The following is a 72,089-nucleotide window of genomic DNA, read 5'->3' as shown; positions in this document are numbered from 1 at the left end:
AAAGGGAAAGATTGCTGCCCGGCAGGTTAGTTAGGCCTAGTCAGGATGTTTGAGGCTTCACAAGGGAGGGAGGGAGGGAGGGAGGGAGGGGGAGAGAAAGAGAGAGAGAGAGACAGAGACAGAGAGTATCATACAGTGTTTTTCTTTTTGTGTCTACCTTCTTTTACGTTTGGCATCATAGCTTCAAGATTCAGCCACGTTGTAACTTGCATAGACCTCAGTCTGAGTCTATTTTCCTGCTCTGGGCAGTCTTTGATGGGCACCTGTACCACCTCATTCTACAGGCAGTAGTGCTGTGTCAACTGTGTGTACAGTACCTGCTCCAGCATCCCAGGTTGCCTCTCTGGGGGCACTCACAGAGGACAGTAGAAATGTTGGCTCATATGGAATTCTGGTGAACCTCTTGAGGATGCCAGGGGGGCACTCATTTCTTTATGCTTGTTCATAATGCTGTTTCCAGTCTGTTTCTTTGGTAACACTGAAGTGTGTGTGTGTGTGTGTGTGTGTGTGTGTGTGTGTGTGTGTGTGTGTTTGCTTGTTTTTTTGTTTTGAAACAGGGTTTCTCTTTGTAGCCCTGGCTGTCCTGGAACTCACTTTGTAGACCAGGCTTGGTCTTGAACTCAGAGATCTGCCTGCCTTGCCTCCTGAGTACTAGGATTAAAGGCATGAGCCACCGCCAAACAGTCCTTAATTTTTTTCTTATTTTATAATTTAAAATTTTTTATTCATTTTACATACCAACCACAGCTTCCCCTTCCTTCCCTCTTCCTCCTATCCTACCTCCTACCCATTCCTCAGAAAGGGTAAAATCTCCCTTGGGGAGTCAAAAAAGCCTAGCCCATCAAGTTGAGGCAGGGCCAAGCCCCTTCCCCCTGCATCAAGTTTAAGTAAAGCATCCCACCATAGGGAATGGACTCCAAAAAGCCAGCTGATGCACCAGGGATAGATCCTGGTCCCACGGCCAGGGCCCCCTCAAAGAGACCAAGTCACACAACTGTCACCCACATGCAGAGGGCCTAGCTTGGTCCTATGCAGACTATTTAGCTGTTGGTCCAGTCTGTGAGCTTCCAGGAGGTCGGGTCAGCTTTCTCTGTGGGTTTCTCCATCATGATTTTGAACCCCCTTGCTCACATTATCCCTCCTCCCTCTCTTTGACTGGCCTCCTGGAGCTCTGCCTGGTGCTTGGCTGTGGATCTCTGCACCTGCTTCCATCACTTACTGGATGAGGTTCTATGATGACAATTGGGGTAGTTACCAATCTGATGACAAGACAAGGCTAGTTCAGGCACCCTCTCTACTATTGCTTGGAGTCTTAGCTGGAGTCATCCTTGTGGATTCCTGAGAATTTCCCTAGCACCAGGTTTCTCCCTAACCCCATAATGGGTCCCTCTGTCAAGATATCTTTTTCACTGTTCTCCCTCCCCATTCCTTCCTTCAACTCAACCAAACATCCTGTTCTCCATGTTCTCATTCCCCATCCCCTTCCTCTATCACCTCCCCCCATTTTTTCTTTAAAAAATATAATTGGTTCTGTGGTACAGAAACCAGAGAGTGGGACCAGACCCTTTTTTGGCCCTCATGTTACCCCTTTCCCTGTTTGTACCCTGGGAAGCTCTGTTCATGGGCTCCAAACGTTACTCCTCCATAACAACTCCTGATTCGGAAAGACTTGCAGAAATCAGATCGTCACTGTAGCAGCACCCATACCTGAGAAACTGTTGAGCAGCTGATGGGCAGGCTGTTGAGGCAGCAGCAGTCCTCCAGTGCTCGGCTCTCATACAAAAGAGCTGAGGTGAATAACCAATAACACACTGGGAAATTCTGTTGTATGACTTCCCACACTATGTCATTAAATGTGGTAGCCTGTCCCTTGCTCTTTCTTGGATCCCTTGCCTGGGAGAAAACACACACCTGTATCCAAAAGACATTCACAGAAATCCCATGGAGAGGTTCCTGTGGCAAGGGACTGAGTAATCCTGGCATCAGCTTGTCAGTGGCATGTGGTCCTGCAGCCTCATTCAAACCTGCAGCAGACTAGAGCTGGCGTGGGAAGTCCTTCCATATATGTGTTGCTTTTGTTGTTTAATGAATGGCGGAGCTGCTTTCGGCCAATGGCTTAACAGAATATAGCCAGGCTAGAAGAGATAGAGAGAGAGCGAAAGAGCTGACAGAGTCAAGGAGAAGCCATGTAGCACCACCGGAGACAGACACCGAATGGAACCTTGCCAGTAAGCCACAGCCACGGGGCAATACACAGATTAATGGAGATGGGTTAGTTCAGCATGTAAAAGCTAGCTAAAGATATGCTTAAGATATTGGCCAAGCAGTGATTTAAATGATACAGTTTCTGAGTGATTGTTTTGGTACTGGGCAGTCAGGAGTTAACAAGTGGTCTCCCTACTACACAGAGCCTCAGTGTACATCCTCACCACAGACCCTAGTTGAAGAAGCTGGCCAGTCCATTAGATACCATCTTGCACATTGGGATGGGCAGTTCTGCTGCAGCAAATTCTGCTTCAGTTCTGTTGCAAATGCTACTGCAACACAGCTCTGTTGCTAGGGCACCTATCTCCACTGACACTGAGTATCACATGACCACACAACACACTAGCCGGCTTCTTCATTCACAGAAGGGTTAAATGCTGAAGTTCAAATAAATAAATAAATAAATAAATGCTGAAGTTCTCCATGGGTTCTGGGGATGTGTATGAATGTGGTATTTGGCATGTAGAAGACACTTCACTCTTGTTGATGTATTACTGACTCTCTCCACTTTCACATTTTTAAGCTCTTTCTCCATTGGTAAATAGGTGTTCTCTCAATGTTGTCTAAAGTGTCACACTGGAGGGACAGATGGGTGTGACCGTTCTTTCTCTAGCCAGGACATGGACTGGATGGTCGGGTCCATCTTGCCAGAACACAGATTAGAGAGAATTTTGGGTTGTCTTCATGCCATGGCCTAAGAACCTGGCCATGTGGGATGGTCTACTCCATCACTGACAAGGTGAGGGGTGCAGGTGGGGAGATGCAGATTCTAATTCCTGCCCAGCAACTGCAAAGTAAAGAGGGAAATCACTGTGCTCCTGAGGCTAAGCTACTGCCTACGTGTGGTCTGAAGTGCCCTGAAAAAGCCACACTTAAACATTGAGTCTACAGACTTATTAGAATGGTCTGATTGTAGGTGAAATGTTATAGCTCAATAGCCAAAATTATCTTAGGTTATCTTTAATATTCTTTTTTTTAATCTTTAATATTCTTAATGGCCATTTATCACCTTTCTCTCTGACCTGGCATTCTTTTAACTAGGAGGTAAAACCTTCAGAATGTATTCTTAACAAACCAGAAAATAAAAGGTCACCAGATACCAGTGTAACTTGTAAAACCTGTCTGATGTCCTCATCAATGTATTTGGCATATACCTTACTTAAAAACAAAACTATTATGTATGTGTGTGGGGGTACATATATCACAGTACACATGTGGAGGTCAGAGGACCGCCTTTACGGAGTCAGATCTTGCCTTCTGCCTTGAAGCAAGGCCCCTGTTCCTACTAGTGCATTGCCTGGTTTACCCTAGGCTAGCTGGTCTACCCTAGGCTACCTGGCCCATGAGCTTCAGAGGATTCTCTCATCTCTACCTTCCACCTCACTCTCACACACAAGTGCTGGAGTGACAGGTGCAAGCCACCACATCCAGCTCTTAAGGGCTCTAGGACTCAAACTCAAGTCAACGAGCTTGCACAGCTAGTGCATGACTCACTGAGCCACCTCCCTAGCTCCTGCACTGATGGACAACATTCTGTTCTATGGCTGGAAGTTCATGCAACCATCTCAAGGGTAGAACTTGTCACTCAGAGCAACTCAGATCCATTTACACTGGTCTCACAGTACTCTCTGGAGCAAGAGCACAAGCCTAAAACAGGGTTTGTTGAGATGACACACAGCTCCTGTGTGTCACATCTGCAGGCACTTTGAGCTGAGACCCCCACCACCACAGACCACAGTTGTGGCTTTGCAACAGTAACAAAACCCTTTTCCAATTTTGGATTTGGCTGCTAAGGATTTTCTGTTGTCCAAGGCCTGGAATGCACAGCTTTTCAGGCATGTGTTGGGAGCTGCAGATCTTCGGCCCCTTGACTTTCTTTGCTTGCTTTAGACCCTTTACCTGCTGGAGTGAACTGCGCAAAACACCTGTGCCTGCAGCTGCTCTGAGTATGAGACCTGGAAGGCAGGAGAGTGGATTCCGGCAGCTGAAAGATCCCAAGAGCTAAGGATCCCTATATAAGCTGCCCCTGAGCACAATAAAGTTTGGCATTCTTGTATCAAGGATGACCCATGTCCCTGTCTGTCTGTGTGCATGTGTTTTTAAGTCTCCAGCTTAGTTCCCGGCTCGCATACCATCTTGTAGTGGCACGGGTACTATAGGATCGGTTCAGCTGTTTATAAGTGGAGGCTCCTAGAGAGATCAGAAACTAGGGGGACACTGAGAAGACTTGGGAATGGTGAGGGTGGATTATATGGTGTATATGTGCTTTTTATCCCCAGCCTCTTGCCCGATAGCATGATGCAGGCACCAAAACAGGAGCCACCCCTGAGATGGGAACTAGAGATTCTCTGGAAGGCTGGACAACAGGAAAATAATAAAGAGGAGGTGGGAGGGTGAATTGAAGGCCCCAAGGTTTTTTTTTTTAAAGAGACAGAGTAAAGAGTAAGTTTTTAAAGAGACAGAGTATAGATAGTCAGATTAAAAGAAGAAACGATGGAATGTGTGCAGATGTATACTATTGTGTTGTCTTTTGTGTTTTGGACTGGAGAAAGACATTTGATTCTGGGAACTGCTAAGAAAGGTATCTGGACTTTAAAATATGGGTTTAAGAATTTGTTCCTTTGGAAAAGAAGTTCTGCTTTTGTCTCCACAGAGGATGAGATCCTGTGGATTCATTCCAGGCTAACGTGGTTTGATACACCAAGACCCCCTGAAGTGTCGCTGTAAAATACCCCTAAAGACACAGTGCCCCCAATCAGCAGGAAAAAGTTTAAAAGAGAGAACTATGCCCAAATTCCCAAAAATTGTTCACTAGAGGTTGTAGGCCAGACAAACAGCATGCAGGCTGCAAACTTGGGCCCCTTCCATGATTCCTGAGCACTAGCCCACCTCCCAACTGGGCTCCGGGAGGTATGGGCCACTCCTGGTGCCATGATGGCAAGTGATGGGATTGTGACACACAGCCACTGTGTTTGTGGAGAGGCCCAGAAGACAGTGGCGGTCTCTGACTTTGCATACCCAAGCAGCGTGAGCAGTTAGTTTTCCTGGAGGATCCAAGGAGCCCATGTGGCAGTTGCAGAGGGTCCCCGAGAGTGTCTGCTGCCCTGGCTCTCAGTGGCAGCAGGAGGCATGTCACCCTGGCCTAGTCAGTGCCCAGCCTGGTGGAGCCATGACCCTGGTTGTAAGTGGCACATGCCCGGTAGGATTTGCAAGCTGTGGGGGCAGTTCTGGCCACTGAACCTATGCAGTATACATTGACAGACTAGGGCTTTATCCCTGGGGCAGGGGCTGGGCAGAGATTCTCAGGGGATCCCAGGGTGTTGCCAATGAAGGGTTGACTGTGGAGCATGGCAGGGACAGAACAGGGGTGAAAAATTTATTCTAAGGGCCACTGTTGAGCCAACGGTTGTAGTTCCCATCAAATGGAGAGAGGCTGGGCCAGTGTTGGTGGAACCGAGGCCCCTAACAGAGGAAAGGTTGCTGGCTGCTCAGCAGCTTGTGCAGAACAGTTAGCTGAGGGGCATGTGGTCCCATCCACTTCCTCTTGGAAAAAGAAACCTGGAAGTTGGTGACTATTGCAGAACCTTAGGCAGGTTAAAATTATGGGATCATTACAGCCATGATTGCCAAGACCTGGGGCTATCCCTAAGGATTATCACATGGTGATGATTAACCTCAGGGCTGCTTTTTACTATTCCTTTGTATCCTGAGGACTCACCCAAGTTTGCTTTCAGTGTTCCCTCTCCTGATTTCAGAGAGCTGCACCAAAGGTATCAATGGGTTGTGTTGCACCAGGGTATGGCCGGTGGTCTGTCTTTGTGCCAGTTGTGTGTGTTTCCAGGGCCTTGCAGCCCCTGGAGGAAAGGGGCAATGTTCCCAGCTGTATGTCATTCATTGTGTGGATGGTATTCTTGTTTCAGCCTCGGGGGAATATGATTTGCATGCAGGGTTGCATGCATTTTGTGGGGGACTGCTGCGGCTGGTTTGGTTGTTGCCCCTGGGAGGGTATGGAATGTGTTTCCTTTTCCATATTTGGACCATAGGTTCTTACAGACTGGAGCTCGACCACAAAAAATCACTCTTAAGACTAGACAACTCCAGACTCTTAATGACTTTTGACGGCTTTTGGGAGACATTAATTGGATTAGAAAACCCTTATTTAGTGGGAAGTACACTTGAACAAATTGGCATAGTGAACCACTTCCTAAATATAACCCCAGCAACACAGACACTGAGAGAAACATTTAATAAATGGGACTTCCTAAAACTAAAAATCTTCTGTAAAGCAAAGGGAACAGTCAACAAGACAAAACGACAGCCTATAGAATGGGAAAAGATCTTCACTAACCCTACATCAGACAGAGGTCTGATCTCCAAAATATACAAAGAACTCAAGAAGTTGGACACCAAAAGAACACATAATCCAATTTTAAAAAAATGGAGTACAGATCTAAACAGAGAACTCTCAAGAGAGGAATCTAAAATGGCTGAAAGACACTTAAGGAAATGTTCAATAGCCTTAGTCATCAGAGAAATGCAAATCAAAACAACTCTGAGATTCCACCTTACACCTGAAAGAATGGCCAAGATCAAAAACACTGATGACAACTTATGCTGGAGAGGTTGTGGGGTAAAGGGAACACTCCTGCATTGCTGATGAGAGTGCAAGTTGGTATAACCCCTTTGGATGTCAGTGTGGCGATTTCTCAGAAAATTAGGAAACAACATTTCTGAAGACCCAGTAAAACCACTTTTGGGTATATATACAAAGGATGCTCAATTGTGCCACAAGGACATGTGCTCAATTATGTTCATAGCAGCTTTGTTTGCCATAGCCAGAACCTGGAAACAACCTAAATGCCCCTTGACCAAAGAATGGATAAGAAAGATGTGGTACATTTACACAATGGCATACTACACAGCAGAAAAAATAACGACATCTTGAATTTTGCAGGAAAATGGATGGAACTAGAAAACATTATTTTGAGTGAGGTAACCCAGACCCAGAAAGACAATTATCACATGTTCTCACTCATAAGTGGCTTTTAAACATAAAGCAAAGAAAACTAGCCTACAAACCACAATCCCAGAGAACTTAGACAACAATGAGAAAACTAAGAGAGATTCACATAGATATAATCTACATGGGAAGAGAAAGTAGAAAAAGACAAGGTCTCCTGAGTAAAGTGGGAGCATAGGAACCTTCGAGTAGGGTTGAAGCAGGGAGGAGAAAGGCAGGGAGGGGAGCAGAGAAAAATGTAGAGCTCAATGAATATCAATTAAAAAAAAGATTTTTAAAAAAGGAAAACCCTTATTTGGGATCTTGGGGGGTGATTCAAACCCCATGTTTCCCAGGCTACTGACACCTAAAGGTTGTAAATGTCTTAGATTAGTCAAACAGCGGTTAGCCAAAGCCCATCTAAATAATATTAATTATCGCCCGGCTTTGTTCTGCTGGTCTTTTGCACAGCCTCACAGCCCACTGCAGTCTTTCGGCAGGAGGGACCTATTCCCTGGGTGCACGGACGAACCTCTCCCAAAAGGTTGTGCAGCCCTATCATTTGCACCCTGCCTACCTGGAAAGTCTTAGGACATTTGGCAAAATCCCTCATTAAGTGATTGTTCTGTCCAATAAGGAGCAGCTTAACTGGTCCCACTTATTTAGTCCAGAATGAACCATCTTTTAAACCACCTAGTCTGCTGAATTTGACGATCATTACCCCCCTAATAAATTAGTAATATTTGCTTTCCTAAATTTATTTTGCTAGCTCCCCAAAATTGCGCCCTTAATGTACTTACAGATGGATTCTCCAATGGCACAGCTGCCATAGTCACAGCTCAGAAGACTGTTAGGATGAAAGTACCCTACACGTCTGCACAAATAGTAGAACTGGCTGCCATTCATTTAGCTTTAGTTACCTTTCCAGCTGAACCTATTAATTTTTTTACTGATAAGATGTATATTGGCCACCTTTGGGCACATTCTGGCTTACCTGGCCCTTTTAGTGAAGGCAATGCACAGTTGATCAAGTGACCCATGCTCTCTTAATCTCTCTGCCCCAGGATTCCTTCCTCTGCCCAGAAGGCTCATGAAAAATCCCATCTCAATGTTACTTCTTTGAGGCTCACGTATAAAATTTCTAAGGAACAAGCTCTTAAGCCTGTCAAAGCATGTCCTTTGTGTGCAGAACTTGCTCCCGTTTCTCATCTAGAAGTTAATCCTCAGTGTCTTTTGCCCAGTCATATCTGGCAGATGAATATTACTTATGTGGCATCTTTTGGTAAATTAGAATTTGTACATGTTTCTGTGGATACTTATTCTGGCATGCTCTTTGCAGCCACCTACTCAGGGGAAACGGTGAAGGATGTAAAAATCCATTGCCTCCAAGCTTTTGCCTACATGGGGGGGGTCCCCAAAATTGATTAAGACGGATATCAGCAAAGGCTTTCAATTATTCTGTGACAGTTATGACATCCTTCATAAGACAGGAATACCTGACAATCCCCAGGGACAGGCCATCGTGGAATGGGCTCACCGAACTCTCAAAGTCTATATTCACAAAACAGAAATGGGGGAATATTGTACTCCCCGGTGGTGTGGGAGAATTGTCTGTATTCTGTCAATCATATTTTAATAAAACGCTGATTGCCCAGGCAGGCAGTATAGGCGGGAAAGCCAGACAGGAAATAGAGGTGGAGCAAAGAGACTGGGAGTATTCTGGAAAGCAGGAAGCTCCCTCCGCAGTTCTGCCCAGACCACCGGAGAGGAATGATGTAAGCTGCCCCACTGGAAAAGATACTGAGCCATGTGCTAACGTAGAAAAGGATAATGGGGTGACATAAGTTATAAGAGCTAATAAGTAGCCTCACCTAATGGGCCAATCAGCTTTATAACTTATAGAGATCTCTGTGTGATTGATTTTCTCTGGGGCTTGCCAGTTGTGGGGTACCAGGCTGGAACAGATACCCCATGCTATACCCCAGGTATCTGGAAGTTTGTGTTTTATTTTTGCTGAATTTTCCTTCTCTTTGTGCTGAATGTTGGCATGGTATGCTTTATGACCAGAGAGCATACAATTTTCAGAAGTTTCTTTTGCAGAATCCAGCCCAATGTGGTATAATGTCTACCTTCACAGGTTGCTATTTCTGAGGACTTTGTGCCTGTTTACATTTTGGACCCTTGGCTGTGCAGGATTCTACCTTGTTTAACAGCACAGCAAGATGGAAAACTAGAGCCAAAATAGGGCTTTTCATGTGGTTGTCTGTGGCTAATTATACCTTGAATGATCCTGCCCTTAACTGTTCTCAAGTTTTATGTCTGTTGAACAGCTGTTGGGCTAATGAGAGGACTGTCACTGTGGGCTGGGTTCCAGACGTGGTGCCTGTTCCAGTGAGTCAACTGGTGTTGAGCCATCCTGGCCAAGACTTTGGGATCACCGTGGGTGGCTGCTATTGCCACCGCTGCAGCCTCTGAGACAACTGGATCCAGAATTCCCTATATAATTTTTGCCAGGACATTTTTTTTTTGGTTTGACCTATAGAACAGTCAGAGCATGTGGTTGGCTGCTCCCTTTCCTTTCATTATATTTGTGCCCCGCCCATGCCAGTCCAGTCCATTTCATACAACCTAGGCCTAGGCTTGCTGAAGCTGAACAGCGGGCCTTAGGAACTCCTGTAGCCAGATTGTTTCTTTTGCTCTGCTTCTACAACAGGCATCAGCTGCAGCTGCAGTGATGTAAATCACTATTTACCCAAGAAAGTGGGCTTCCTCCGAGAGCAGAATGGGTTCGCAGGCTATGGAAAGACCACTGATCCAGAGATGGGTAAGAAAGGAGCCTGTCATGTGTTTCTACAACCCAAGACATGCCTGGTCTAATTATATAGGAAAGAGGGATCTGTTGGGAGCTTCAGACCCCTGACCCCTTGACTTCAACACCCAGTCTCACCAATGAACACACATCCTTACATTAAACAAATGCAGCATAAACCAAACTACCACACCTTCACACAGTTAGAGTAACATTCTGCAGCATAAACAAATGTAACACATCTTTGCCTAGTTAAAATAATATTCTATAACAACTATACAATGGAGAAAAGAAAGCATCTTCAACAAACAGTGCGGGCATAACCAGATGTCAGCATGTAGGAGAGCACAAATAGATCCCTGTCTATCAACCTGCACAAAACTCAAGCCTGTGTGGATCAAAGACTTCAACATAAATCCAGTTACACTGAACCTGATAGCAGAGAAAGTGGGGAACAGCCTTGACTACATTTGCCATAGGAGACAACTTCCTGACTAGAACACCAGTGGCACAGAAACTACAACTGACAATAAATAGGACTTCATGAAGCTGAAAAGGTTCTGTAAAGATAAAGGACACCATCAACAGGACAAAACGGCAGTCCACAGAATGGGAAGAGATCTTTAACAAACCTACATCTGACAGAGGGCTGCTCTCTAAAATACATAAAGAACTCAAGAAACTAGACATCAAAAAACTCGCAAATAATCCAATTTAAAAATAGGGTATAGACCTAAATAGAGAATTCTCAACAGAAGAATCTCAAATGGCAGAGAAACACTTAAAGAAATGTTCACTATCTTCATTTTGGATAATGTTGGCTGCCTTCTCAGAGCCTCTGTCTGGACCTCAGCTGAGTGCATTCGGCAGATAATAGCTCCCTTCTCTGGAGCACTGTAGTCTGCTAACGAAAGAGGCACACAGGCCCAGAAGCTAAGCGTCACTTCAGCAAGTGCAGCCTACAGGTAATGGCTGACAGTGGTCCTAATCAAGAGATGGCTACAGTACAATTCATGTTTCATATATCCTCCCCATGACCACAGTCACAGCCCCTTCCATAACCACAGCCCCTCCCACAGCTACAGCCCCACCCACAGTCACAGCCCCTCCCACTGCCATAGTCCCTCTAACAGCCATGGTCCCTCCCATGGCCACAGTCATGGCTCCTCCCACAACTACAGCCCCTCCCATGACCACAATCACAACCCCTCCCATGGCCACAGTCATGGCTCCTCCCACCGCCCCGCCCATAGTTATAGCCACAGCCTTGACTGGACTTTGTTTGCTTTTCCTCCCTTTCTACCATTTTCCTTTTTTTATTCTGCTCACTTTTTTCCCTGAGAAGATTTATTTCTGAAAATAACCTCATGGCTCAATGTCACCCCTTATACAAACAGTCTGGAATGCAATCCCAGCTTCTGGCCTCCATAGGCACAGGCCTTCCCTGTGCCCTTTGAACCTTGACCCCTCCCCGAGAAGGGTCAAGGTAGCCCACCAAACCTTGACCCCTCCCCAGGAAAGGCCAAGACCACTCCCACAGGCTATTTAAACTGCTCCCCCAAAAATAAACAAGTGGTTTTCCCTCTTCCTCTTGGGTGGTCCCATTGGCAGCTTCCCATTTCCCCTCGGGGTCACCCAGGAGAACAGGTGTCTAATTAAACCTGGATATTTTTTAATTTGGTCTGATTTGGTTTGATTGGGATTATCTTGTGTTGATGGAGTGGCTCAGTTAGGAGACTATTCCTAACACTGAGAAAGCCGTATGTCTATAACTTTGGATTTGTGATAGCACTGCAGTTGCTGAGACTTTCACCTGGGCCACGGGGTCTGGGGTACAGGTGACAGGGGTACACTGCCTTTTGCAGGAGTTTTGATGCCTGAGAGGCGTAGCCTAAAAGGTTTTCCAAACACTGGAATCGGATGACGATCAACAAACAGTGTCAGTGCCCTAAAATAAGCAAAATTCAGCTCAGATGAGTCACCGTGAGCAATGAGGCATGAGTGTCCAAGAGCCTCAGTAGTGGTGGCTAAGCTGTCAACTTCATGAGAAGGAGAAGCACACAGGAGCTTAATAAAACAAACCCCTGGATGTGTCTATGAGGGTGTTTCCAGAGACAATTAGATCATTCAGTCTCTGACCTAATGAGAGGCTTAGTCCTTTGATGGTTTCAAAATCTCCATAGGCCATTGAGGAGGTAGCTCTGCAGAAGGCAGGGCCCACTGGACAAAGTGTTCACTGAGGGCTTTTGCTCTGGGGATAGTCCATTTGGCCTCTTCCTGTTCCTACCCCACTCGACTTCCTGTCTACCAGCAGATGAATGATTCCTTCTCCACATTCCCACTGCCATGATGCTCTGCCTCACTGTGGGCCCTGAAACCTTGAACCAAAAGCTGTAATTCTTCCCTCTGTGTAGTAGCTCTGTGCGTATTCTGTCATCACAGTGAGAAAGATGGCAAAACTCCTTGAACCACTGCAGCCGGGAGCAGAAGGAGCGGTCAGTCTTAGCTTAGGACCAAATCTCATCATGAGACAACTGTGGTTGGGCTGTGGCAGGATATAAGGCTTTTTAAGAAAAAGTCTCTCCAGATCCTGGAGGCATCGGCAGGGCTGCAGGAGACTGCCAAGGGGCTCCTGAGTTTGCTGGGTTAAAGGGACAGGATGGGACCCTGCATAAGGAAGCATTGCCTGACACAGGATTTGAAACCCCAGGAAAGGTTGCAGGGTGGAGTCTAATCACAACCTAGTGTCCCTTAGGGGCCTGGAAGATGTGACGGCTCATTAAAAGAACAAAGTTGCTACCACTTCCCATGCCATGGTGGAGGAAACGTTCAACTGAGCTTTGGCCTAATGGAGTCCCTGTGCCAAGGATGGCATCTTCATGACTTCTCTGTTGCTCACATAGAACACTGACCAAAACCAACTGGGGAAGGAAAGAGCATTTTCACTTCTCTGCTCATAGTCCATCATGAAGGGAAGTCAGGGCAGAAACTCAAGACGGAGACCCAAAGGCCGGAACTGAAGTGCTGCTATGCTCAGCCTGCTTCTTCATGCCATCCAGGACCACCTGCCCAGGGTGGCACTGCCCACAGCAAGTTGGCCCACCCACGTCAATCACCAACCTCATCAACCAACAAAATGCCCTACAGACTTGCCCTCAAGTCAGTCTGGTAGGAACAGTTTTCTCATCTGAGGCTCTCCCTTCTCAAATGACTCTAGCTTTTGTCCACTTGAAAAAATACTAACCATAACAGATAAGATATTTACCAGAGCCAGCTCTCAGCGTGTAACTTTGGGTCTGGTCTGATAAATGTGTCCATAGCTAACTGGGGGAGCCAGCCTCCAGTCAGCACCAGAGAATGCTAAAAGATCCACAAATGGGGCAATGGCTTAGGAAAACTTATTATCTATCTAAGGGGGAAAATAAGGAAACCATATATACTTTCTGATGATAGCTTTCTCTTTTACTTCATCTTGAGAAAAAAAATCCTCTTTGGAAATCTCTCTTTCTCCTCTACATAGCTCTTCACAGCTGCGTTCCTTTCACTGCCAAACCCTGGATAATTACGTGTAACATTTTCAGAGCCCAACCCCTTCTTTTTAAAAATATTTATTTATTTATTATGTATACAATATTCTGTCTGTGTGTATGTCTGCAGGCCAGAAGAGGGCACAAGTTCTCATTACAGATGGTTGTGAGCTACCATGTGTTTGCCGGGAATTGAACTCAGGACCTTTGGAAGAGAAGGCAATGCTCTTAACCAGTGAGTCAATTCTCCAGCCCGGCCCAACCCCTTCTTACGACACAAGGTAAGTCACAGAGTTTCTCTTAGACTCGGAAGGTCACATTGACCAGCCAGTGAGTAACGCTTGGCCGTGCATGTAGCCTAAATGGTTAGGGTTCTCAAACAGAAAGTAAACAGTTGACTGAAACTTGAACCTGTAACATAAACTGAGGCTGCGACTACATGCAAAAAGACAATTACTGTAGAGGGTTATGTCTCCCAAAGTTGCTTCTAGCCTGACCAGCAATAAACATCTGGGAATTCATCCTGTGTATTCTCTGAAGGGGCAGCTAGTCTGTTTTGCATTTGTTCTGAAGTTTAAAAATAGCTGTCTTTGTGACTGAGAAAACTATTACTTTCCTGTATCAGTCTGAATAATGAAAGATACCTTAGTACTATTTCTAGTCATCAAAATTATACAGTTAAGCAGAAATCATCTTCCTGACCAGCCACAGTTATATCTGTGCCCAAGGATCGAATATTTTCATGAGATAAACACAGGATAAACAAAAGCAGTGGAAAAAGCATCCATGGCTGTTGTTAGGGAGGGAACGACAGTTCTTAGGGAAGAAATGAAGTGGCTTGTGAGAGAAATTACAGACAGGAGCAACTGATCGTTTACAATTAGTAACTCCACGGCCTTTCCAGGTGAGGTTTCCCATCAAAGCTGAGCACTAGTTGTCACCTACTGTATGCTCTCAGCTCTCCACATCTCTTCCTTTTACATTTAGCAAAACAAGAAGCATGCAAATCTCTCTCAGGGCAGTGAGGAAGGTGGATAATTAAAAGTCTGAAGATGATTGGAAGACTGACAAGCAATACTGTAATGATTTTGATTTTGAAATTAATAAGAAAAAATAATCCACACTTATGTCAATAATCTATATTTATAACCAATATTTATAACTAATCATCAATCTATATTTATACTCAATTACAAATCAACAATCTATATTTATAACCAGTATTTATAATTAATAATAAATCCATATTTATCATCAACTATAAATCAATAATATATATTTACAGAGCCAATTATCAGTGTAAAGATTTGGGTCTGATCTGATAAATGTGTCTTTTTCCAGACCATGTCAGTTTCTTAACACTACTATAACAAATTCTCACAAATGGATTGGTTTAGTACAGCAGAGATTTATCCTTTGTAGTCCTGGAAGCTGAGAGTCTAACACAAAGGGCCTGGGCAGACCATGCTCCTTGTAGATATTCTTGCATCTCCCAGTTTCTACGGCAACCAGAAATCCTTCACCTTCTGGGTGGCAGACATAATTAAATCTTTACCCCCACTTTCCACAAGACCTTCCCCACAGTGGGTCTCTACTTCTCTTCTAAGGACAGAGTTGGGCCCACCCTAATCCAAGATGGCTCTGACATATTGTGTCTTCAAAAGGTCTCATTTCAAGTAAGATCATTGTGTTAATCAGTGATGTATTGCTGTGAAGAGAGACATCATAACCATAGCAACTCTGATAAAAGAAAGCATCTAATTGGGGCTAGCTTACAGTTTCAGAAGCCATGACACACAAGCAAACATGGTGCTGGAGAAGCAGTTGAGAATTCTACATTTGGATCCTCAGACATCAGGAAGAGAGAGCCACACTGGACTTAGCTTGTGTTTTAGAAACCTCAAAGTCATCCCTAATGACATACTTTCTCCAACAAGGACACATCTACTCCAAAGGCCACACCTATCCCAGCAAGTCTATACCTCCTAATCCTTCTCACATAGTACCTCTCTCTGATGACTAAACATTCAAACATATGAGCCTATGTGAGACATTAATATTCAAACCACCACAAGTAATATTGGTACATTCAAATACACATATATTTAGTGGGCAGCATCAACCTAACCATGAATGGGAAGTTGAAAACTTTGCAATTATGTCCAGTGGATAAAAGTAAATCAGTCCAAACTAGTATCAACTCTCTGGACATTTCTCAAAGCACCTGACATCATTTCACTATACTGGTGGCATTTTGTTAACCAAGTCCCATGGGTATTTACTCCCGAGAAACGAAAACAGCGTCCACACAAAGTCCTACACGCACAGACGGTGGCTGCATTATCTGCGCTGAGCCACACTAGCGGCGCTCTTTGTGGAGGTCCTACACCACTTCTTGGCGATAAAAAAAGAACAACACAAATAACTCCCAAAAGCATTATGGTAAGAAGAAGGCAGACTCGATTTTAACATTGATGTGGTGTTCAAGGGAATGCCACCCTTCTTAAGAACAGAAATCCGATCCGTGACTTCCCGGGACGCAGTGGTGTGGAGAGGATACTGACAGAAAAGAGATGAGGAAATACGTAGACCGCAGGAAATACTCCAGCTCTTGGCTTGTGGCTCTCACGTGACTAAATATTGTCAGAACTCACTGAGCCAGGACTTGGGGGTACGGCTTCGTGGAATTCAGCCTGTGAGAGGCAGTGAGGTCTAATCCCCAACACTGGAAAAAAGAAAGTGGACAGACAGTTTAATGATCTAGACCTGGGGCCCAACCAGGGCTTCACGTGTGAAAAGCAGGCACACAGCCTCCGAACTGCAGACCCTCACTGTGCTTTCAAAGTGGTGTTCAACGCCGTATGACTTTTGCTCAATAAACCTGACAAACACGAAACGTTTGAGAAGCTTTGCCCACACACCAGACTCTGAGTCGAACTATTTTCATGAAATTACTAACGCTCACTTCGTGATTTATTCCACGTGGTTCTGCAACCAGATCTGAAATCAATGAACCCCAAAAGGGTAGGAGCGCAGAAGCCAACCCCGTGCATGGGTCCTCTGTCTTAGCCCCTTTCTGTGGCTGTAGGAAAAGACCACAGAATGGTTGGCATCTCTGAGGTTCTTACAACATGCAAGAAGGTGAAAGTCCATGAGCGCACACACAAAAGGAAGGCAACCGCCAGAGCCTACTTTGTGACATGGTGCTCTTACTCCAGTAAGGACCTAACCCCTCTTCAGGACTTCATCACTCACTCCCAGCCTCACCATGGTGCCTGTTATGCTAATTCAAGTCCTCCCTCCCCACTGCAGCAAGCTGGCTGCATGGTTACTGCCCCCCCCCACCCATTCCTCAGAACCTCACACCCTCCTTCAACCACCAAGTCAGAATCTGCCTTCCAGCCAGAGCCCACAGGGCCCTAGGGTGCATTCTTCAGATGTGTTCGTAGTTCCCAGATTCCGTTCCATAATCCTCTGGTCTCGCACTAGCTTACTTCAGTTCCGAGCCCCATTTAAGTCTGGCTTGTTTTACTTAACGTAATTATCTTGAATTGCGTCCGTTTTCCAGCAAATGACATTTCATTCTTTACATCTGAATAAAATCCCAGACACACACAGGCTACATTTTCTTTACCATTTGTCTGCTGGCACACATCTAGGCTGACTCCACATCTTGGCTGTCGTGAATATACATCTATTATATTTTAATTTGTAAATAAGGCACACTGTGAGAATAGCCATAATTACATATAAACTAGAACTATTATAGTAAGAGGCTGCAAGGAGAGTTATCTATAACTTACAAATCGCTCATTTCTGGGATTTTCAGACCACAGTTGACTATGGGTAGCCGAAACCACAGTAAATAAAACCAAAGATCCATGGAGAAGGCGGTGGTTATAATCTGGTTAAAAAATCGTTGTGGAAATAGGTATGAGCAAGACGATTTTGAAAACTAGAAAAGCGTGCCAGAAATCTCCGCCTGTGTGCACAGATACCGTCAGAATCACCTTTACCACTCAGCCTTTGAAAAGGTGAACTTGGAGGCTGGGGTAGCTCAGCGGTAGAGTGCTCAGCCTGCTGGGGTGAGGCCCTGAACCACCACCAGCCCCCTTCACCTGGAAATGGATTTTGGGGTAGCCAACCTGCATCATGGTTGCAGTCTCTGAGAACTCAGAATACTGGTTTATACCTGTGTCCCGGCTCTCCCAGGGAGTGGGGGACTTAGTGGCATTTCAGGTCTATAACCTATCTACAAGTACTTACTTGTAGCTGAGAGCTGAGGGATTCGCTCTATCAGTCCAAGGCACTCTACAGAAGCCCCAGTGAGCTCCTGGTCCGACCTCCCACTCAGTCTGGACAACAGCCTGTCTTCTGGGCTCCAAATACCTTCTTGCCCTCCTCCCAGCCTCCCATTCTGTTCATCCCCGGTCCAGCTCTCCACCCTGCTCCACACCTCCAAGCCTCCCACCAAAGCTATCCTCTTTGTGTCCTCTCGAGGGGATTCTTGGCCCTCAGTCACCAAAGGGTCTGAAACTGTCACAGTCCGGAGGAGCTTAGCAGAAGAGGGGCCCAGGCCTTGGCAGGGCTGTGGGGGTGGAGCTGCAAGAAGGACAAGAGACCTCTTGTAAGGCTTTGCTGTGGTTCTCTTATCCCTCCCCCCTCACTCCAGCCTCTCTACTGTTTGCATTATGATTTTCTCTTTTTTGGTTCTTGACAGGATCTGAAGATCTGACTTCTGAAACACGACTTTTGGATCTCACCTCCTAAAGAAAGATACTTTTTAATCACTGGGGAAATCCATCTTCCCTCAGGCAACCCCATGCACAGGCCTGGAGCCTCCTCAAAGCTGAGACACTTTGATTTGTCATTTTCTGGGTGACAGAATTTATCATCGTCTACATGGGATTCAGTGAATGAGATAAATGAGGCGAGGTAAAAGACCAGTCATTTGGGATGACTGAGGAGCAAAGAGGGCTGTCCCATCTCCTCCCCACCAGCCCAGCCCCCTTACTTTGACACCAACAATGGAACCGTTCTGACTCGTGAGGTCCGGGCTAGGGACCATTGGTTTGTCCTGAATCTCTCACCTTTAGGCCAGACCTAGGAACCGCTGGCACCCAAGCACAGGGCAGCCTTTGGTTACTGTGTGCGGTGGCAGAACTCTATGCTTGTTGGGGTCCTCTGCTTCCCAGCTGCTTTTCCAGAAAGCAGACCCTGATCTGCCAACTCCTCTAGTTTTCTGAGAAAAGCCGGAGATGCCAATTTTATAAAAAATATTTTTTTAAAACACTGATTTATTGGTCTAGTATCTTCACAGAAATAGAACCAGATAGATAGATAGATAGATAGATGATTGATAGATAGATGATAGCTGGGTAGATAGATAGATGATTGATAGGTAGATGATAGATAGGTAAATAGGTAGGTAGGTAGGTAGATAGATAGATAGATAGATAGATGATAGGTAGGTAGATAGATAAATAGATAGATAGATAGATGATAGATAGATAGATAGATAGATAGATAGATAGATAGATAGATGATAGATAGATAGATGATAGCTGGATAGATAGATAGATGATTGATAGGTAGATGATAGATAGATAGATAGATAGATAGATAGATATATTGATAGATTGATAGATAGATGATAGATAGATAGATAGATTGATAGATGATAGGTAGATAGATAGATAGATAGATAGATAGATAGATGATAGATAGATAATACATAGATAGATGATAGATAGATAGATGATAGGTAGGTAGATAGATAAATAGATAGATAGATAGATAGATGATAGATAGATAGATAATACATAGATAGATGGTAGATAGATGATAGATAGATAGATAGATAGATAGATGATAGATAGATAGATAATACATAGATAGATGGTAGATAGATAGATGATAGATAGATAGATAGATGATTGATAGATAGATGATAGCTGGATAGATAGATAGATGATTGATAGGTAGATGATAGGTAGATAGATAGATAGATATATTGATAGATTGATAGATAGATGATAGATAGATAGATAGATGATAGGTAGATAGATAGATAGATAGATAGATAGATAGATGATAGATAGATAATACATAGATAGATGATAGATAGATAGATGATAGGTAGGTAGATAGATAGATAGATAGATAGATAGATAGATAGATGATAGGTAAGTAGGTAGGTAGGTAGGTAGACACATAACTAAAGAGATGAAAAGGAAGAGTGTCCACAGAACTTTGGCACAGTTGTCATCTGCAAGCTGAAGTCTCAGAAGACCCAGTGATGAAATTCAGCCTGGACCCAAGACCTGAGACCCAGGAGGGCGTGTGATGTGACTATCAGCTTGAAGCAGGGAAGGATGAAAGAAGATGCCCCATCTAGTACTGGTTAATTCTTATATTCACCTCGAATGGATTGAGAAAAGAGTAGAAAATTTGTGAGGCATACTTCTAGGGGTGTCTGGGAAGCCATCTCTGGAGACAATTACATCATAAAGTTTCTGATCTAATGAATGAACCCACCCCGACGTGATGGCATCTTCAGGGCTGTATCATCCCCTGACCCCTTACTCTATGCCCTTGACTTCATGCCCACCATGACAGGAGCTGCTGTGACCTACGTGCCCTCTCCTCCTCCCAGGCAGACTGACATCTGAAAGCACGGGGCTCTACTTCAGCTCTTTTTGTGAGACACCAGCAACAGCAAAACCCAGTCAGGTCAGCTTAAGCAGTGAGTCATGGAAAGGGGCAAATTCCTCTCTTCCATCTTTGGTTCTCTTCAGCCCTCTGAAGGACTGAGCGGTGCGGGCCAACGCTGGGGGTTGGGGGGCTCTACCCTGCTGAGTCCATAGTTCAGATGTGATCTTATCTAACAGCAGACGTATATAGTCTCCCTCCACCAGTATTGAATCTGAAAACTCATTGACCCACTAAGGTTGACTTAGGAAATTAACTGTTATCATAACTTCCCACTGAGCTGCAAACGCGAAGGATGGGTGGAGTACGCAAAGCACTCTCTTGGATCCCTTGCCATCTTTCGAGCAAAGTAGTCAGAGGAAATAGCAGACCTCTGAAGGGAGCCATCTCTTTCCTCTTCTCCTACATCTGCTCTCTCACCAGGTCATTCTCAGAGAAGAAGCTCAGAGCAACCACCAAGACCTCTGTGAACACTCAGGGCTTTCCCAGACCCTACACCGACTCCTGCAGGAAACTCTGCTGACCAGATGAAGGGCATAATAGAGGGTTCTGGATTCTCTTAGACCAGAGGTTGGTTCCTAGCTCCATCACAGCTCAGTCAAGATAGCTTGGGCAAACCCCTTCCCTTCAAAGATGGTGATATTAATGTCTGTCCACCTCTTGGGGATTCTGACTGTGTCCACAATAGTGAATAGAAAGGCTTATCCGAATAGGAGGCCAACAATTCCCTGCCCCCAGTCAAGTGTCTGAGCACCTGCTTTGTGTCACACACTCAGGATGGGGAGTATAGAACCAGAGAAGCCCCTGCTGCCGGTTCTGAGACCGCAGCAAACAGCAGATCAGAGCAAATGATCTAGGAGGGTGAAGAGGGCAGGGAGAAGCGGTCCATGCAGGGCATTGGAGGAGTCCGTGGGAAACAAGAATGCGTGCAAGGGACCCCTGAGAAGCAATAGTTAAATCTTCAGCGATAGACAGCAGTGAGCTATGTCTTAAACACATCCATTATGAAAGTTAAACTGGGGCAGGAGAGTTGATTTTCACCTGTAATCCCAGTGTTCAGAAAACCGAGGCAAGAGGATTATGGCAAATTCAAGTTCTCCCTAGGCTATTGAATGAGACCTTGCCGAGAGAGAGAGAGAGAGAGAGAGAGAGAGAGAGAGAGAGAGAGAGAGAGAGAGAGCAAGGAAGAGAGAGAGAGCAAGGAAGAGAGAGAGGAGGAAGAACAGAGAAGAGAGATACATAATTGATTACATGTACAAGACGACCAACCTTTAGAAACGAAACCCTTCCTTTACGTATCTGCCTTACCACAGCTGTAACGGCAGCCGGTAGACTTATCCTGCAGTTAGCCACAGAGTAAATACTTCAGGCTGTGCAGGCCTCAAGGTTTCTGTCACAGCTCCACAATCTGGCTGTTGCCAGACCCAAGCAGAATAGGTGAGTGGGTATGACTGTGTCTCACTACACTGCCACTTGGGAAAATGGTATTGGGCTAGGCTCAGTTCCCAGGCAGTGTGCAGAGCCCTGGTATGGACTCTAGCATTTGGAGTGGACATGCTCTGCACTTTTCTGAAGAACCCTTCTGTGCCCCTTTCCCGTTCCAGCTGGAAAATGGACAGCTTGCAATGGCCGTGGTATGGATGTCCGCCACAAAACAAGCAAAGGAAACCATCAGGGTTGCTCCCACGTCCCCCACACTCTGCGCTCAGCTTCCCATCCTCCCAGCCCCCAGCCACTGTCTTCAAGACCTCCCCTAATGCCTCTCTGGGGGAACTTACCAGGTCTGCCTGCCATATAACACCTCATGACAACCCCTAGCAGCCTTGGTCCTCTGTGGCCAGTGGAGCACCAGAGCTGGGAAGCAAGCTCTGAGTGTAGACTCGAGGACTGACGGCATTTATTCCACAGGCTGGTGAGACCAACCGGCCACCAAGCAGAGCCCACCACAGTGGCATACAGTCTTGAGAAGTGGTAGTGTCGCCCGACAAAATCCTTGGCGATTTTAGTCGCTCTTTGTAACAAGAGCTCCTTGCTAAGAGAAATCACCCAGTTCCCATAATTTGCAGGTCAGTCTTCAATCACCTCCTGGCTGGAATCAGATCCCAGAAACAACCCCTACCATCAAAGCTGAGCACTGTAATTCTGTCCCCCACCGTGGCTGGCAGGCCACCGAGACCTGCTGTTCAGCAACAGATGAAGACAGGCAGGAAACTGCCCCAAACTGTTGTTCCCATAACTGGTGGCTTGTTCTTTTGAATGACATCTGAAACAACCCCTGGAGTTCACACACACTTTGGAATGTTTCCCAAACAAAACTCATAGCATCCTCACAGTGCCCATTTTGGTACTCTTTCTAAATTTTTTAATCTTTGCTTTTATGTGCATAGGTGTTTGCCTCTATTTATTTCTGTGCACCGATGTTGTCTTCAGAGTCCAGAAAATTCCTCTGGGACTGGAACTTCAAATGGCTGCGAGCCACCCTGTGGGTGTAGGAGTTTGAACTCAGGTCCTGTGGAAGAGCAACCAGTGCTCTTAACCAGTGAACCATCTCTCCTTCCCTGCCAGTATTCTTTATTCAAACCTTCTCCCGCCTTGCTTCTAAACTCTCTCTTCTGCATCCAAACACACACAACTTTCCCACACTTTTCTACTTCCCCTCTGGAACTCGCATCCACAGCCTGTCTTGCACTGCAGCAGAAGAATCCCAGTAGGGATGATGTGAGGATCGCTTCCCTTGAAAAAACTCTGTCCATGAGTGGTTCCTACTTGGCTGCACACGGGGCAGATACCTCCGAGCCACCTTCAGATATTCCCAGGGGCCTACGTCCAGCCATGAGCAATACCTCCGAGTCACCTTCAGATATTCCCACGGGCCTACGTCCAGCCATGAGCACCACAGGAAAAGAATCCTTAGCCAGGATGGAAAACCCTTACTGACAGTGCAGCTTTTCCTTCAGATTGTGTCAGGGAGCCTGGCCAGAGGTCAAGGGTAGGATCAGAGTTCCTCTGGCTAGGTCAGCTTTCTTCAACAAAGATTGGTTTTCACTTGACCATTCGTATACACAGACGGGCAGCGCAATCCCTGTCACATCAATATGCCCAAACGCAAGAGTGAGATCTAGGAAAGTGTTTGCCAACCTCTGAATTCAGCAAGAAAATGTAGAGCTGCAGCATGCTGTTACCAGCATGGTCATGTTGTAAGCTGTGGGTTTTCTAAACAGAAGCCTTGACGTATTACAACAGCAATAAAGCTCAGATCAGTCTAGCGTCTCTTCCTGTATGCAGTGAGTGGCTTAGTCTCCAAGAAAGGAGGATTTCTCAAGCATTTTATTTTCTAAAAGAAGCCTGGAGGGCTGGAGAGATGGCTCAGAGGTTAAGGATGCTGACTTCTCTTCCAGAGGTCTTGAGTTCAATTCCCAGCAACTACATGGTGGCTCACAACCATCTAAATGAGATCTGGTGCCCTCTTCTGGCATGCAGTCAGAACACTGCATTGTGTACATAATAAATAAATAAAAATCTTTTTAAAAAAAAGTTTAAAAAAGAAAAAAGAAGAAGCCTGGAGTAAAAATTCAGTTCCTAAAATGTCATGTGATCATTCCCTGGGCATTACAGAGAAGCAGCCACGTCCTTGGCAGTTCTCAGGCCCAGCATGCACCCTATGTAATGCACAGCTCTGGGTCACATACCTGCAGGTGAAACCGCATCTTGGGAGGCTGGAGGCTTAGAGATGATGGTGATGAGCCATATTCATCACATGTCCAGAGTAGGTAGATGCCACGCTATGGTCCAGGGTCAAAGGGCAACACCCTAAAACATGCCCTAGACACAGTGTGTACCTGGAAGCCTGACGAAGAACCACCTTCTATGTTCCCCCAACCCAAGACCCTTCCCCTAAAGAAATCAAAGAGAAAGAGTCATAAAAACTGCATTTTAATGATACAGAAATAGTACATAGTACATTTCTTTCCACAGCAGCACTTCATTCATCTCTAAGTTTAACAAAATTAAGGCTACATTGGAGCATACTGACAGAAAGGGGCTTTTTTATACAATGTTATTCATGTTTTCATAAAAAAAAGAATATTCTTCAGGCAAAATTTTTTAACAAGATACCAGTAATGGAATACAAAATGTGTTCCTTTGGGTCAACCTGATAATAATAACCACCCCCCCCCAGGGAGTATCCGTGGGATTTTTTTAATGAATACTTCGAGTATGAGGGCGACTCTCCAGAATTAGCATTCCACAGTCCAAGGCTATTTCATAATATAAAACCAAAGACAGTTGTGTCTCCAGTATAATCCCCTTAGAATAAATAACTAGTGAATATCAACAATATTTAAAAGCACACGAGAACTATATAGAGGCCAATGGTGCCTTGGTCCATAAGAATAAATATTTACTTACATCCTCAATGGACTAAAAGAGATTTAGACGTCACAATTAAAATTGTATGTTTCCAAAAATATGTTATCAATGCAATAAACTCAATAAACTTAAAGAAAACTAAACTTAACTTCATTTAAACTAAACTTCATTTAAATTAAACTTCTTAAAAAACCAACACAAATATACTTCCTAAAGTGCAAAATGCTTATTAAATACTTCAAGAACACAAAAGTAATTTGTTTAAAAACACAAGAATCCTTTGCTGAAGGGCCATCAACACAAAAGACACCCATTGCCGGCAATGGGTGTTGGACTAAACTGCCAGACGAAAGAAACCTGGTGGTAAGCTTTGTGCTTGGCCTCTGCCCATTTCAGATGACCTATTATTTGTATAAGCTCATGGTTGGACTCTGGTACATGCATATGTACGCATCACAAAGAAGTCTGCGTGCACAGCCTCGAATCCTTCTGAAATCCAAGGAGTGCAATTCCTCCAGAGACATCTTCAAGTACTCTCCCACTTCAGGGCAGGGTGTCACTTGTGGAATGTTAAAGCCATTCTCACCCCCTAGGGAGAAAGAGAGCTCTCATTAGGGCAGCAAACTTCTAAGTCCTCTTGGCAGCCTGTCCCACCAGAACAATTTTACTATCCTAAAATTTAGTAAAGACTGACTCCCAGAATCAAAACAAAACAAAACAAAACAAAACAAACACCAAAAAAAAACTTTGTTTGACTTTCAGTTTCTAGAATTACAGTCTCCTTTGGCTTCTGAGAGGGTTCAGCAGAGAAAAGTGAAAAACAAAAACAAAACCCAACCTGGTAAAAGGACACGCACTTAGGAAAAGCTGCAGTCCTGATTTGCAGGCTGCTACTCTAGGCCCCTCAGACTTTTCTGTTCCTCCCAGACACTAGCAGCCTGATTCTTTTCCACAAAAAGCCAGTTTTGAGTGCTACTGTTTCCCTACGTTTTAAGAACATACTTGCATACCTCTAGCACGGCTGATTTAGATACTGATTATCAGAATGCGCTCTATGGTCGGGTTTGATCTCCCAGGTGCTTTCCCAAATGTCATGCTGCTAATGCTAACTGAGTGAAGCACACACACAGGGGTGGGCTGTACCCTCAGGTATCTGAGAGCATACGGAGAAATGGAGACCTGTTGGTCTACAACTTGGGCCTCTGGTCAAGAAGCTGTCACTCGGAGTCACACCTGAAGACCTGGGGAACTAGGGCTTGGGAGAAGAGATGTGGAGTAAACGGGGTATGTACAGGTACTGGGACAAGTACCTTACTACCAAGATCCCTGTCACTCAAGTGTATACTAAGTCATGACTAAGCTCCCTAAAAACATCTCAATGAGTGAAGATTTCTTCCTGAAATAAAATGCATGAGATCAGAAAGACTGAGTTAAATACAAACCATGCAACCTTCACCACCTTTAACGTTAGCTTAGACAATAGGAAAACAGCCATGATTTCCATGACCAAAGTATTCCCACAGAGTTTGGCATTTATGTCCTCAATAAATGGCTACTCTACTGTATATAAAAATGAAAGGAAGCAGATGGTAAAATCAGCCCTAAATAAACTTTAGGATTTTTTTTTTCTTTTGAGGAGGGACAAATTGAAACAGGTTCTCACTATGTAATACAAACTGACCTCTGATTCACAATTCTCTACTTCCCAAGTCTGGGATTATGGCTAGGATTCTTTAACAAATCCATGTAAGGACCAAGATGCCACAACATTATTGCTCCTTAGTTTGAGTATAGAATAGGTAATACCCTTTGAAGATTAAAGTCTGTCACACTGCGGTATCCTTTAGAGAATTTGCTCACAAAATACCCTATTACTACGAACACGTGCTCTCACTAGGAAGCATCTCACTCCAAAAGAAAAGTTTTAAATACCATCTCGATCAGCCATGCTGTCAAAAAAGAGCCATGCAGAATCATCCTTCCCATACTTCACAAATGCAACATAGTGGTTCGTTTCTATGCAAAGAACAGCAAACAATTCCATCTTCTGAGAGGGGATGCAGCCGTGTCTCCAGTCCCGGTCAGGCAAGTCTTTGGGAAGTGTTACTGGGTGATACGTATGATTCTTTCTCTTGGGATGGAGGTGAACCTAAAATGGATCATGAAGAAAATACCACAATTGAGCTAAATGCCATGTTTCAAGGGCAGACTCTAATCGCTTTCACTGACCACCACAGTCAAGTTCTATACACACACAGGCACACACACATACACACACACACACACTGGCAGAAGAGACATGAACATTTCCTGTGAATGTTTAAAATGCCCTTTGACTCTGAAAGGCTCTCAAACCCTGCCTTCTGGACCATCAGTATCTGACTGGTGCAGGGCGTGTGGATCACCTGAGTGCAGCAGGTCTGACAGAACTGCTTGATCTTCCCAGGTGTGATGTCAGGGTCATCATAGCACTCTCTGCACTCGAACATGGCAAGTCCTCCGCAGATGCGGCACTCCCTCGGAGCTACGCAAAGAGGGAAGGGAGAAGCTTTTAAAAAGACATTCTGTCATTAAAAATAAAAGCTATACTTTGAAAACAAGGATGCTTGAGGGCTGGGGAGAAGAAAGGCCTAGTCCTCTCTAACCCTCTTAAAATTTCATTTGAATTTTTTTGTATCTGTAGTATTTTTAAGGACTACACACACACACACACATACACACACACACACATACATACACATACACATATACATATATATATATATATATATGTATATATATAACCATTTTGTTAACCTATTCTAGAATTGTTCTTCTGGTCATGAAATGTTCAAAGATATAAAGTAAGTATTAAAGACTAATAGCATATATGATCTTAAGTCAGTAAGTAACAATCACTGCTATTGTGAACTTTCTCTAACAATTTTACGTATGAATATTTATATAAGTATGTGCACCCAGGTGCATGTGTACCTCAAGCTTCTCTCGTCTAGCCTCTCGATGCTTTCCCTTCCACCATAACTACCACACACCGTTTTCCCACAGGTCTATTGTTTAGACTTGTCTCTAATTTCTTGTCAGATAGTAAGTAAATTTCCATTTAAATGATTTATTTTTACCTCCTTTTTTTAGAATAAATTCTAGCAGTCAAATTATTGAGTTAGTATGTCTAAGCTCTTCAAATACTGAATTACCTGTCAGAAGTATTATACCCATAACTAATGAAAAGTCCAGGTCAACTATCTCTAAAACAAAACAAAAAAACAAAGAAAGGACTATATACTTACTGTCTTCAAGCAAATCCGTTATATTTAATTCTAGGGAAGGAAAAATTTTTTCAAACAGTTTGAAGTCTCTTCCAAACCGAGGCATCTGAATAATCAAGCATGATGGTTCCTTAAAAGAAAAAAAAAAGACACATAGTTTTAGAAACCAAAGTCCTGAGGAACTGGGCACTTTGCTCATTATAATGCTTACTTAGCATGTCCCAAGCCTTGAGTCCTAACCCCTGTACTAATGGAGGAAACGTGTAAAAGAAAAAGTTTCCCTATGGAACTGAAATAGTCATAGCTGTGAAACCCAGTAGTGGTGTCAGCAGTGCTGTTGGCCCGTGAAGCAGAGCCCACTTGTGAATGTACAGTGTGGACGCAGAGCAGCAATAAGCTACAGGTTTTCCGGACATCCCCGGAGACGAACATGACAAAACAGACCACAGCATGCACTGCAGAGATCACACGTTCTGACAGTCAGAGACGTTTCTATTGCATTCATCAGCAAACCCATACACAAGAATTTATTGGCATTTTATCTCTTAACAGAGGGAGAAAAAAATAACATTACCTTTGACATGTTTAGATACTATGCATGGGTAAAATGACAACTGAACACATAAACATGTATGCACACATATCTTTGTCATTGAGCTACTTGAAACTTAAAAATTAGCTTTTGTTCCCTTTGCAAATCCAAAACATTCCAACTTAAGCTAAGCGGCTGTCTTTAAAAAGAACAAAGTTAGAATACCATTTAAAAAGAAAATGTGTCTTCTTAACTGTTTCTTCAAACTATTCTTGCTTAAAGCACAGTGATAGCTAGGTGTGGTTCAGTGGGGCAGCACTTGGGATAGTGTGTACAAAAGGCCTCTAGCACTGATAAGAAACAAAATAAAGTAGCAATACAAGTCCAGTAACAATCACTAACCTCTGCAAATTTCAGGTTGCTGTTGATGAAAGACCACTCTAGCAGCTGCTCAGTTGTAGGAACTCCAATTTCTTTGGTTTTTTCTACAAAAATTTGATAGACATCGCAATCCTGAACTTCCTGACCTGCTGATCTGGAAGCACACAGAAGGAAATGCACATAAGCCAGCTATCAAACGCCGTCTGATGGACCTGAGGCCACAACATCAAATGCTCATGTTGAGCTTTGGATCGTCCACACACCAGGTGAAAGACAATGATTTGGATGAGATAATTAAATGTGCTTATGCAGAAGACCTCATAAATTACTTCTTCTACCTTATTTATAAATTATTCAAAAGTTCTCTTGCCATCACAAGAAAAATGTAGAATAATATTCCAATCAAGAAACACTATATGAACAATAATCAGTCCTTCTCCCTCCAAATTTAGAACGTAGCAACTGCTTTTTTTTTAAAAAAAATTATTTTATGTCCATTGGTGTTTTTCCACGGATGTGTTTTCCACTGAAGTTATAGACAGTTGTGAGCACTGATTTTACTGACTAGAACAGATGCTACAATGTCTCAGCGACAGACTCTTAGACCTTCTAAATCAAATGTCTTTACTTCCTAAAATAAAAGCCCTGGGAGGGAGGGAGAGGGAGGAACGAAGGGAGGGAGGGAGGGGGAGGAAGGAAGAGGGCGGGAGGGAGGGATATTTTCCTAGCAAGTCAAAGCAGGGCAAGGTGTGACTCTCAAGAACCCTAACAAATATCCTCTAGGCTTTTAGCTACCAGCAGCTCTTTAGATGGTCACCCACCAACTTGACAAACACCAGGTAAATGGTCACGATGAAACATGAGGGTCCAACATCTCCCTTCCCTTACCAGCTTACTAGTAACCATTAAAACTAACTCTACTGAGAAAACTGTTTTTCATCTTTCAGCTTACCGCTTATCTTTTTTAGCCAGCTGTCTGGGTTTAGAATCAGATTATTTAAATGTATGTCTAGATTTAAAGAGTTTAAAAAAAACTATCAGCAGTTTTTATCACAAAACTTCTGTAATTCAGAGAGCAGCCCATTGTGATCTTCAGCTGCCCCAAGCAAATTATGTCCTGAATTTACAAAACATAAAATCTGGTAACTAGTTAGAGCACCCTTGAGGACTCAAAGCTAACAAAAACAGATTATAATCTAAGAAACTAGCAGTTATTCTAGAATAACATTTCAATTGGTTGTTGATGACTACAAAAAATCATAGAAAAATTCATAGTTAAAAACAGCATAGAAGAAAAAACAAAAATAATGGAGGTAAAAAAATCACACCCAGAAATATCAAGGATGGCCAGGAGAGGCATGGCAGCTAGTGAATGGAGGAAGAGATGCATAGTGCCCTAACACTGTAGCAGAAAACTGGGAGGAACAACAGCCACTCAGAACTCACTTCCAGGGCCAGGCATGGTGGTGCACACCTTTAATCCTAGCAATCAGGAGACAGAGGCAGGTGGATCTCTGTAAGTTCGAGGCAAGCCTGATCTACAAAGCAAGTTCCAGCACGGTCAGGGCTATATAGAGAAACCTGTCTCAAAAAATCAAACCAAACCTAAAACGAAAAACAAAACAACAAAAATCACTCCTAAAATCATATGCACAGGGAAGTTTTTTAACCATAAAAAACAAAGTATGTCAGTCACAAAAAATGGATACAACTGGAAAGAAACATACTAAACAAATTAAACCAGTCCCATAAAGAGAAACAATGTATGTTTTCTCTCATTTATGATTCCTAGATTTTCTACAGATAGATAAAAAGCATTAATTTGTATATGACACGAAAGTAGACATGATGTTGTCTAAGGAACAAAGGAACTATGAGGAGGGAGACAGGGAAAGGGACAGAAGCGATGGAGGTACAGGGGAAACATACTCAGTATACAATATGGAGTTTATGAAAATTTTAGAAAATGATAAAAATAATTTTAAAAAACCACCACAGCTAGTGTTTTAGAAGTCTGGAAACCTACAGAATCAAAACCAAGTTGTGAAACTGTACCAAGCCATGCTAGTTGGGTTGTATTTTCCACTAGGGACAATCCAAGGGCACAAGAATACAAATTTGGTAACTTTAAAAAAGTGGATATTGACATTTTACAAACATTAATATAAAAACATTCACGGATTGGTATGGTTTGAACCTGTCTTTGTGGTGCAGACCATAATAGGTGGGTCCTGAGGTCCTATACTCATCACAAAATCCTGTAGCTCTACGATGAACATGGGAGGCTTGTGACGTCACTGCCCAGCTACAAGGAGCCTGGGTCGCCCTGCCTTGATATTCTTGTTACTCTTGCTTTGGTCTGACCTTTCTTTCTTGCTCTGCCCCCAACTCCTTCCTTTTAGGATGAGAAGCCAACCCTGTGCCACTGTAAGCTGGAAGTATAAAACTTGCTTATTGGTTTTTCAGGAACTCATGGTTAAAAAGACTATTTTTGAACAGTGTTGAAACATTAAAAATTATGGAAGCTTCTGAAGTTACAATGAATGTATTCTGCATTAAAGATGACCAAGAACCTATCGGGACAAAGAGTAGAAAGTAATAGCTTTAAAATCGTATGCTTAAGTCGGGTGTGGTGAAGCATACATTTAATTTCAGCACTCAGGAGACAGAGGCAGGCAGATCTCTGTGAGTTTGAGGTCAGTCTGGTCTACAAAGTGAATTTCAGGACAGACAGCAGCCAAGACTGTTACACAAAGAAAGCCAGTCTCAAAAAACTTGGGGCCTAAGAGACAGAGAGTTCAGCCACTAAAAAAACTAAGGCCCACACTGCAATGGCAGTGAAAAAGAAGGTCTACTTCTGAAGGTACTTCTAGACAGCTTGAGACCTACCTTATTTTTAACAATGGTTCAACCCTTAAAATATCATGAAACAGGACACTTAGAAATTCTTCAGGGTCTAGGAGAAAACAAAACAAAACAAAACAAAAAACCTAAGTGAATCACAGAGAAAATTTAAAAACCATTCTATTCTTTAGGAGAGACATATTTCTACAATGAAATTAATTTCATTCGTGTAATATTATTTTAAATAAAAGTTTAGTTAGTTTGGGTTCTTCTGGCAAGAAAAAACTTATAGTAAACATTACCTTTTCATTTGTTGTCACGTTGTCATATATTAACAGAATATACTCATTCACACACAGTGAAATCATTTTTATGTCATTTGGGGGTTCAGTAGAATAATACCTGATATATGCCCTATTTTTTCTTCTATTTAAGTACTAGCCATGTGTATAAATGCCACAGCTGATTATAGTGTACTGTTAACAAACTTAAATTCAGGAGTTGAATCTGAGCAAATTCTTCAGTTGTGAGTAGACAGAAGTGCTGGCCAGCTGTTCCAGAGCCACTTTCAACAGGGAGCACAGTGAGAAACTGAGCGCTGGGGACACTCCCTATTACAGGAAGAGAAGCAGCTCCAAACAGCACTGCTGGGGACAAGGACAGCTCTTTACTTGGTCATCTTCTGGAGAGCCAGTTGGCTGGCCTATTAAAGACTTCTTTCACATCACATCACTTTAGAAGAATCACAAAATCAGGAGAAATATGCATGTCACATAGAAAAGAAACTTTTTTCATATTTTTGCAGTGCTGGGAATCAAACTTAAGGCCTCTTACATACTCTACCAATGAGTATACTCCAAGCCCTCTCAAATAATTCTAACTTAAATTTAATCCTCTAAACTAAAATAGGTATATTTCAGGAAATAATTATCTTTCAAGTTATTTTCAGTGCATATATTATAAATTAAAAGGGTCACCTTTCTCTTCAGATGTAAATCCTGATCCAGCGTCAACTCTTTCAAGTATTTTCCTCAGTTTCATAGTTTTTGTAGCACACACATATCCATATCTGTTGATAAAAGTGAATTAACTGACACTGGCACAGTGAGTTATATGACACAACCAATAACCAATACTTTTCATACAATTCTAACATGTTAAAAAAACAATAGACAAGGCATTTATTTTTAAGAAACAACTGTAGGCTTCTTACAGAAGTTTGAAAAGTGAAAGTCTGAGAATTGGAGTTGTTCCCAGATACTATTAAACACCTTAAAAATAACTACCATGTACTAATACAATTCTGAACTTTTTATGAAGCCTGAGTGAAGCGATTTTTAAATGGCATTTGCTTATTATATTAAAACACTTAGTTTATAAAATAGGATATACAATAAAACAGTAAACAGAACACCAACTAAAGACAAAACACATGTCTTCTACTTACATTCTCAGAGGATTGACTATTTCTGTCCTTAGTATCTCCTGGGTCTCATTATAATACTCTACATCATTCTTTTCTTTGGGTCGAAGTAACACAGTATCCAGGACAGAACTAAAAGCAAATAAGCTGCAAAAGAAAAGAATATTTTCCTCATGTTATAAAAACAATCATATTTGAGAAAGATTCTTAAAGGAGTAGGAAGAGGCAAAGGGATAAAGTGTAGGGAACCACTGGTATAAGAACTCATGAACAGACAGCACAGGCCCTGTGCTCAGCACCCAGAGACCCTGCAGATCCGGACCAGAAACACCAAGACTGCACCATACACGTGAAGGTTGAAAACGCGCCAGAGAACATTAGGAAAGAAGCTTGTTTACATAAACCAAGAGGGACCTGGAAATCGGTCACACACACACACACACAGACAACATAGGGAGAAAGGCAGAGACTGGTCAAGACCAGATCAGACTAGTCAGGACACATTCATCTCATTATCATAAGATAGGCATTTCCTTAAAATAACTTGTGAGTGATTAGCAATAAAAATTTGCTGGTATCAAAGAAAATAAATTTAGTTAAAATTAATTTTTATCAGTAAATCTAAGGAATATTATAGTAATGCTTGCTTGTTTGTTTAATCAAAAGTATTCCACCAACGAAAAGACCCACCTTTATTCTGCTGTCTACTTTTAAAATTCTAACATCCATACTAACTTCCTAACTCTTGTGGCACAGCCTACAGAGTGGCAGATCCACTTAATTTAACTGGCAATGCACAACCCTTACCGCTACAGATTTAATCTTTATAGCCTAATGATCCTTGCTGTTCAACTTGATCCACTTTAGGGAAAACTACACAAAGGAGGGCAACAGTGATCCCATGGAAAGTAATTTTTAATATTAAGAATTTTTATGATCATCTCGATATTCCAGAACACACGCAGCACGCAATGCCAATAGCTTGCTGCAGGTTACTTGGCACACGTGCAATCATCTACATTGGAGGCAGATGTCCTCAGAGTATCTGTTCACTCATTATTCATTGCAGTATTTTTAGATTAGTGCTTTGGATCTAGGAATAGGATATGAAATTCTTTAGTCACTAAGGACCAAATCTCATGATCTTTCCTAACTCTGTCAGTTTCTCTACTTAAAGGCATCTGGCACCTTCTTTCACACACACACATACATACCTGTCTCCCTTCTACCCCACACAGCACTACATACACTTACTGCAGAAAATAGGAACTTACGAGAATAAAGTTGAGTCTAAGTAACAAGAATTGTAATAGCCCTGGATGCCTTTCTTCTTTCCAGTCATTATTTTTAATCCTTTTTTCCCCATATTTGGTGGAGTATTTTCTTCCACTACTTTACTTAAGTAGCCTGCAAATGCTGAAAAGATAAAAAATAAAAATAATTCCTTTAAATCACGACAGTTTATATTCATATGCATGTACATATATATTATTTAAAGTATATTTTGACATCCTCTGCATTTTTTACTTCAGTTCACTGATATTTATCTGGACTTATAAAAATGCGATATTCACTTTCAACATCATTCCTGTCATAGAGTTTAGAAAATTAAGTCAATTAAGCATCTGTCAAAGAATATTTTGTTACTAGTCCACAATGTTTCATTTTCAAGGATAAAAAGAAACAAGTTTCCAAAATACTCTTCAACATTAAGAAAAATGTTTTTCATAAAGATGGTTTCCCTATTTCCCTCCTGCTTGACTCTCACTATGGTTAAGGGAAAGGCCAGCATCAGCAAGCTAGTGACAATGAGAAGAATTGTCCTCCATCTGTCAAGCCAACTGCATCCCCAGACCGTATCAGATTTCTTCATGAGGACATCCTGAATGAGGGACTTAAATAGACGCGGAGGAGAAGTTTTGCTAAAGGGACCACATTTTCATTTCTACCACCCATACTGCCAAAAATTTAATGTCTATAATCAGTGAAAGAGAAGAAAAAACACTGCCTTTCACTCTTTAGATCCTAAGCACTTTTCCTAACTCTTCTTTCAACATATCTCCTCTTAGAACAACTCTCTTATGCACCAAGTAAGAATCTTTACCAACTTTGAAAGTAAACGAATCATTTAACACTGTCACCTCAGGTACTGAACAGTAGCCAGAAACAGTCATTCCAGATGGGTAAATAAATGAAAAGTATCCAATTACCTAAAGAATTACATCTTTCAATTTGATTAGAGACCGGCTGCAAGGACGCAAACCTAGAGTCAGGCCTGCAGCTCTTCAGCTTCACGAACAGGGCCTTCTTCCGGGCGCAGGTGAAGTAGCGCCTGCCCTTGAACGTGCCATCTGTGCAGCCTGAACATTTCTCTTCCTGAAAAAGAAAGGTTTTGGTATGTATTACACCGGGAAGAGCTATGGAGTTTTCACCTTTTCTGAATTTCTTTTTCAAATCTTTTCTGAACAGAACAGCACCAAGGAAAAGGGACTGACTAACTGGTGCTTTGGCCCTCAGCTGGTGGTTTAAGAAACTAATTCTTTAGCCCTCTGAGAAGTATTTGATGCATTTCTTTTCAAAATACATGCTTAGAACTTCCCTGGTTTACTGAGTTTCCCTGAGCCATTTCAAAAGTATTAAAATCAAGGGGCAGAAGTAAATAAATTAACTAGTTCCTCACCAGCAAGAAGACAAGTGAAAAAAAAATTAAAAACTATATTTAGGTAATAGCTAAATTTATTCAAGTTCTCCATCCTGGTTGTGAAATATCACACAATATGCTTTTTTAAGACCCAAAAATAAAACCTTCCCCTCTTCCAAAGACTCCAAACATGATGATTAATTTTAAAGTCAGTCACATCCCTGAACTGACTACAATGGGAGGAGGATAAGGAATAAGGAGGAAAGCTGGTCACTGGACTGCTTTTTTTGCTGCATTCTGTTTGTATGTGGAGACCACATGTTCTAACCTAAAAATCAATCTATTCCTTGATCACAAACAAACATGAGGAATGAGTGGGCGAGAGCCTGAGGAATGGCAAAGGGTAAAGGTAAGCAATACTATAATATTTCCTCTACTACTGGCTTCTTTTTTTTTGAGAAAAAATAACTTCCCAAGAAATTATCTAATAGAGGAAAACCTAGTTTTAAAACCTCATGAAGAAAAGTTGTAGATTTCAAGCCAAAATAAATTACCAGTTCCAGTCCAGCTAGCACGTCACTGAACCCAGGCGGCTGGCCAATCCAACGGATAACCCCATAGATTGGGGAATTCTTTTTCACTTCAGCCAGTGAGCCCACCTCTAGGCCGTATGCATTACCAGAAGAGATGGGCAAGGGCGGGCTCTCCTGGACAGATGTACTGTTCAGCTCGCCCATCACAGACTGCACTGACAACGAGAGAGGGCTGTGAGCAATGCTGCCATTAGTATTGGGCATCTTGGTCAGGCTGGACGGTAGAGAGTAAAATGTGTTCTCGCTGGATAAGGAATTCATGGACGGTAGAGAGTAAAATCTGTTCTCGCTAGATGAGGAATTCATGGAAGGAGGTTTTGGTGGAGGTGATGAATGTTCAAAGTCTGGAGACAGCTCTGGAAGTGACTTTGCAGGGTCTTCTGCAACTATGAAAAATTGTCCTTAATTAGAAAAGGCTGTTCAAGAACATTAAAGATAACGGCATCTCTAAAAACAATACAAAATTCTGTATTTTGTATTGATCACATGATCCCTTTGCAAGTCTGCTTGAAAGCACTGTAAAATTTCTATCTTCACACTCTGGGGGCTGGAGAGATGGCTCAGAGTTTAAGAGCATTGCCTGCTCTTCCAAAGGTCCTGAGTTCAATTCCCAGCAACCACATGGTGGCTAACAACCATCTGTAATGGGGTCTGGTGCCCTCTTCTGGCCTGCAGGCTTGCACACAGACAGAATACTGAATACATAATAAATAAATCTTTAAAATAAAAAAAAATACATTTAAAGCACTCTGACTACAACTTCAAACAGTCAAGGAGCTATATCTGTTTTATTCTTTGTCATTGTAGCCTGAGAATGTCTCAATAACTATTTGCTGAACAGATGAAGGAAATAAATACATGAAAGGAGAATGATATCTAAGAAACAAGGAAAGGTAGGATGCTTTAAAGAAAGAAAGATAGGCAAGTCTTTAAATGAGTCACTTCATTTCTAGAAACAATTGATCCTAAGTAAATGTATTAAGACATAAGAACAGACTGCTGGGCACACTCAGGAACCAGAGGCAGGTGAGTCTCTGTGATTTCGAGGCCAGTCTGGTCAACAGAACAAGTTCTAGGACAGCCAGGACTATTATACAGAGAAACCTTGTCTCAGGTAAAAAAAAAAAAAGCAAAGCAAAACAAAACCCAGACTACTAACATTTCAAATGTATCCTCAACCCTAATAACAGTGTAGTTCAAACTATGTTTAATATTTTAGTTCAGCAATATTGTCATATTAGCAATGATCTATTCACTGTTTCCAAAATTAACAAATATTGATGAAAAAGTCATTTCCCCTTACATATTAAACAGAGGGTATCATTATAAAGAGAACTAAAATTATAGATTACCTTCATCGATGTACCATTGATTTTTGGATTTGGATTGTTGTTGTGAGTCAACAGATGATCCATTTAAGGTGTAAAAGAATTCAGATCTGCTTCTACTTCCAGGGTCTGAGGTAGATCCTATGGAACAAGAAAAGTTCCTTTTTAAAAAAGCCAATATGTTACAAAAAGAAATTTTATAAATAAATTAACATGTGTATGGTATAACAACTGCTCACACAACTAATATACACATACATAGCATTGTATTGTCTTCGGCTTTAAAAGTTTGGTAATTAGTCAACACAGAAGAGAGTAGGAGTTATAAAATTAATATAAAAATTAGCTATTGATATTAAAGCTCTAAGAAACCATTCTGGTAGTCAGTGGTGACACAAGACTTTAATCCCAGCACTTAGTAGAGGCAGGCATATCTGAGTTTGAGGCCATCCTGATCTATTGAGCAAATTCAGGACTACAGACTAAAGAAACCTGGACTCAAAAAAAAATCATTCCACGTAGTCTATTTTTCAATGTCACCTCTACTTTAATTTGATGAAATTACTGGCTCACAAATTTAACCTCTATCATCCATACCATATAACAGTGGTTTTCCACCTTCCTAATTCTGCCACCCTTTAACACAATACCTCATGCTGTAGAAAACCCCATCCAGAAAATTATTTTCATTGTTACTTCATAACTTCAATTTTGCCACTGTTATGAATTGTAATATAAATATCTTTGTTTTCCAATGGTCTTAAACGACCCCAATAAAAGGGTCATTCAAACCCCAAAGAGGTCACGACCCACAGGATGAAACCCCATTGCAGTCAACAAAAGAACATCCAGCAGTGTTATAGAGCCTAGACATACACAAAGTTCTTTCACCAAGGTTTGTGAAGTGCATTCTACAATGGTCACATGATGTGGGATTCCCCTCTGCATGCTGTGAATACCATGAGTTAATAAAGAAATTGGCTTGGCCTGATAAGAGTAGAAGAGAACTAGGTGGGGAAAACTAAACTGAATGCTGGGAGAAAGAAGGACAGAGTCAGAGAGAAGCCATGTAGCTCCACTGGAGACTCTGGAGCTTTACCGGGTAAGCCACAGCCTCGTGGCAATACATAGATTAATGGAGATGGGTTAATTTAAGTTGAGTTAGCCAGAAATATACTTAAGCTATTGGCCAAACAGTATTGCAAATAATATGGCTTCTGTGTAATTATTTTGGGGCTGAGCAGCTGGGAACAAACAAGAGGTCTCATACAATAGTCACAAAAAAAAAAAACTGCCGAATGATGCACTTCTCAGAACTCATCCCATTAATAAGTGACTCATGATTATAATTTCCCTTCATAAACTTCAAATGTGACAATACAAATTGATGAACAAATTAAGTTAAAAAACATTCAGGTTTAGGGTGGGTATGTGGCTCAGTAGTAGAGTTCTATATTAGTTTCTGTAAGATGCTAGATTTGATGCAAGCATCAAAAAAAATTAAAAAAATAATAAAAAATAAAAAAGTAATTTCAGTGTCTAGAACAATACCTGAGTAATAAAGTACTTGCCTAGCTTATAAGGTTTTGCTGACTTTGATCCCCAACATTACAAAAGAAATAATTTAACTTTTTTTAGACTTACAATATAAACATCTTAGAATTTTATTAACACAATTTCTTGTTCTTTGCAGTTTACCCTGTGCCCTCGGTAGGGATGTGGTGGAATATTTGGCCTGTGCCTGTCAATGGTCTGACAATGCAACCCACAACCCACATGACCAGTGGTACTTTCCTCCTTTCAGGAGAAGGCCATGATCAGCTCAAGCATCAAGACTATGAAGCCCAATGACAAGAAGACATATGACTTCGAGTCTAGCATCTCTCAAGCACTGATCAAGCTGGAGATGAACTCAGATCTCAAGGCACAGCTTGGAAACTCAGTATCACCCACCACAGCCAAGGAAACTAAAGCTAGTGGTGGTCAGAAAGCAATCCTTATTTTAGCACCAGTTTCTCAGCAGAAATCTTTCCAGAAAATCTAAGTCTGGCTGGGTCATGAATTAGAGAAAAAGTTTAGTGGCAAGCATGCAGTCTTCACTGCTCGAGGAAGATTCTGCCCAAACCAACTCAGAAAAACTGTACAAAAAAATAAGCAAAAAAGCACCCAAAAGCGGCACCCTGGCATCTGTACATGACGCCATCCTTGGGGACTTGTTCTTCCCAAGTGAAACTGTGGATACTCCGTGTGAATGGATGGCAGTCAGCTCCAAAAGGTTCATTTAGACAGAGCTCAGCAGAACAAGCAGAACACAGGTCGAAACTTTTTCTGGTATGTATTAGAAGCCCACGGGCAAGGATGTTAATCTGGAATTCCCAGAGTTTCAGTCATAAAGAAAATAAATGAATTAAGTGTCACTCATAGTCAAAAAATAGTAATAAAAGTTCTAATTTTTCCATGTCTGAAAAAACAAAACACCATAATTTCTCACAAATTATATTTATTGCAGAACAAATTATACTAGAGACTAATTATGTGGGTCTTGATAACTAGATGTAATACAAGTTGAAGTTCAAAACGCTAAGTAAAACTTATTTCTCTTCCAGAAACTTCCCCATGACACCAGTAGAGAACATGTAATTCTCATTCTGTTAGCTTCCACATACCTCATAGGTTTATAGCTGCAGTCCTTAACCTGTAGGTAGCGACCCCTTTGGGGGTCACATGTCAGACATCCTGCATATCAGATATTTACATTACGATCATAACAGTAGCAAAATACAGTTATGAAGTAGCAACAATGTTTGGGGAATCACCACAACATGAGGAACTGTATTAAAGGGTCACAACATTAGGAAAGTTGAGAACCATTGGTTTATAGGGTGACTGATAAATAAGGAGAAATTATACCTGCATCACAAACAGTTACAGACACTTCCCTGCCTCTGTATTAACTACAAGGACACTTCATGGTGATCAGTAGGAATTCGACAGCACATGGTGAAGCCAATTGTTTTTTAATGTAAAGCAAAAAGCTCTGTACCCCAGAACTTAACTCATACTTTATGTGGGACACCTGTAGCCAGCTACTCAGAAAGCTGATCACCAGAGTCCAGAAGTTTAAAGTCAGCACAGGAAACTTAGCAAGGCGCTCAGCCACAAACAAGAGTAGTGATCTTTATATCTGAGAGTAGTGATCTTATGGTATCTTTTCTGTGTGTTGACATGTGGGTTTGTCTGCAGGTGTGTGTGTGTGTGTGTGTGTGTGTGTGTGTGTGCGTGTGCGTGTGTGTGTGTGTGTGTGTGTGTGTGTGTGTGTGTTAGTCCTCAAGAGCCATCTTGTTGATTTTTGCTTTGTTTTGAAGAGGTTCTCCATTAGCCTGAAATTTGCCAATTAAGATAGGCATGCTGGCCAGCTAGTAATAGCTAGCAAATCTCAGTACTTTCCATGTCTCCATGTCCCTAGTATCAGATCCAAAGAAAACTCTATTTCCTCCAACCCCAAAGGACTATAGGAGGATTGCTGGTGGTTAGACAAAAAGCATTCCTTAGGAACCTGTGAAGTCAATTCCTCTCTACCGAAAGGAATCATTTCCCTAACCACTGGCAGAAGAGACATGATTATCTGTAGCATCTATTAGCATTAGCCAAGGACATCCTCCCTCCCCCTCCCTCCCTCCCTCCCTCTCTCTAGGGTTTTTCCATTGTAACTTGCTCTGTCAACCAGACTGGCCTCGAACACAGAGATCCACCCACCTTTGCCTCCTTAGTGCTGGGACTGAAGGTGTGTAACACCGCAGGCTGTTCTGTCTCTCTGTTATCCAAATAAAAATCTCCCTCCACAACTCCTAGGCTGGCCATTTCGGTGGTTTCTCTACTACATCCTCACTTAAAATCATGTACATAAAATTTTAGTTTACATAAAGTGTAGGAGCAAGTTATATATATGTATGAATGTATATATAGCTTATATAGCTTATTTAACATCTTGCAGAATCAGATTATCATGTAGACTACCAAGAATGTCCTCCATACCTGTAACCTTTGGTTTATTATAACTAGACGAGACTTTGTCACCAACACCTCTTGATATAAAGGCAAGTTTGGGAGGCCTCCTTTCCGGTGTCATGCTCTCTGAAACAGTAAACATACTTTTTAAATATATATGGAAGAAAAATAGTTTAGCATAAAAAAGAAATCTTTTCTAACAAAAAAAGCACAAGCAATCATTATAGTCTTACAGATTCTCTTTAAAGACTCCACAACTGAAAAGTAATTACTCAGGTGAAAAAAACATCAACACTGTACTTAAAAATGTAATTTCTGTAAGAAAATATAATCATCAGTTATCAAAATGCTTTAATTTTTGAAAAGTTATTCGGATGCAGTCAATTTTATATGAAGTTTTAAAAAGCTTTAAAGAAAACCTTATTCATAATTTTTGATACATTTTCCAGATCAGCATGCCCAGCACAACCCTACACATTACAGTGTTTTACACTCAAGCATTCATGGACCGTGCCAAGATAAACATGGACAATTTATTTACTGTAAGAACTGGAGCCTTTACATGCCCACGTGCCTGGATAACCTCTAAACAATGTGATGCACTAAACTGACTTGATAAAACTTTCTCAGCCACCCAAGTAAGTATGTTGGATCAGTGTATTTCACACAACACAGCTTGATAAAAACCTGGGTAGGAGACAAATCAGAGTTAGGAATGCACTCAATACTAAGTATGTATCCACCTTTAAACACATCATGCACCAAGAATAACACAGATAAGTATACAAACAAATGCAAACAGGAAAAGCAGAGAATTACACACCAATCAATGATGCAGAAAGCCAGAGATACAGAACTAAATTTTTTGAAGAAAGCATTCCAAGTTTCACTTCAAAGCACAGGTAACAAAAAATTCTGGCAAACTTCTTTTAAATTCAAAGATTTTCCTAAAGAGGAAAGGGTCCCACTAAATGACTTCCTTTTCAAATTTCTGTGAATGTGCACATACAGTGTAGTCTGAGTTGTTGTTGACTACAACAACAATAATAATATAGTTACATTATATTCTTTACTTTCACAACGATAGACACAGCTCAATGTATTACTTTTAATGCATTACTCAAAGAAACGCATACTTTAGGAGTGTCACAAATTGGTATACTTCATCACAACTTTACAAACCTGGATGTGCTGTCACAGCAGCATTAAGGCTTTGGACCATCAGGAACAGCAGTGCACAGAGGGACACTTTTACAGTAGGGTGAAGCAAAGGTTTCCAGATACCAACAGTGAGAAATATTTCACTGGGGAGAATTCTTCCCAGATCTCACCAACTGTTCAGCTGCTCCAAAAACAATCTTTCCTACGTCCTAGAAATGTTAATTCTGTCCCACAAATGGATGTAATTGGGCAAGAAAAAATAAACAAACTAAGGAACTAAAGGAGACACTGTCACGTTTTTTCCCCTCAAGAAAAGAATGTTAATGATACAAAATATAGATGAAGGCTTATTCAAATATACCAAATTAATTTTCATTTAAATAATTTTACTTTTTCAAAGTCTATTGCAAGCTTTATTTTGTTGGCAAATACATGTAATTTGTGTGTATAAAAGCAGTATCATTCCTAATTATCTACTATTCAAGGTTTATGAATATCAATAACTATGAAAGAGAAAAAGCATTCTCTTCCTTTCTTACCACTGCTCTAACCCAGCAATAATATCAACGACAAGCAGGAATCTTGAAGATCTTGACAAGGGACTCCCAAGTCATAAAACTGAAGTTTTGTTTTGTTTTGTTTTTTGCTATTTTAATTCTATACCACTGTTGAAATAGAAGATAATTAAAATATTTTTAAGGTGGGTACTGCTAAAAAATATCCTTGTAAGGTTACAGCCCAATTCCAAAAGAGTTTCACTTTTCTTCTTTCTATTTATTATGTGCTACTGCAGAATCTAAGACAATTTACAGTTCAAACAAATTTAGAGTTGGAATATAAACATATATTAGTCATATGCATACATATATAAAGAAAGAAAGCTGTAAATTTGGGGGAGGGAACACATCAATCTTTAATTTACAGAAGATTGAAAACACGACACCAACTTTGCATCTCTGAGCTCCACAGCTCAGGAATCTTCTTCCTTCTTTTTATTTTTTAATATTTTATTTATTTATTATGTATACAGTATTCTGTCTGTGTGTCTGCCTGCAGGCCAGAAAAGGGCATCAGATCTCATTTCAGATGGTTGTGAGCCACCATATGGTTGTTGGGAATTGAACTCAGGACCTTTGGACGAGTAGACAGTGCTCTGAACCTTGAACCATCTCTCCAGCCCCTCTTCTTCCTTCTTGAATGGTTTTACTAACAATGATTTTCCCAATCCCACAACATACTTCATTCAACTATAATATGTAAAACACAAAACAATGCAATTAAGATAGCTAAAAATTGATAATTATATTCACACAAAAATGTCGCAGGTTTTAAGCTTTCAAAAGCACCACTGGACAGTTCCCTGAAAAAAAAATCCTTAAAAAAATGCTCAAACATACTTGTTTGCTAATTAAAGTGGAATTTGTGGGATATTGTGAAATCAGTGAGATATGACTATAGAGAAGCAGTATTACCCTGAATTGGCTCCTGTGAAAAAATTCATAATTAAAAAAAAGTATTACAAAGGCTTCTTCCCAGCCATTCAGCAAGTTAGCATTATAAAATCAGCATAACTCTCCAACTTTTAGAACAGGCCCTCTTAATTCAGCTCCAAATAATTTCTTCTGTGTGCTGCTCAAATGTCTCCTGCAGAGGTCTGTGGGAGTACACGAATGTGACAGGGCAGCACCCCATCTTCTTTACCCCTTGTTTGACCCTTCTCCAGCCTCATCACCATCTTACTGACCACAGATTCTGTCCATTTACTATCTACATAATTCTGTTCATTTACCATCTATCTCAACTTATTAAATGAAAGTTCTACATAGGTATTACTTTATTTTAAAATTTTTTTAGTTAATTTATCACTGTGTGTGTGTGTGTGTGTGTGTGTGTGTGTGTGTGTGTGTGTGTGTGTGCACCCATGGGCCATAGCATGCATGTATAGATCTGATGACAATCTGCAGGAGTCATTCTCTGCTACTACCATGTGAGTTCCTGGAATCAGTCTTGAGGGTAAGTGCCCTTACCCACTGAGCCATCTTGCTAGCCCTAATCATCACTTTTGTTCAGTGCTGAGACTGGAACTTACAGCTTCACTCAAGTATTCTAACCATGGAGCTACAGTCTCAACCCCAAGAATGCCTATGTGCTTTGCCTCCTAAATATCCACATCTAAAGAAGTCTATGTGAGGGCTTTCTACTATCTGAATGAATGGTGCTTTTACACTGCTGTATTTTAAACAATAAGCACTCATCGTGACATTAAAAAAACATTTTAATTCACAAACATCCCAAACTGTGCTGTCTATAAAACATGGATGAAAAAGTAAACACAACTAAATAAAATAAGGACACATATGTTTTCCCTGAATATAAATCATTTGTTTCCAAAAAGTAAGAAAAAGAATTAGGAGTGGGAGACCCAAGGGGAGTTGGGGGGTATTATAATCCAAATATATTATATGCATGCATAAAAATTCTCAATAACAAATATATCTTAAGAGAAATCAAAAGTAAAGTATGTCAGACTTTTTCAGAGCAGAACTGAAGTAAAGCTGTCATATGAACCTCATGCCTCTTGCTACAAAATTAAAAGCTGCGTGGGAAGCATGTTCACACTGTAGAACAATTAATTTATGACTTGATACCAACAGGTAGACAGGAAGGGCAGAATGCAAGTTAGGAGCCTTCAGTTTCCGTTTCTATGAAATAAGAAATTCAGGGACTAAAATAAGCTCTCTGAACAGAAACAGAGGGGAGGTAACCAGGGCCGGGGGGTGGGGAGAACAAGAGGAGAGAAGGGAGGGAAAACTCAGATCAGGATGTAAAATAAATGAAAAAATAATTAAAAACAACAAAAAGGAACTTCAGCCATCATTTAATAAGAATCTTGAATCCTCTGTGGAGTTTAGATGAGATAACCAATTTTTTTAAAAGCTTCTAGCTTCATCTCTTACTCCAAGACACAACATTTTTTTGTATTTTTGAACCCTCCAATTGCAAGACAGGATTTCTTTCTTTATTAGAATGTCTTGGAGAAGACAATGTAAGAGATAATGTATAAACTTCACTATACTTACAGACTTTTTAGAAATAACCTTTATTGCCTTGGTTCGGGAGAAAAGAAAGAATAGTCTATTAATGACAATTCTACAATATAAAGCCAACTTCAAAAGATCCATCTTTAGTATAAATTTGCATTCTCATAACAAAATACATGAGAAACTATCTTCTGAGTACATAAAGGAGACATACCTGGAATGATATCATTGATGTGCAGAAGAATTGTTCTTTCAACATTTGCAAAACTGCAAAGTTGTACTTCATCAAACCTTCCATCCCAGTTGCCAATAGGGTTATCCTTGAAATGCCAAAAAGTAAACCTTTATACCTTTGTCAATAAAATATAAATATGAACACTAACATTTCACACAAAAGTATTACCTAAAATATCTTTCATAGAGAAATGTTAACTATTTTTCCCAAAAGAAAGGCTGTATTAGAAATTAATATATATATTCACAATAATAAAACTCAAAAAATCCTTACCATGTCCACACCAACAAAATACCCTAGACTCTCTAGTCCTGGCAAAACATCGCAGAATATTACTGTTCCAGTTTCCACACTTGCTCCAACCTCCACAGAGACTCTTGACTTTATTTCTAAAGGGGGAGGTTCAGTCTGCATTTTATCCCCCGGAGCTGCAGAATCACTTTCCAATTCATTGTCATCATCTTCTATGGGCTCCAGCTTGTCCAATGCCACAAACACGTCACAGTCTTCATCACACTGAAAAAGCTGTTTCCCTTGATATACCCCATCAGTGAAACCTTGGCCACGATCTTCCGCCTAGTTTTCAAAATTTTTTTTTAAAAAGAGATATAAAAAGATTATCCATTAAAGGGACTTCGGGAAATTACTTTGAAAAAACTCTAAATTACATCCATAATAAGAAATATGACAAGCAGCTGCTGTTGGGTTTAGGGTGTTTAAAGAATAAAGAAGGTGTTTCTGATGATGAAACTAACTCAGTATTTCAGATCATAATTCTTTTGAGAAAGAGTGAGGATTAAATTTACAACATAGTTCTGCCATGACTTTTGTTATGAACAGACATTCAGCTTTAACCAAACCGCAGCATCAGCTCCATCCATGTACTGAGAACAAACTGTAACCATCTACAGCCATCCACCGTACAACTACTATAAGTCATGTGTGCTCTAAGCACTTCACAGATGAGGAACAAACAGATCAGGAGAACTTGATGTAGGTTAATTAAGTACCCTGGCAACCCTGCTAGTACATACCATAACTGGCAGTCGAAGCCTAATTATTCACTGCTTGAATATTATTTCACTGCTTGAAAAGCCAAATCAAGAAGCAAGCAAAGTACGACCTCTCTCTACTCGTGAGAGTGTCCAAATGTGAACCAACAGTCAGTTCGGAATATAGAATTCTTAGATATGTTGCCAAGGCAAATAAATTCCAAGGCAGGTTATACATTCCAGGGATAAGCATGAGCAAACTGAAATTGTTGAAACACACTTCAAAATCTTACCTCTAAACTGTTATACTTAGTAGCATACACTAAGAACTGGGAATCCTGTAGGTACTATCACAAGATAGTTCACAATTTTTTAAGTGTTTATAATTACAATTGGTAGTGTTAATTTTTAATATAAGTAACTTAAAAACTTCTAAGATATGAAGTCCAGAATAATGACTTGTAAATTTCTACTGTAAGAGATAATTTTTTAAATTTTTCAAGAATTGTCTTTATATCCTCTCAATTTATCATTAAATAAATTTTGAGGCTGAACTATATAGCTCAGTGGCAGAGGGCCCTGAGGTCCATCCTGAGAATTGTACTAAAAACAAACAGAAAACATAAATCTTATAAAGGGGAAAATATGTGCTCGTGGTCTCTCGCTCACGTGCGCTCGCTTTCTCATGTGCTCTCCCTCTCTCCCTCTCTCTCTCTCAAATGTCCTATCAAACTTACCAGCAATTCTACTCCAAAGAAAATCCCCAAAATTGTCCTCTCCGCTAATAAAGGTCCTCTGAAGCGTACAACTCCTGGAAATTTCTCTTCCCCAGATCACAGCTGTACTTTCACAGGGCTGCCCACGTCTACCTGGAGGCCTTGACTTAGTCGAATTCTGTTTCTAAATAGGCTGAGCCTCTCCTCACAGTTGGTAATTGCCAACAGTAACTCTGTAAATTTCTCATTGATTTCTACAACATCCTTTTCATCAACAAAGAGAACTGCGTGCGGTTGCTCTAAGGTTTGTAATCCAATCTGACTTTTCTTGCCTTTTGCAGAAGGAATTCTTGAATGCCCCACAGAACGGTCTTGGATGTACTGTCCTACACTTCCTTTGGGTACTTTTAGGAGTTTCTGTGTCTGTTTGTCTGTTACACTGCATTCTTGAAGAAGCAGATAAGAAATCCGTTCTTCCCAGGAAGGTGAAGTAACCTTCTCTTGGCTCCATAGGCCTGAGCTCATTGTGACAGTAACTTCAGAACATCAACTCACAAAAAGGAGCCACTAGCAAATCTGTCATAAAATCCCCAAAAATGAAGTTACTGGAAGTCCCAAAGCAAGCTGTTAACAACCTGGTGTCCATGCTGTAAAAAGGCAGCAATTCAAAGTGCCTGGCAAACAAGCAAAACAAACTTTAGACTCTATTCAATACAACCTTAAAATAAAACTAAAGATTTTTTAAAATCTCATTTGACTATATAAATATCTCAATGAGCTGAAAGACCCATATGACTTGTGTCCACTGTAACTGCATTTTTAAAGAACTCCAGCAACAAAGCATCCATAGAAACAATAACGACTTTTCCAAAATTCTAAAATTAGAATCTAACAAAAACTTTAAGATTATCCTAATATACAGACCCTGAGACTTTTTCTAAACTTTACAAAGTAGCATTTCTGTCTAATGTGAATGAATAAGATATAATATTTGAGAAAACACACATAATCTTATCAATTAAAAAGGCTATTTCTAAACGTGTAACTTAGAAAGTAACATATTACAGTATCAAACATCTTTTATCGTTAAAAATATGACAATATTACATTCTGAAACTTTATCCAAAATTCATTTATCTATAAGCTTCATTTTGGTAATGGAACATTATCTCACTCAATTTTTTTTATATATTTTATTTTTATTTACATATATATGTTGTATCTCTGTGATTGTATGGCACATGTGTGTACTCCAAGAGGCCGAAAGGGGGCGGTTAGATCCTCAGCAGCTGGTGTTGCAGGCAGTTGTGAGCCACCCACCATGGAATTCAGGTCCTCTGGAAGAGCAGTAACTGCTGACCAACCTCTTTAGCCCCTCAATTTCATTTTCATATACCTTTTGTGCTTAGACAAGGAGATATTAACTATACTAATTATAACTACGATTTAATTTCTTACAATCGCAAGCATTAAATATTATAAACTTGAGTATATATACACATATATGTTAGGAAATTATTTGTAGCATCAAAATTTGGACAATGCAATAATGATATATGACTATATTACATTGTTCTAAGATTTTTAGCCCATCTGATTTTGATGTTAAGGTCTATAAATTATACTGAATTATAGATGCTTATATCTATAAATTGTGGGCTTTATACCACAATTTTAACTATGTAAAAAGGAAAGAATATACAAATGATTACTTTCCAGATTTAACTTGCATTTAAAACTGTTACAAAAATAATTTTACAATTTGTAGCCTCATTTTTAAAGACAACTTTAACTAATGACTTAAAACAACATAACTTCAAATGCTGTAAATGACATGCCCATTGTCAACGCCAGGCTAAATGAAGAAAAGTTTGAAGCCATCCCACTAGAATCAGGAGCAAGGCAAAGTTGTCCACTCTTGTTACACACAAATACCACAGCTCACATGTAAAGGGACAAGGACAACACAGGAATCGGTTCTCTCTGTCCACCATGTAGGCTCCAGGAATCGAATTCAGGTCATCAGGCTTGGCAGCAAGCGCCTTTACCTGCTAAGCCATTTTTCCAGTCAAACATATACTATTTCATAAGCCAATTTAGAAATATAAGTTAAAAGAAAATTAGCTTTATAAGGGAGATATCCTGCTTGACTAAATAATGCTACCCCTGAAAGTCATGGTTATTAAGCAAAAATCCCAGTGCCAGATGTAGGAGTACCTCCTTAAGAATTGTTAGGCAGGGAGCTTCCATATGCCTCCAAGACAATCCAGACTCTTGTCAGTCCTCTTGGTTGCCCACCAGAACTAGATGATGAGATTCTATTACTTAAAACACCACATTCCTTAGCTGTAAGATACAGAGAAACCAAGACATGAAGCTAGAGTTGGGATGGACACATCGTCCTCTGACTAGCTTTCACAGTGCTGAAAGGTGCTACGCAGGCTGGGTAGGCAGAGTAGGACGTCAGTGGTCTGGCCCAGCTGTGGATCCTGTGGACTACAATACTAACCAAGCAGGCAAGACTGTGACGGACTCAGTCAACCATGCTCTATTGAATTTGAGGCCTGCTCTGGTAGAGGGAATCCATGCCAGGAATAAACCAGTTCAGAAACCCATGGCATAGAGGCTAACTGCCAAATAAAAATTTTAAAAACTCAATTTTATTCCTTAAAATTAAGGACTTATTTAATTATCTCCATGAAAAGATGGTTTCCATGTATCTCTGTCATAAGAATGTAGCTACTTGATTCCCAAATACAGTGCTTGTTTGTTTCACACTTCTTTGAGACAGAGATATCCTTCTCCAGCCCTGTGGTTGAAGGCAGCAATTAATAACAATTATACTATGTAAGCATTTTATTCTTGTAATTCAAATCAAATAAACTTCAAACTAAAGCATCAAACTGTATTATGTGACTCAATGATCAAGCAACCAGGCAATTCAACACACAGAGTAACAGTTCTCTTAGAAAACACTTTTAGGTGATAAAGTGTCCCATCATAGTAACATTTTCACAAGTCTCTTCCTCTGTAAGCCCAAAGGAGAGACATAAATCGCCCAAGACAGGCTAAAGTCAGCGCTCCTCCAATCCACTATCACTTAAAGCATCTGTGCAACGTTTGGTGAAAATGGATGAAGCCCATGGCAGCTTGAGCGGCTCCTCTTCCTGCTTCCTTTTGTAATGCGTCTTTAACTCCACTTGAGGGCACTGTCTACTTCAACAGAAACGGAATCAATCTATAGCTGCCACTTACATAACACACCTGTGGACACCTCAATCTTAGCCCCACATAAACAAAATCCCTCAGGGGGAAAAAAAAGCACCAAAGAAACTACACAACCCCTTAATGTGGCTCTGTGCCTCTGAGGCACCGAGATAAAGTGTTTGGTCTTTTGTTGTTGTTGTTGTTGTTGTTTTGTTTTGTTTTACTAAATGCTATTAATATGTCAGCATTTTTTCAAGAAAGGAAATTACTTTTTCCTCAATCGCTAAGAATCATTAGGGATATAAATTATTATTAGTGAGCCTCAAAATATATGTCTATTTATTATTTCATTAAAAAGCTTTCCATCCTGTCCTCTGGCTCCCTTTCCTGTTTTCTATAAATCATAGTCTATACTATACAGGCCCTCTTGCAATCAGCCATTTTCTGTGGTTTCCTGCAGTCTGTCTTTGACTCTTTTTGTGGCCTCCTTGCTTTCCAATTTACTATTTCTAATCAGTTCTAAGAAGTGAGGTGATGAGGTATGTTTCCGTGTCTAAAAAAGCAAAGCAACAAAAACAAAAGGAACAGACAAATTCTAGAAGGGTCTTGAAAAATATTCTTGAGACTGTTCCCAGAGGTTAAAACAATCAAAAAGTAGTGAGTTATTGTTTGAGGATCTCTTTAAAGTGCAAAATTTTTGGTCAAAAACATTTCAGAGCTATTTTATTTTTAAATAATTTTTTTCTAAAATCAGGTATCTTTAAATAGTAAGCTGGAAATTGCCTATTCTATTGATTCTCTAACTTAACAACTAGTGCCACAGCTTGAAATGAAAAATATAACTGTTAATGAAACATTATCAAATCAACACAGATCACTTTATTTGTTTTACGATATTATATTTTAAATGAATTTGCTTACAAAATTGCCTTTTGCAACTCATTAATGGAAGTAGTACACAGTTTAAAAAAGAAAAAGATAGCTTTTTGGCTAGTAAAAAGGTTTCTGGAAACAAACAGAAGTTTTAAAACACCATTTTTAAAGTGAACTAGCAGAGTGATGAAAGTTTGCCAACTTTTTGCACAAGGAAACCTGAGTTTATACTCAGTAACAGGGTAGGTCACAACAGACAACTAGAATAGTCAAAGCAAACATTACAAAATACTTAAGGTATTATCCAAATATAAGAAACATGCGTGACCTTCCCTCTTTACAAGAATCATATTAAGAATAGGCTTGAAACACATTACAGTTAATTTCCCTTATTACAAATAATAAAGTTGAATGAAGAACTTTATGGTGCCCTTTGTTCTGTTATTCACGACAGCTAACTCATTCAAAAGGCAACCTGATCAAATTTGCATATGCTGTGCTGGCCCCAAGTCAACTCCCTGAGTCACTGTGACATGACAGCTGGCGAGCCAGGAGGGTGACACACAAGCAGAACTCTAACCTGCGTGGGTCTAGATTTCCCACCCTGCTGCCACCAGTCTGGGCCCGGATAGAAGATGTGACCTCTCGGAGTGGCAGAGAGCATGTGGAGATCACACATCGCTGGTCCATCAGTTCAGGAGAAGATGACTGTCGGAACCCTACAAATGGGGAACTCTCTGGAAATCTGTATTTGGAAAAGCAGAGCAGACTGGACCTCCCGCTTGCTCCCTCTGACTGCACAAACCCCCTTCCTTCACTACAGTATCAGCCTGGCCCTCTTAAGAGCCCCGAGCTAGTATGCCTTGTTTAATAGTGGAAGGTCAGCATGTGACCAGCCTAGCCCTGTCACTCAGGCAACACCCAGCATGCATTCCAGGAAGAAGTCCTCCTTGGGGGAGGAGCCTCAGAGTCTGAGCTTCACAGCAATCCCTCTATGCTTCTCTCTGCATCCCTCCGCAAACCCAGGGTGGGAGGGCTCACCTGCTATATTCTGCTCCAGCCCTGTCTCTGACTCATTTGAGGGCCTGGGTGTGCTCATCCCAGATGAAGGGATGCCTATTCAACAGAGCCCTGCCAGCAAGGAAGGAGAGCTTATGGTAGAATGTGACCAGTCCAGTGACAACCACTGACTCCACCTCAGCGTGCAAGACCACAGACTTCCACGCAGTGGCATACATTTGGTGGCGACAGGAGCCAGAATGATGCTGCGGTGCACTGGGGTTGACTGATGCAAGGAGAGCAGGAGAATTCTGGGGAGAAGGAAGTTGATTCCTCCCAGTCCTGCCCAGGTCACCGAAGCCGCAGGATGTGAGCTGCCCTACTGAAAAAGGTACTGAGCCACATGGCTAAAATAGATCAGAATAATGGGTTAATCAAGATGTGAGAGTTAGTTAATAAGAAGCCTGACCTAAAAGGCCAATCAGCTTTATAACTTACAGAGATTTCAGTATGGTTGATTTTCTCTGGCGCCTGCCGGCTGTGGGGTACCAGGCGGGGACAGAAAACACAAACAAGCAGGGCCCTACATGTTACAGAATGGCGCCCACGTGGATAACTTCACCCACAAAAAGCCTGAGAATGCTTGGGAAAGATTAGAATAAAGCATTTCAGTTTTCAGCCGTGGCAGGAAAAAAGGTACGCTGTTTTAAAATGCTGGCTTTCTGGGCTGTCCTGCCAGGAAAAACTCTGACTCTTTCAAGCAGGCAGTCCCGACTAGGAAACACTGTTGCAGATTGCTTCCTGGCAAGGACCTTGAAATGCCTTAAGAGCTTTTGACTGTTGTTTTCTCCATATTCCTTAGCAAATTAAAGACCCACATGGTCAGAAAAAGAGAGATATACAGTAAAGAGAGATTCAAACAATAAGAAAACCTCTAAATGGTTTACAGTATGTTAAAAATATACCCGGGCTTTTTAAAAAAAGGTATAAAGCCTTAAAATAAAAGAGAAAGAAAGAGAATAGTTGGGTGTGGTGATACACACCTTTAATCCCAGCACTGGGGAGGCAGAGACAGACGGATCTCTGGGAGTTCAAGGATAGCCTGGTCTACAGAGGGAATTCCAGGACAAAGATATGCAGAGAACCTGTCTCAAAAAGCCCAAAGTTAAAAGTAAAAATAAAAGAAATAGAGGCTAAAATAAAGCCACATAAAGATGGAAAATATACAGAGAATCTTGATACTGTTTGCTATTATGCTCTCTTTGAATTGTTTAAATGCTGAGGAAGGAGCAATAGCTGCTAAAAGATATTTGCTTATAAATGCTGCAGAATTAATCCAAGATAGGTATTTTGAAAATACCTTGGCTTCAAAATTGAAGTCAAAAGGTATGTTACTTTGGAGAAGAGATTTTGCTTTTGTTTCCACAGAAAAAGAGAGGCTCTGGATTTATTCAGAGTAAAGAAAAATCATCTTTGACCAAGAGAGACCACCTAAACAATCTCTGGTAGGAACAGATGGCCCAGATGTCTGAGTTCTTCATCCAGAACAGATTCAAGACTGCTGCCTGAGATGATCAAGACTCACAGGATACTTCAGTCAGTACTTGATCATAACTCTAAATTTTCTTTAGGTCCCCATAAGATTATCAGTGCCCCCAACCAGCTGGAAGTATCCTGGAATACTATGCCCACATTCCCAAAAAATGGACTATGAATATTTTCCTTTTTTTTTAAAAAAAAGGGGGGGTTGGAGAGATGACTCAGTGGTTAAGAGCGCTGCCTGCTCTTCCAAAGGTCCTGAGTTCAATTCCTAGCAACCACATGGTGGCTCACAACCATCTGTAATGAGGTCTGGTGCCCTCTTCTGGCTTGCAGGCAAACACACAGACAGAATATTGTGTATATAATAAATAAATAAATAAATAAATAAATAATATTTTAAAAAAAGAGGGGGAAGTGGTGTGGGAGAATTGTCTATATTCTGTCAATCATGTTTTAAATAAACACTGATTGGTCAGGCAGGAGGTGTAGGTGGGGAAACCAGACAGGAAGTGGAAATGATGCAAGGAGACAAGAGAATTCTGGGGAGAAGGAAGTTGATTCCTCCCACTCCTGCCCAGATCACCGAAGCCGCAGGATGTGAGCTGCCCCACTGAAAAAGGTAATGAGCCACATGGCTAAAATAGATCAGAAAAATGGGTTAGTCAAGATGTGAGAGTTAGCCAATAAGAAGCCTGACCTAATGGGTCAATCAGCTTTATAACTTCTAGAGATCTGTGTGACTGATTTTTCTCTGGGACTAAATAACTGGGGGGCCGGGCAGGACAGAAAACCCAAATAACAACCAGGCCCCCTCATGTTACAGTTGACACCTACCTGTAGGAGCAAAGGAGCCTGGGATCAGAGTGGATGTCCCTAGGATGGTGTGTGACCTGAATTCAGGACAGGGGGATGCAGAAGGCCCAAATGGAAGACTTGTTTTCGCCAGTGGCATGACATTAGCAGAGAAGAAACAAAACCACCTTGTACGTCCCTGTGGCCCAAGAGCTGGAGCCACACAAGGGGCCTTCTTTTCCCATGGCCTTTCTACAAGTGGAATCTGACGAAACCACCATGACCATTAGAAATAATATTCATTAGAAATAATAATTTCTCTCTTATTTCAGAGTCAAGGCCAAGCCTCTAGAGCCAAGTTGTGCTATTAAACAAGGTGGAATCCTGAACATCCAAGGGTCCAAAATGTAAACAGGCACAAAGTCCTCAGAGATAGCACCCTGTGAAGGAAGACATTATACCACATTGGGCTGGATTCTGCAAAAGAAACTCCTGAAAATAGTATGCTCTCTGGTCACAAATCATACCATGCCAACATTCAGCACAAAGAGAAGGAAAATTCAGCAAAAATAAAACACAAACTTCCAGATACCCGGGGAGTACTATATTCCCCCATTTCTGTTTTGTGGATATAGTCTTTGAGAGTTCAGTGAGCCTGTTCCACGATTGCCTGTCCCTGGGGATTGTAAGGTTTTCCTGTCTTATGAAGGATGTCATAACTGTCACAGAATAATTGAAAGTCTTTGCTGATATCAGTATTAATCAATTTTGGGGACCCCCCCATGTAGGCAAAAGCTTGGAGGCAATGGATTTTTACATCCTTCACCGTTTCCCCTGAGTGGGTGGCTGCAAAGAGCATGCCAGAATAAGTATCCACAGAAACATGTACAAATTCTAATTTACCAAAAGATGCCACATGAGTAATATTCATCTGCCAGATATGACTGGGCAAAAGACACTGAGGATTAACTTCTAGATGAGAAACGGGAGCAAGTTCTGCACACAAAGGACATGCTTTGACAGTCTTAAGAGCTTGCTCCTTAGAAATTTTATATGTGAGCTTCAAAGAAGTAACATTGAGATGGGATTTTTCATGAGCCTTCTGGGCAGAGGAAGGAATCCTGGGGCAGAGAGAATAAGAGAGCATGAGTCACTTGATCAACCTGTGCATTGCCTTCACTAAAAGGGCCAGGTAAGCCAGAATGTGCCCGAAGGTGGCCAATATACAACTTATCAGTAAAAAGATTAATAGGTTCAGCTGGAAAGGTAACTAAAGCTAAATGAATGGCAGCCAGTTCTACTATTTGTGCAGACGTGTAGGGTACTTTCATCCTAACAGTCTTCTGGGCTGTGACTATGGCAACTGTGCCATTGGAGAATCCATCTGTAAGTACATTAAGGGCGCAATCTCGGGGAGCTAGCAAAATAAATTTAGGAAAGCAAATATTACTAATTTATTAGGGGGGTAATGATTGTCAAATTCAGCAGACTGAGTGGTTAAAAAGATGGTTCATTCTGGGCTAAATAACTGGAATCAGTTAAGCTGCTCCTTATTGTACAGAACAATCACTTTATGAGGGATTTTGCCAAATGTCCTAAGACTTTCCAGGTAGGCAGTGTGCAAATGATAGGGCTGCACAACCTTTTGGGAGAGGTTCATCCGTGCACCCAGAGAATAGGTCCCTCCTGCCGAAAGACTGCAGTGGGCTGTGAGGCTGTGCAAAAGACCAGCAGAACAAAGCCTGGTGATAATCAATATTATTTAGATGGGCTTTGGCTAACCGCTGTTTGACTAATCTAAGACATTTACAACCTTTAGGTGTCAGTAGCCTGGGGGACATGGGGTTTGAATCACCCCCCAAGATCACAAATAAGGGTTTTCCTTTTTTAAAAATCTTTTTTTATTGATATTCATTGAGCTCTACATTTTTCTCTGCTCCCCTCCCTGCCTTTCTCCTCCCTGCTTCAACCCTACTCCAAGGTTCCTATGCTCCCACTTTACTCAGGAGACCTTGTCTTTTTCTACTTTCTACTTCCCATGTAGATTATATCTATGTGAATCTCTCTTAGTTTTCTCATTGTTGTCTAAGTTCTCTGGGATTGTGGTTTGTAGGTTAGTTTTCTTTGCTTTAGGTTTAAAAGCCACTTATGAGTGAGTACATGTGATAATTGTCTTTCTGGGTCTGGGTTACCTCACTCAAAATAATGTTTTCTAGTTCCATCCATTTTCCTGCAAAATTCAAGATGTCGTTATTTTTTTCTGCTATGTAGTATGCCATTGTGTAAATGTACCACATTTTCCTTATTCATTCTTTGGTCAAGGGGCATTTAGGTTGTTTTCAGGTTCTGGCTATGGCAAACAAAGCTGCTATGAACATAGTTGAGCACATGTCCTTGTGGCACAATTGAGCATCCTTTGGATATATATCCAAAAGTGCTTTTACTGGGTCTTGAGAAATGTTGTTTCCTAATTTTCTGAGAAATCGCCACACTGACATCCAAAGGGGTTATACCAACTTGCACTCTCATCAGCAATGCAGGAGTGTTCCCTTTACCCCACAACCTCTCCAGCATAAGTTGTCATCAGTGTTTTTGATCTTGGCCATTCTTTCAGGTGTAAGGTGGAATCTCAGAGTTGTTTTGATTTGCATTTCTCTGATGACTAAGGCTTTGAACATTTCCTTAAGTGTCTTTCAGCCATTTTAGATTCCTCTCTTGAGAGTTCTTGGTTTAGATCTGTTCTCCATTTTTTTAAATTGGATTATGTGTTCTTTTGGTGTCCAACTTCTTGAGTTTTTTGTATATTTTGGAAATCAGACCTCTGTCTGATGTAGGGTTAGTGAAGATCTTTTCCCATTCTATAGGCTGTCGTTTTGTCTTGTTGACTGTGCCCTTTGCTTTACAGAAGATTTTTAGTTTTAGGAGGTCCCATTTATTAAATGTTTCTCTCAGTGTCTGTGCTGCTGGGGTTATATTTAGGAAGTGGTTCACTGTGCCAATGTGTTCAAGTGTACTTCCCACTAAATAAGGGTTTTCTAATCCAATTAATGTCTCCCAAAAGTCGTCAAAAGTCATTAAGAGTATGGAGTTGTCTAGTCTTAAGAGTGATTTTTTGTGGTCGAGTTCCAGTCTGTAAGAACCTATGGTCCAAATATGGAAAAGGAAACACATTCCATACCCTCCCAGGGGCAACAACCAAACCAGCCGCAGCAGTCCCCCACAAAATGCATGCAACCCTGCATGCAAATCATATTCCCCCGAGACTGCAACAAGAATACCATCCACACAATGAATGACATACAGCTGGGGACATTGCCCCTTTCCTCCAGGGGCTGCAAGGCCCTGGAAACACACACAACTGGCACAAAGACATACCACCGGCCATGCCCTGGTGCAACACAACCCATTGATACCTTTGGTGCAGCTCTCTGAAATCAAGAGAGGGAACACTGAAAGCAAACTTGGGTGAGTCCTCAGGATGCAAAGGAATAAAAAAAAGCAGCCCTGAGGTTCATCACCACCATGTGATAATTCTTAGGGATAGCCCCAGGTCTTGGCAATCATGGCTGTAATGATCCCATAATTTTAACCTGCCTAAGGTCCTGCAATAGTCACCAACTTCCAGATTTCTTTTTCCAAGAGGAAGTGGATGGGACCACATGCCCAGCAGCTAACTGTTCTGCACAAGCTGCTGAGCAGCCAGCAACCTTTCCTCTCTTAGGGGCCTCGGTTCCACCAACACTGGCCCAGCCTCTCTCCATTTGATGGGAACTACAACTATTGGCTCAACAGTGGCCCTTAGAATAAATTTTTCACCCTTGTTCTGTCCCTGCTACGCTCCACAGTCAACCCTTCACTGGCAACACCCTGGGGATCCCCTGAGAATCTCTGCCCAGCCCCTGCCCCGGGGCTAAAGCCCTAGTCTGTTAATGTATACCGCATAGGTTCAGTGGCCAGAACTGCCCCCACAGCTTGCAAATCCTACCGGAGCGTGTGCCACTTACAACCAGGGTCATGGCTCCACCAGGCTGAGCACTGAGTAGGCCAGGGTGACATGTCTTCTGCTGCCACTGAGAGCCAGGGCAGCAGACACTCTTGGGGACCCTCTGCGACTGCCACATGGGCTCCTTGGGTCCTCCAGAAAAACTCACTGCTCACGCCGCTTGGGTGTGCAAAGTCAGAGACCGCCACTGTCTTCTGGGCCTCTCCACAAACACAGTGGCTGCGTGTCACAATCCCATCACTTACCATCATGGCACCAGGAGTGGCCCATGCCTCCCGGAGCCCAGTTGGCAGGTGGGCTAGTGCTCGGGAATCATGGAAGGGGCCCAAGCTTGCAGCCTGCATGCTGCTTGTCCAGCCTACAACCTCTAGTGAACAATTTTTGGGAATTTGGGCATAGTTGTCTCTTTTAAACTTTTTCCTGCTGATTGGGGGCACTGTATCTTTAGGGGTATTTTACAGCGACACTTCAGGGGGTCTTGGTGTATCAAACCACGTTAGCCTGGAATGAATCCACAGGATCTCATCCTCTGTGGAGACAAAAGCAGAACTTCTTTTCCAAAGCAACAAATTCTTAAACCCATATTTTAAAGTCCAGATACCTTTCTTAGCAGTTCCCAGAATCAAATGTCTTTCTCCAGTCCAAAACACAAAAGACAACACAGTAGCATACATCTGTACACATTCCATCGTTTCTTCTTTTAATCTGACTATCTATACTCTGCCTCTTTAAAAACTTACTCTTTACTCTGTCTCTTTAAAAAAAAAAAACTTTGGCGCCTTCAATTCACCCTCCCACCTCCTCTTTATTATTTTCCTGCTGGCCAGCCTTCCAGAGAATCTCTAGTTCCCATCTCAGGGGTGGCTCCTGTTGTGGTGCCTGCATCATGCTATCGGGCAAGAGGCTGGGGATAAAAAGCACATATACACCATATAATCCACCCTAACTCTTCCCAAGTCTTCTCAGTGTCCCCCTAGTTTCTGATCTCTCTGGGAGCCTCCACTTGTAAACAGCTGAACCGATCCTATAGTACCCGTGCCACTACAAGATGGTATGCGAGCCGGGAACTAAGCTGGAGACTTAAAAACACATGCACACAGACAGACAGGGACATGGGTCATCCTTGATACAAGAATGTCAAACTTTATTGTGCTCAGGGGCAGCTTATATAGGGATCCTTAGCTCTTGGGATCTTACAGCTGCCGGAATCCACTCTCCTGCCTTCCAGGTCTCATACTCAGAGCAGCTGCAGGCACAGGTGTTTTGCGCAGTTCACTCAAGCAGGTAAAGGGTCTAAAGCAAGCAAAGAAAGTCAAGGGGCCGAAGATCTGCAGCTCCCAACACATGCCTGAAAAGCTGTGCATTCCAGGCCTTGGACAGCAGAAAGTCCTTAGCAGCCAAATCCAAAATTGGAAAAGGGTTTTGTTACTGTTGCAAAGCCACAATTGTGGTCTGTGGTGGGGGGGGTGTCTCAGCTCAAAGTGCCTGCAGATGTGACACACAGAAGCTGTGTGTCATCTCAACAAACCCTGTTTTAGGCTTGTGCTCTTGCTCCAGAGAGTACTGTGAGACCAGTGTAAATGGATCTGAGTTTCTCCGAGTGACAAGTACTACCCTTGAGATGGTTGCATGAACTTCCAGCCATAGAACAGAATGTTGTCCATCAGTGCAGGAGCTAGGGAGGTGGCTCAGTGAGTCATGCACTAGCTGTGCAAGCTCGTTGACTTGAGTTTGAGTCCTAGAGCCCTTAAGAGCTGGATGTGGTGGCTTGCACCTGTCACTCCAGCACTTCTGTGTGAGAGTGAGGTGGAAGGTAGAGATGAGAGAATCCTCTGAAGCTCATGGGCCAGGTAGCCTAGGGTAGACCAGCTAGCCTAGGGTAAACCAGGCAATGCACTAGTAGGAACAGGGGCCTTGCTTCAAGGCAGAAGGCAAGATCTGACTCCGTAAAGGCTGTACTCTGACCTCCACATGTGTACTGTGATATATGTACCCCCACACACATACATAATAGTTTTGTTTTTAAGTAAGGTATATGCCAAATACATTGATGAGGACATCAGACAGGTTTTACAAGTTACACTGGTATCTGGTGACCTTTTAGTTTCTGGTTTGTTAAGAATACATTCTGAAGGTTTTACCTCCTAGTTAAAAGAATACCAGGTCAGAGAGAAAGGTGATAAATGGCCATTAAGAATATTAAAGATTAAAAAAAAGAATATTATAGATAACCTAAGATAATTTTGGCTATTGACCTATAACATTTCACCTACAATCAGACCATTCTAATAAGTCTACAGACTCAATGTTTAAGTGTGGCTTTTTCAGGGCACTTCAGACCACACGGAGGCAGTAGCTTAGCCTCAGGAGCACAGTGATTTCCCTCTTTACTTTGCAGTTGCTGGGCAGGAATTAAAATCTGCATCTCCCCACCTGCACCCCTCACCTTGTCAGTGATGGAGTAGACCATCCCACATGGCCAGGTTCTTAGGTCATGGCATGAAGACAACCCAAAATTCTCTCTAATCTGTGTTCTGGCAAGATGGACCCGACCATCCAGTCCATGTCCTGGATAGAGAAAGAACTGTCACACCCATCTGTCCCTCCAGTATGACACTTTAGACAACATTGAGAGAACACCTATTTACCAATGGAGAAAGAGCTTAAAAATGTGAAAGTGGAGAGAGTCAGTAATACATCAACAAGAGTGAAGTGTCTTCTACATGCCAAATACCACATTCATACACATCCCCAGAACCCATGGAGAACTTCAGCATTTAACCCTTCTGTGAATGAAGAAGCCGGGTAGTATGTTGTGTGGTCATGTGATTCTCAGTGTCACTAGAGATAGGTGCCCTAGCAACAGAGCTGTGTTGCAGTAGCATTTGCAACAGAACTGAAGCAGAATTTGCTGCAGCAGCACTGGCCATCCCAATGTGCAAGATGGTATCTAATGGACTGGCCAGCATCTTCAACTAGGGTCTGTGGTGATCATGTCCACTGAGGCTCCATGTAGTAGGGAGACCACTTGTTAACTCTTGACTGCCCAGTCCCAAAACAATCACTCAGAAACTGTATCATTTGAATCACTGCTTGGCCAATAGCTTAAGCATATCTTTTTTTTTTTAAAGTAATTTTATTAAATTATGAAAGTTTCCATTTCTGCCCCTCTTCCCAACACCCTCCCACTCCCCCCACTCCCTCTCTTCCTCCCTCTTCATCCCTTAGGGCAGTCAGGGTTTCCTGCCCTGTGGGAAGTTCAAGTTCCTCCCCCCTCCCTCCAGGTCCAGGAAGGTGAGTATCCAAACAGACTGGATCCCCAAAATCCAGTATATGCAGAGGAAACAAGTCCCAGTGTCATAGTCAATGGTTTTTCAGAAAGACTTCGGGCCAGCCACATTCAGTGAATCCGGCCAAATTCCGAGAATCTGGTTAGATCACCTCCTCGTTCAGTCCCAGTCCAACTGGCCTTGGTAAACTCTCATTGTATCAGTGGGTGAGAGCATTCCTCGTAGTCCTGATTTCCTTTTTCATGTTCTTCCTCCTTCTGCTCCTCATTTGGACCTTGGGGGGCTCAGTCTGGTGCTCCAATGTGGGTCTCCGTCTGTATCGCCATCTCTTGTCGGATGAAGGTTCCCTCTGATCTTGCCTTCCTTGCTCACGTTCTCTTTCCTTCTGCTCCTCATTTGGACCTTGGGGGGCTCAGTCCTGTGCTCCAATGTGGGTCTCTGTCTGTATCGCCGTCCTTCGCCAGATGAAGGATCTATGATGATAAGCAAAATATTCATCAGTATGGTTATGGGCCAAGGCCGGTTCAGGCACCCTCTCCTCTGTCCAGAGAACAATCTGGAGATCTCTCCTTGGACCTGGGATCCCATATATAATCAAGTCTCCTGTAAACCCTAAAATGACTCCCTTAGTTGAAATATATTCTTCCCTGATCCCAAATTCATCCTTCTTCCCTCCCCCCATCCCAGTCCACCTAGCTTAACCCATTCCTCCCCTACTCCCTTCTCTTTAACCCTCTCCCCTTCCAACAACCCTCCCCCGCCATGCACCCGAGGTTACCTGGGACTCTTGTCTATTTCCTACCTCCTGGCGGATAGCTAAATAATCTTCATCAGGTTCATCTTATTTAGCTTCTCTAGGATCACGAATAATAGGCTCAAAGACCTTTAATTATGGTTAGAATCCACTTATGAGTGAATACATACCGTGTTCCTCTTTTTGGGTCTGGCTTACCTCACTCAGTAAAGTGTTTTCTATTTCCATCCATTTGCATGCAAAATTCAAGATGTCATTGTTTTTTACTGCTGAGTAAAACTCTAATGTGTATATGTTCCACACCTTTTTTAACCATTCTTCTATTGAGGGGCACCTCGGCTGTTTCCAGGTTCTGGCTATTACAAATAGTGCTGCTATGAACATAGTTGAACAAATGCTTTTGTAGTATGTTAGGGAATCTCTAGGGTATATTCCCAAGAGTGAAATTGCTGGGTCCTGAGGGAGGTTGACTCCCAGTTTCCTGAGAAACCGCCACACTGATTTCCACAGTGGCTGCACAAGTTTGCATTCCCACCAACAATGGATGAGTGTTCCCCTCACCCCACATCCTCTCCAGCATAGGCTATCATTGGTGTTTTTGACTTTAGCTATTCTGACAGGTGTAAGATGGTATCTCAAAGTGGTTTTGATTTGCATTTCCCTGATCGCTAAGGAGGTTGAGCATGACCTTAAGTGTCTTCTGGCCATTCGAAGTTCATCTGTTGTGAATTCTCTGTTCAGTTCAGTACCCCATTTTTTAATTGGGTTAATTAGAGTTTTAGTGTCTAGTTTCTTGAGTTCTTTGTATATTTTGGAGATCAGACCTTTGTCTGATGAGGGGTTTGTGAAGATCTTCTCCCAGTCAGAAGGCAGCCTTTTTGTCTTACTGACAGTGTCCTTTGCTTTACAGAAGCTTCTCAGTTTCAGTAGATCCCATTTATTCATTGTTTTTCTTATTGTCTGGGCTACTGGGGTCCTACTTAGGAAGAGGCCTCCTGTGCCTATATCTTGTAGACTACTTCCCACTTTCTCTTCTATCAGGTTCAAAGTGGACGGAATAATGTTGATGTCTTTAATCCATTTGGACTTGATTTTTGTGCATGGTGATAGATATGGATCTACTTTCATTCTTTTACAGGTTGACATCCAGTTATGCCAGCACCATTTTTTAAAGATGCTTTCCTTCTTCCATTGTATACCTTTAGCTCCCTTGTCGAAAATTAGGTGTTCATAGGTTTGTGGGTTAATATCCGGGTCTTCTATTCGATTCCATAGATCGACTTCTCTGTTCTTATGCCAATACCAAGCTGTTTTCAATACTGTAGCTCTGTAATAGAGTTTGAAGTCAGGGATGGTAATGCCTGGAAGCAACGGGGGCCTTGCTTCAAGGCAGAAGGCAAGATCTGATTCCGTAAAGGCTGTCCTCTGACCTCCACATGTGTACTGTGATATATGTACACCCACACACATACATAATAATTTTGTTTTTAAGTAAGGTATAAGCCAAATACATTGATGAGGACATCAGACAGGTTTTACGAGTTACACTGGTATCTGGTGACCTTTTAATTTCTGGTTTGCTAAGAATACATTCTAAAGGTTCTAGTTAAAAGAATGCCAGGTCAGAGAGAAAGGTGATAAATGACCATTAAGAATATTAAAGATAACCTAAGATAATTTTGGTTATTGAGCTATAACATTTCACCTACAATCAGACCATTCTAATAAGTCTGCAGACTCAATATTTAAGTGTGGCTTTTTCAGGGCACTTCAGACCACACAGAGTCAGTAGCTTAGCCTTAGGAGCACAGTGATTTCCCTCTTTACTTTGCAGTTGCTGGGCAGGAATTAAAATCTGCATCTCCCCACCTGCACCCCTCACCTTGTCAGTGATGGAGTAGACCATCCCACATGGCCAGGTTCTTAGGTCATGGCATGAAGACAACCCAAAATTCTCTCTAATCTGTGTTCTGGCAAGATGGACCCGACCATCCAGTCCATGTCCTGGATAGAGAAAGAACTGTCACACCCATCTGTCCCTCCAGTGTGACACTTTAGACAACATTGAGAGAACACCTATTTACCAATGGAGAAAGAGCTTAAAAATGTGAAAGTGGAGAGAGTCAGTAATACATCAACAAGAGTGAAGTGTCTTCTACATGCCAAATACCACATTCATACACATCCCCAGAACCCATGGAGAACTTCAGCATTTAACCCTTCTGTGAATGAAGAAGCCGGGTAGTATGTTGTGTGGTCATGTGATTCTCTGTGTCACTGGAGATAGGTGCCCTAGCAACAGAGCTGTGTTGCAGTAGCATTTGCAACAGAACTGAAGCAGAATTTGCTGCAGCAGCACTGGCCACCCGAATGTGCAAGATGGTATCTAATGGACTGGCCAGCATCTTCAAGTAGGCTCTATGGTGAGGATGTCCACTGAGGCTCTGTGTAGTAGGGAGACCACTTGTTAACTCCTGACTGCCCAGTCCCAAAACAATCACTCAGAAACTGTATCATTTGAATCACTGCTTGGCCAATAGCTTAAGCATATCTTTAGCTAGCTCTTACATCCTGAACTAACCCATCTCCATTAATCTGTGTATTGCCCCGTGGCTGTGGCTTACTGGCAAGGTTCCATTCGGTGTCTGTCTTCGGTGGTGCTACATGGCTTCTCCTTGACTCTGCCTGCTCTCTCTATCTCTTCTAACCTGGCTATATTCTGTTAAGCCATTGGCCGAAAGCAGCTTCGCTATTCATTAAACAACAAAAGCAACACATATAGAGAAGGACTTCCCACACCAGCTCTAGTCTGCTGGAGGCTTGAATGAGGCTGCAGGACCACATGCCACTGGCAAGCTGATGCCAGGATTACTCGGTCCCTTGCCACAGGAACCTCTCCATGGGATTTCTGTGAATGTCTTTTGGATACAGGTGTGTGTTTTCTCCCAGGCAAGGGATCCAAGAAAGAGCAAGGGACAGGCTACCACATTTAATGACATAGCGTGGGAAGTCATACAACAGAATTTCCCAGTGTGTTATTGGTTATTCACCTCAGCTCTTTTGTATGAGAGCCGAGCACTGGAGGACTGCTGCTGCCTCAACAGCCTGTCCATCAGCTGCTTAACAGTTTCTCAGGTATGGGTGCTGCTACAGTGACGATCTGATTTCTGCAAGTCTTTCCGAATCAGGAGTTGTTATGGAGGAGTAACGTTTGGAGCCCATGAACAGAGCTTCCCAGGGTACAAACAGGGAAAGGGGTAACATGAGGGCCAAAAAAGGGTCTGGTCCCACTCTCTGGTTTCTGTACCACAGAACCAATTATATTTTTTAAAGAAAAAAATGGGGGGAGGTGATAGAGGAAGGGGATGGGGAATGAGAACATGGAGAACAGGATGTTTGGTTGAGTTGAAGGAAGGAATGGGGAGGGAGAACAGTGAAAAAGATATCTTGACAGAGGGACCCATTATGGGGTTAGGGAGAAACCTGGTGCTAGGGAAATTCTCAGGAATCCACAAGGATGACTCCAGCTAAGACTCCAAGCAATAGTAGAGAGGGTGCCTGAACTGGCCTTGTCTTGTCATCAGATTGGTAACTACCCTAATTGTCATCATAGAACCTCATCCAGTAAGTGATGGAAGCAGGTGCAGAGATCCACAGCCAAGCACCAGGCAGAGCTCCAGGAGGCCAGTTAAAGAGAGGGAGTAGGGATAATATGATCAAGGGGGTTCAAAATCGTGATGGAGAAACCCACAGAGAAAGCTGACCCGACCTCCTGGAAGCTCACAGACTGGACCAACAGCTAGATAGTCTGCATAGGACCAAGCTAGGCCCTCTGCATGTGGGTGACAGTTGTGTGGCTTGGTCTCTTGGTGGGGGCCCTGGTCGTGGGACCAGGATCTATCCCTGGTGCATCAGCTGGCTTTTTGGAGTCCATTCCCTATGGTGGGATGCTTTACTTAAACTTGATGCAGGGGGAAGGGGCTTGGCCCTGCCTCAACTTGATGGGCTAGGCTTTTTTAACTCCCCAAGGGAGATTTTACCCTTTCTGAGGAATGGATAGGAGGTAGGATAGGAAGAAGAGGGAAGGAAGGGGAAGCTGTGGTTGGTATGTAAAATGAATAAAAAATTTGAAATTATAAAAAAAGAAAAAAATTAAGGACTGTTTGGCGGTGGCTCATGCCTTTAATCCTAGCACTCAGGAGGCAAGGCAGGAAGATCTCTGAGTTCAAGACCAAGCCTGGTCTACAAAGTGAGTTCCAGGACAGCCAGGGCTACAAAGAGAAACCCTGTTTCAAAACAAAAAAACAAGCAAACACAGTCACACACACACACACACACACACACACACACACACACACACACACTTCAGTGTTACCAAAGAAACAGACTGGAAACAGCATTATGAACAAGCATAAAGAAAAGAGTGCCCCCCTGGCATCCTCAAGAGGTTCACTAGAATTCCATATGAGCCAACATTTCTACTGCCCTATGTGAGTGCCCCAGAGAGGCACCTGGGATGCTGGAGCAGGTACTGTACACACAGTTGACACAGCACTACTGCCTGTAGAATGAGGTGGTACAGGTGCCCATCAAAGACTGCCCAGAGCAGGAAAATAGACTCAGACTGAGGTCTATGCAAGTTACAACGTGGCTGAATCTTGAAGCTATGATGCCAAACGTAAAAGAAGGTAGACACAAAAAGAAAAACACTGTATGATACTCTCTGTCTCTGTCTCTCTCTGTCTCTCTCTCTCTCTTTCTCCCTCCCTCCCTCCCTCCCTCCCTCCCTCCCTCCCTCCCTCCCTCCCTCCCTCCCTCCCTCCCTCCCTCCCTCCCTCCCTCCCTCCCTCCCTCCCTCCCTGTGTGAAGCCTCAAACATCCTGACTAGGCCTAACTAACCTGCCGGGCAGCAATCTTTCCCTTTAGCTTTGCACAATGATAAGGCAAAGCTGGGAAAGAGCCTGCACTCTGTAGGCGTTACCTGTGGAGATGGGTACATGGGCTAGATTGCCCAGTAGAAATGACCGGGAGTGAGAACACCCAGTCATGGAGACGCTGGAGTGCCAGACACAATGGCAGCAGATCGATTACTGTGTGCGTGGGCCACTTAAAATTGTAGTCAAGGACATGGGGCATGGGCACCAGTTCCTTAGCTTTGAAGGGGGTGATGCCTATAGCAGAAAATTACCTATCTGGGTTTGGAAGTGGAGTACCGGGCCTAAGAGTCCGGACGGTCTTACCCTATGCCAGAAGGATGAGAGCTTCTTCATTAAGGCGATCTCAGCTTGAGGGTGACAAGCCCTAATGGGCAGACTGGCATGGTGAATGCGTACTTGGGCCCTCACTCTCATAATTTTGGATTCAAATGTCTATTGACATCGTCTGACTGGGAGTGTAAAAGTCTGAAGGTGCAGCTGGACTTCCTGTCCTGCTATGGTTGGGGAAGAGCAGGAGCAAGGTGCCAGCAGCCACTAGGTGGCAGTGCTGCCTCGGCGCCAACCTTCCTGAACCCTCTGACTTTAGTCCCTGGCTGGGCAGAGAGCGCATGCTGCTAAAGAAATGAATGCTGCTGGAAGCAAAGAAGTAAAAGTCCTTTCTGAGAACCATGAACTTGGATCACGGAAAGCCCTGTCCTGGTTCTGTATTCCAGCTCTCTCTGAGAAGCAAGTTTTTCTCCTCTTGTCTGTTTTTTGTTTTGTTTTGTTTTGTTTTTTGTTTTTTTTTTCCTGCCAAATGGAAGCCCTTGTGTAAAGCCTGCTATCAAATACTGTCCCCGTGTGTGTTGGCCCAGCTGTTGCCTCACTTCAGAGAAGAAAGTGCTACCTGTGGTCGGTTCTCAGAGCTCATATTTGGGACCAAAGGAAACCTGTCTGCAGAGATGGACATGCACAGCGCATGTGTGGTGTACCCTGCTTCAGTCAAGTAGCCCAGCCAAGGGCTAGGGCTAATCCACAGAACAACAGATTAGTTTGGCTTCAGAACAAGCAAGAGTCCTTTCAGTTAAAATCAAGACTGCCCAGGGGGAGACCTCAGAGCCCAGCACTCCTCTCGCAGGTGTGTGAAGGCAGACCTTGGCTACCCACTACAGGGTGCCCAATTCCAGGACCTCCCGTTTACTAGAACCTTTTTACAGCCAAAGAGAATTGTTTCCTTAAAAGGGAGGGAGAGGAACTTGGTAACTTTTATCTGGGCCGTGTGGTGTGTGTGTGTAAGAGAGAGAGAAAGAGAGAGGCCGCGGTCTTAAATGTCCTCAGCAAGTATTCTATCAGTGAGCAGTATCCCTACTCAGAAGGCAGAAGGTGGGGACAATCTCAGGCCAACTCCCAGAGCTGCGGTGAGCTTGGGCTTTGAAGGCATGGAGTCCTGAGGGGGTGGGGAAGAAGGAAACAAGACAGGGATGCTGGAATAATCCGGTAAGGCCAAGCTTCAAAGCACACAGGGTCATTCTCCTTTCTCACCAGAAGGCTTTGCAAACCCAACACAACTTTCTAGAAAGCAAGAGGTTTAAGGTCCACTCCACTCAGCGCATCTTCAAGGAGGTCAGAGGCACACCCATCCTGGCTCTGTTGCAGGACCCAAGGCAAGTTTCATTTCTTCTTCACGCAAGATGTATGTTATCCTTTATTATGTGTACGCATCTGTATCTGCACTTGAGCAAGGCAGTGTCTGTGGAAGTCAGAAGAGGGCACGTGACCCGAGGAAGTCAGAGTGTGCACTGCTGATGGAGGTGCTGGAAACGGAACTATGGTCCTCTGAAAGAGCAGCAAGTGCTCTCCTAACGGCTGCAAGCTTCTTGGCTTTGTTAAGTCTTGCTCACTTAGAGAATGAAGATTTTCCTCTACCCCACAGCATCTTTGTATAAACAACATTCGCTTCTAGCCTGCTCTCTGATCTAGAATGTGAAGTGTGCTCAGTCAGTACAATAGCACTAGCAAAGGAGACCATGGCTGCTTGGTTTTGGGGCTGTCCCAAGTATGTCCTGATCCTGCCTGTGGGGTGGGCCAGACCAGTTATGACTCACTGAAAAGGAATGCAAGGTATCCTTCCACCTAAACAGAAAACTAGACTTGTCTGTTCCTAGGGTCTTGACTCTGTCCCTCCCACCTGTGGCCTGAACAGGATGGCGGTACCTTTGTGTGTTTAAGGCTGTGGGTCTGTCGTGCACTAAACAATAAACGTGCTGTGATTAGGTGACCAGGACAGGGGCAGCAGCCTTGAGCCTGCCAGTCTTTCAGGGAGTGGCAAGAGTAAGCCAGGCGCTCTGGGAGGGCACGCATGGCTGCTGAGCGGAAGACGGATGCAGGGCAAAGAGAGGAGGGCGGTGAGGTACAGAGTGTGAGGCACTGTAGAGAGGGCCTTGTGTAGGCCCCGTGGGAGGCTGTGGAGCCGTGCTGAAGCCCACTTCTTGGCAGGAGTCTGGCAGGTGGAGAGGGAGGCCCTGGGACTGGGTAGGTGGTGTGCAGCCCTCCCCATGCAGGAGGAGCTGCTGCGGGTAGGTCTAAGAACTCCTGGTCTGAACACCCTGAGGACCTCTTCAGGGTCTGTCCATCCTCACTCTCACCTAGGGATTTTTTTTTTAATAAAAAGGAGGAATCCTCAAAGTATTTTTTTAAATCCTCAAATGATTTTCAGTGTCTTCTCTTAGTGGCGGACAGCCCGAAGCGGTTGGAAATAAATCAGAAGGAACTGCTTGGCTTTGCCCTAGTCTCGAGGGAACCTCCAGTGAACTCCGAAGACAACATGGAAAAATGTTTTCGAGGTCTTGAGATCCGGCAGGCTCGTCCAGGGAAAACTGCTCAAGTGGTTTTCCTCTGGTGGTTTTGGTTTTCTTGACATCAAACTTGTAGGTGTAAGAAGTGCCAAAAGCTCCCACATCTGGAAGCCAGAGAGTAAGACAGCTGGACCCAAGCCAGATATTCTGTTCTTACAGTTGAATAAATGTGTGCGTGTTTGCAGTGACGCTTGGAATCCCGGCAAATGTTTACAAAGCCAGGTGTGATGGTGCACCCCTGAAATCAGCACCAGGCTGGGCTACACACATTACATCTTGTTCCTAGCTCCCCCGTCTCCCCTACAAGAGATCTCTTAACTATTTTGAGAAGGATACAGGGCCCAAGGATAAATGCGATTTCCTAAATAAAGGAAGGGGGGACACCCGCTCAGCCAAGGCAGCGATGGAGAAACGAGTGGGCACCCGCTGGGTCCAGGTGGAGATGGTCCCTAACTTGAGGCATATAGCTAGGGCAAATCTCTATAAAGGTTCCACTGGTACCTCCAAGCAGAAACGCTGGGTAGTGACCTCTGAGGGAATCCAGTACCACAGACAGCAGGAAACTGTTGGGTCTAGAAATCTTCCTGTACCTGTGTGCCTGAACCATTGTTTCATGAGTCTCGGCATCTGGGCGGATTCAGAAGGTTTTCTAAACACAGGAAGCCCCTGTTTCGCAGCATTTGCTCACTGGTTTCTCTCGGGGTTGACATTACAGGTAAATTAGTTCTCCTTGGAGCATTGGCTCCTGCTCTCCCCACAGAGAAAGTCTATCTGCAGCCAAAACCTAGTCTGCCAATATGAGTTTTAGGGAATCAGAGCTGAGGGCTGGACCACATCCAGACAGTCCTGGTCAGTCTTGGGTGTGGCCCCTTAAGCAGGGGTCTGAATGGATTGCCCTTGTTGAACAAATGGGACATAACTGCAGTTCTGGTCACCAATACTGGTGACACAGGCTGATCTACAGAGATACATTAGGCCCTTAATGCTGCATCCTTCAAAGTGGGGGCGGGGGGGG

At 42.5% G+C, this 72,089-nt stretch overlaps 1 protein-coding gene and 1 pseudogene across 1 annotated transcript; one reads left to right on the top strand and one right to left on the bottom strand.

Moving 5' to 3' along the window:
* Nucleotides 1-24,228: 24,228 nt before the first annotated feature.
* LOC148122405 (ubiquitin carboxyl-terminal hydrolase CYLD-like) lies at nucleotides 24,229-46,703 on the bottom strand. The gene is made up of 15 exons (XM_087905757.1): nucleotides 46,409-46,703; nucleotides 46,115-46,220; nucleotides 41,726-41,824; nucleotides 37,715-37,831; nucleotides 36,324-36,748; nucleotides 35,339-35,504; nucleotides 34,403-34,544; nucleotides 33,153-33,275; nucleotides 32,683-32,774; nucleotides 31,751-31,817; nucleotides 28,883-29,015; nucleotides 27,970-28,078; nucleotides 27,088-27,206; nucleotides 26,615-26,831; nucleotides 24,229-25,271 (listed from the first exon to the last, which is right to left on the bottom strand). Exons 1-15 carry the CDS (start codon nucleotides 46,547-46,549, stop codon nucleotides 25,087-25,089), a joined length of 2,241 nt encoding a protein of 746 aa, XP_087761883.1. The 5' UTR covers nucleotides 46,550-46,703; the 3' UTR covers nucleotides 24,229-25,086.
* On the top strand, nucleotides 39,504-40,055 carry LOC148122406 (small ribosomal subunit protein eS7 pseudogene; annotated as a pseudogene).
* Nucleotides 46,704-72,089: the final 25,386 nt, after the last annotated feature.

The sequence above is a fragment of the Myodes glareolus genome, chromosome 4 (genome assembly GCF_982192425.1).
Source record: "Myodes glareolus chromosome 4, mMyoGla1.1, whole genome shotgun sequence".
Taxonomy (NCBI): domain Eukaryota; kingdom Metazoa; phylum Chordata; class Mammalia; order Rodentia; family Cricetidae; genus Myodes; species Myodes glareolus.
This window is presented reverse-complemented; position numbering and strand designations above follow the sequence as displayed.

Coding starts and splice junctions, on each gene's coding strand:
- LOC148122405 (XM_087905757.1), bottom strand. CDS start 46,549: ATGCAGACTGAACCTCCCCCTTTAGAAATAAAGTCAAGAGTCTCTGTG. Junction 35,505..36,323: donor TGCTAGCTGGACTGGAACTG/GTAATTTATTTT, acceptor TTTCTTTTTCAG/GAAGAGAAATGTTCAGGCTG. Junction 26,832..27,087: donor GTCAGACCTGCTGCACTCAG/GTGATCCACACG, acceptor GATCCATTTTAG/GTTCACCTCCATCCCAAGAG.